The sequence below is a fragment of the Pecten maximus genome, chromosome 8 (assembly GCF_902652985.1).
Source record: "Pecten maximus chromosome 8, xPecMax1.1, whole genome shotgun sequence".
NCBI classification, from domain to species: domain Eukaryota; kingdom Metazoa; phylum Mollusca; class Bivalvia; order Pectinida; family Pectinidae; genus Pecten; species Pecten maximus.
The window spans coordinates 34,075,207-34,147,295 of record NC_047022.1 but is presented as its reverse complement, the minus strand read 5'-3'; the positions used below and the strand labels follow the sequence as shown (position 1 = coordinate 34,147,295).

Genomic DNA, 72,089 nt, shown 5'->3' with positions numbered 1-72,089 from the left:
AACCTTTAGTATAGATCAATATCGTATTGTACGTGTTTATATCTAGCTATAAGTATTTTTTGTTCATACCCTAACTATTCATCTAAATTATGTACACTTTGTATTTAATGTTGTATTAACGATGTTAGTTACTTATCTCTATTTATATCTATTTATATATATTGTTTGTTCATCATGTAATTATTCTCACGAAGTATATATTTGCATTTGAAAAATCCTAGTTACTTATATTAGTTATACCTATTGTTTAGTAACTACTATCTATCTACTCTAACAAACTGTATTATTTACTTTTTATTAATGACTTAAGGTACTCGTCTCCAGTTATGTTTATTGTTTTGTCCACCCTCTGAATACTCTGACAAATTGTGCTTTTGTTGTTAAAATCAATGTTTGCGGATGCTTTTCACCAGTTACGCCTACTGTTTTGTTCATCCTCTATAACAATTAGTTACGTATTGTATATATGTGCATGTTGATGCTTCTATGTTATACTTATGAGCCGTAAGGCTTCAAGTCGAATAAACTAAACTAAACTAAACTAAACAGCCAGTGTCATTTAAGGTCGTGCCAGGTTTTGGAGGTGAAGGAAAGCCGGTGTACCCGGAGAAAAACCATCGGCCTCCGGTCAGTACCTGGCAACTGTCCCACGTAGGTTTCGAACTCGCAACCCATAGGTGGAGGGCTAGTGTTAAAGTGTCGGGACACCTTAACCACTTGGCCACCGCGGCCCCTAGTTAAAACCAATAATGAACACTCGACAAACTAACATAAAAATACAGCATCAACACGAAATACCCCAGTGACGTAACGAGTATTATCCCAGTGACGTAACGAGTATCAATTACAGCATTAACACTAAATATCCCAGTGACGTAACGAGTATCAATTACAGCATTAACACTAAATACCCCAGTGACGTAACGAGTATCAATTACAGCATTAACACGAAATATCCCAGTGACGTAACGAGTATCAAGTACAGCATTAACACTAAATACCCCAGTGACGTAACGAGTATCAATTACAGCATTAACACTAAATACCCCAGTGACGTAACGAGTATCAAGTACAGCATTAACACTAAATACCCCAGTGACGTAACGAGTATCAAGTACAGCATTAACACTAAATATCCCAGTGACGTAACGAGTATCAATTACAGCATTAACACTAAATACCCCAGTGACGTAACGAGTATCAAGTACAGCATTAACACTAAATATCCCAGTGACGTAACGAGTATCAATTACAGCATTAACACTAAATATCCCAGTGACGTAACGAGTATCAATTACAGCATTAACACTAAATACCCCAGTGACGTAACGAGTATCAATTACAGCATTAACACGAAATATCCCAGTGACGTAACGAGTATCAAGTACAGCATTAACACTAAATACCCCAGTGACGTAACGAGTATCAATTACAGCATTAACACTAAATACCCCAGTGACGTAACGAGTATCAAGTACAGCATTAACACTAAATACCCCAGTGACGTAACGAGTATCAAGTACAGCATTAACACTAAATACCCCAGTGACTTAACGAGTATCAAGTACAGCATTAACACTAAATACCCCAGTGACGTAACGAGTATAAAATGCAACATTAACAGGTTATATCTTATTGACGTAACGAGTATCAAATACGACATTACAGTAACATGAAATATCCCGGTGACGTAACGAGTATCAAATACAGCCTTAACACTAAATATCCCGTAAATATAAAAGCGGTATTATCAAAGCAACAAAACAAAGATACAAAATAGATTTAGGTACTTTACCTTTGCTGATGTTGAAGACTGATAATCGTGAAGAAATGACCACATTCGGGATCTCATATCGTATGTCTGTGAACGCTTTGGCGTTGGTGTCCAGCTGCAGCATCGGTCACGCCTCTGGACACAGGGAATGTATTTAAGTAACTTTTGTAGAGTGTTCATATCCTCTGTCGACTGGAAAAACGTTTTCCAGCAACATTTCTCTATATGCCTGTCAGGAATTCCCCAGAACGCTAACTCCTCCCGAACACGTTCAGCGCAAACATTCGTCGGCACGTGAAGTTTATCGGTGACAAAATAATCAAGAACTGTCTCAAACACAGCAGCATTTCTGTCGAAAAAGTACTCCTGTCGCTTAGGATTATAGTACTGCGAGTGTTCGTTGAGGTTGAGAAGTGGGGAGGTAAGCAGAATGTTACGAATATTAGACGCATTTGTCATAAATATAGTGCCCCGGACATTGATAGTTATAAGGTCCATAGCTCAACCACTGGTATAATAGTCCGGCAGCAGAATAAAAATATAATGATGCACGGGACAAAACAAACACGGTCGAACTGATCACCAAACACAATAGGCTAGTAGACAACACAGCCGGTGACTATAGGACAGATAGTCATTGCGTGACACACGACACAATATCGTTACAGTTAGAGCCAGATGGAATGCTGCTAGTATCGATTAAATGACTTTTGGTTTCGTTTCGATACGAATAATAATAACGTCATGAGTTTATTGTTGTATATGACCAATACATTGATCATGAGAAAAGATCCGGATAAAATCAAATGAACATATTATATACAGTAATGTAGGTACTAATAGATAATTTCGAGGTTGTTCCATTTATCATTTTTGTACCCGCGAAATATCGTAGAACAGAATATACTGATATTGTTTTATGAATGCAAGCCTGGGTGAAAAATATCGATATCTTGTCAAATTCCTAAACTATAATTATTATGTTCTATTCAACTATTCAATATCCGCTCTGTAACTGCTATAGTAGATTTTGTAATTTCATTGAAAATACGATTTTTTTTTTAAATCGCCAATTTTACTTAGATTCGTATCCGGGGCCGCGGTGGACGAGTGGTTGTCCCGACACTTTAAATTTATCACTAGCCCTCCACCACTGGGTTGCGAGTTCGAAACCTACATGTACCTGGGGGCAGTTGCCAGTTACTGACCGTAGGCCGGTGGTTTTTCTCCGGGTACTTCAGCTTTCCTCCACCTCCAAAACCTGGCACGTCCTTAAATGACCCTGGCTGTTAATAGGACGTTAAACAAAAACAAACCGAAACCAAAGATTCGTATCCTTTCTTACCGTCACCAAATGGCGTCAATTTAGATACTACTATGTAATTAGTTTTCATCAGGAACTTGTGTACTTTTTAATGCTGTAAAATATAATGCAGAGACAACTACTTTTGGAGGTCTGTCTGAATTCTTTATTGGTCCGAATCAAAGTGACCAAGACAATTGTCCGGACAGGTGAGCATGCGCAACCGCATGGATAATTAAATGGTAAAACAAACATATCCACGAACCCGGGCAGACGGGCCCTTTTACATTACATACGCGCTTACGTTAAAAAACAATTAGTCACCTTGTGATAATTACGGACAAACACGCCAAAACCAGTGTCCGGTTTGGACAAAGGCTAGGTTTAGATAAAAGACCCGACATCGTTCGCTAAACAGATTTGAATTAGGTCTTGTAGTTCATAAATTGTAAATAATTTTATAAGTTCAGGACAGGGTTGCAAGACTGTGAAGCAAACATAGCATATTATCCAGTTCTTGTCATGGAAGAGTTTATTAGTTGCACAGCCTCTGATACGTGTCTAAGGAAATGGAACAAAGAATAGCTTTCCATGCCACAGACTTTATTGCTCGAACCTATCAAAAATGAAATAAAACACAGTTTTTCACTACGTTGTAACAATGTATAGGCCTAGTAACAGGCTGTTCCTGTCACACATTTCCAGATATGTAAACGTCTTTAATCTACATTTAGGTTTATATTTCTGGCCGTCAAGAACTATTTGCTTCATAACTGCATTAACCGTTACCGCTTATAGTGTTCGTTGAGTTGTCCAAGAATATTGTGAATATCCTCTTTTGATTCGGAGGCCTGGGTTTGGCAGTGTGGACGTCTTTGTTGTTTACACTATGACGTGGCCAGGAACTCATCATAACTAAATGACACAATAATATATGTATAAAAATGATGATGGTGATAATAATGATGATGAAAGTAATAACTATGAATTCACTTTTTTAAACATTTTGTTAGAAGCAATTTTCAATTCAGCATTGCGGCATATACATCAAAAGGCATTAGTTATAATACTTCAGCATATACATCAAATGGCATAAGTTATAATACTGCAGCATATACATCAAAAGGCATAAGTTATAATACTACAGCATATACATCAAAAGGCATAAGTTATAATACTGCAGCATATACATCAAAAGGCATGTTATAATACTACAGCATATACATCAAAAGGCATAAGTTATAATACTACAGCATATACATCAAAAGGCATGTTATAATACTGCAGCATATACATCAAAAGGCATAAGTTATAATACTACGGCATATACATCAAAAGGTATAAGTTGTAATACTGCAGCATATACATCAAAAGGCATAAGTTATAATACTGCAGCATATAAATCAAAAGGCATAAGTTGTTAAACTACAGCATATACATCAAACGGCATAAGTTATAATACTACGGCATATACATCAAAAGGCATAAGTTATAATACTGCAGCATATACATCAAAAGGTATAAGTTGTAATACTGCAGCATATACATCAAAAGGCATAAGTTGTAATACTACAGCATATACATCAAAAGGCATAAGTTATAATACTGCAGCATATACATCAAAAGGCATGTTATAATACTACAGCATATACATTGTACATCAAACGGCATAAGTTATAATACTACAGCATATACATCAAACGGCATAAGTTGTAATACTGTAGCATATATATCACCAGCGATTAGATTACATATGGGTATGTGTACGTTCGTACAAAATGGGATGTAGGACACAGAAACATCCCAAATTGTGCTGTCGTTCAATACTGTGATTTTGTGTTGTACATTAATTTATAAGATTTATGCATAGAAGTAGCTTACACTCTTATTTTTGATTAATTGTGACATCCAGTCCGCCAAAAACCACACCAGTTCAGTAAAAATCACATGGTATAGCGTAGCAAGTGATGTACATGTACATGTATGTGTACCGTTCTTGTTGTGATTATATAAACCCCATTTATATCCTGTGTTACACCAATTACTAACATTGTATGTTAAGGTAACATGCATGTTAATATTATAGCAAGTACATGAGTTAAGAATATCAAAAAATACCAAAAGGCGCAAACACAGGTGCCGTGTTTACAAACTGATGTGTACAAGAATGTAAATGAAGGAAATAGCTAAAGATACGACACATACACAGTCTACTTGTAAAATCATTTATTATGGTTCAATGAGGTAATATTTAGTTATAGTGTATGTGATTTGTCAGCACGGTAACAAGTGTAACTTCAAGCAGAACTTCATTACGAAAAAAATATCCCGCAAAACTTTCCAGAAGCAATACTAATTCCTCGTTCGACTCGACTGACACGGCTTCCTTCGCTCTCTTCCATCTTTCCAACTAGTTGCCGATATTTATAAGATTTTATTTATGGCGTTCACTATCGTGTGTCCTCATTTTCTCGCCGATTGTCCCATTAGCTAACCGCTAACTCAGGGAGCCGTGTACGCCAATTTCGGTTCTGTTTGTGAATTTGTCTGTGCCTGCTCGTAATAATAGCCGTGGCGGCGACTAATTTTCGGTAACTTATATTAGTTGAGACAATACACAATTTCCGTTTACTTTTGATTTTATAGCATTAACTCATTTAAATTGGGTACCTGTAAAGTGCAAAACGAAAGCAAAACGAAACGAAACGCAACGAAATCAAACGAAACGAAACGAAATAAAACGAAACGAAAATGAAAACATTGAAAAAGATTAAACGTTACAAAGGCTTAAGTGTCCCATTCTCATCGTTGTTAATATCGCAATATTCACTCAGTTTTTTTAAATTATAAAATAATTTTATTTAGATACAGTTATGTGCTAAGAAATAACGCTTATAGCAAGTTGAACAGTAAGAGTAACCTCCCTTCATTTTGAAAGTAAATCTAGTTGGCTATCAGTGATTTTTAATTAGCAGGTGGGTAAGTAATAGTGTATATAGTTTATGATTAGAAGATATTTTACCAGTATTTATGATTATTTTTGGTAGAATCACATCTTTAATATACATAATTTTTGTCCACACAATTCACTACGCGATTTGTATGCCATATATAATGGACTAATCATATATTCTGAATTAGACATCGAACGAAGTCTTAGAAGTGCGGATACAAAAATAAGGCACTAGTACTCCAATTAACCGTTTACGACTGACATCAAGTCCGTCTGATAGGACTTAAATTGGTGTCCCGTGTGAGAATGTCTAACTTGCACGACGAAGATACCTCGGCGGTTTTTCGGTGTGATAACGCCGGCCCAGAGGATAGGGTATTTTTAGGCCAATATTTAATATTTCGAACTATTATTTAGGTGTTTAGATAGTCGTCAAAAACCTTGATAAACCATATTCACAGGGTAGGGTCTTCTCTCTTCTCCCTTCATCTTCGCTAGGGTAAGCGTAACTGCTACTAAAAAGTGCTAGGTTAGTTCTCGAGTGGGATGTGATGAACAGGAAAATCTGCTTATTCCGGCAATCCTTTCATTGGTGAACAATAAACCACATGTCCCCGGCAGCATTGATACAATACTATGGAATATGGTGACTGTTCAAATAAAGTTCTGTCGTGATTTCTTGAGTAGTTAGAAAGTTCGGATCTTTGTCAAAATTCGTGTGCATGTGCACCTCGAGTAGGATGTGATAAACAGGAAAATCTGCTTATTCTGGCAATCCTTTAATTGGTGAACAATAAACCACATGTCCCCGGCAGCATTGATACAATACTACGGAATATGGTGACTGTTCAAATAAAGTTCTGTCGTCATTTCTTGAGTAGTTAGAAGGTTCGGATCTTAGTCAAATTCATTGTGCACATCGAGTGGGATGTGATAAACAGGAAGATCTGCTTATTCTGGCAATCCTTTCATTTGTGAACAATTAACTACGTGTCCGCGCGCGGCAGCATTGTTACAATACTATGGAATATTGTGCCGGTTCAAAATACAGTTGTGTCGTCATTTCTTGAGTAGTTACAAGGTTTGGATCTTAGTCAGAATTCGTGTGCAACTCGAGTTGGATGTGATAAACAGGAAAATCCGCTTATTCTGGCAATCCTTTCATTTTTGAACAATTAACCACGTGTCCGCGGCAGCATTGTTACAATACTACGGAATATGGTGACGGTTCAAAATACAGTTCTGTCATTTCTCGAGTAGTTAAACGTCGAACCTATTAGTGGAATGTCTTGGTATCATAACTACCTGTAGCGTTATTCGTGAAGCAATGTGACTATCTTGGATTAGGTGTGAAATCATCTATTCTCAATGTTTGTGCATACATGCGTGTGTAGTGCGTACATTTCTATGATAAGCGTTTGGTAACATAGGTCCCAATCTTTTGTCCGTTGATACAGTCCGAATTCCATCGCCCCTGTATGTATCTGTTTGCCCTTTATACCATTTATTGTCGGCCATTCCGTAGGGCCTTCCGCAAGATCGACGTCACCATATAGCCGATATCCAAACGTATTAGCACGCGGTCGTTTTATGTGGGGATCTATTTCGACGATAACAGCATTAATCATGATAAAAAATAATTTGATCAAACAATTCTCAAAGGAAATTAACTAATCATATTATGGACGGTAATGACCCGGTCTATTTAGTTAAAGTTTTATAGATCACCGAAAAAGAAAAACAATATTTTCTGATGATCTACTTTCCCTGCAGTCCGGGGAGGTTAATTCTGCGATTACTCGATATAGTGTACATATATAAAGCTATCAGTGTGGATACTGATATTTCCTGGTGTACACATTATTCCGATCTTATAGGAATCACGTCAGACAGGATTTCGATATGAAACTTCACACAAACAAATGTTTGGACGGAATGGGGACTAAATAACGTTAAAACCATATAAGCTGTTTCAATGTGACCTCAATGACAGAAAAATGTCATGTGATTTTCGATAGTATTTGTTATCTTAGTGATATATCATTACGTTTAAATATGTGTATCCTATAGATCTACCATGTATTTCGTATTAAGATCATAAATAAGATGAAGCACAAGGTAAATTGCACATTTCCCATGCTTCTTCAATAGGTTTATGATTTCAGAAATGGAACATAATCAAAGGTAAGTGATATAAATATCAACAATATGTTCTATTATCAATAAAATCATTCAAAATATGTTATCTATGTTCAAAATTTGTTGAGGTCATGTTCGTCCAAGCACAACTGCCAAACAACTTGAAAAATTCAAATATTTTATCCACATAAAACTATTAACTTTCTACATTATTTTCCTACTTTTCCCATATCTTGAAGGTTGTTTCGTATCATTGACTAAATGATAAGCGGTATCACACATTTCACATAAAGGTGTAAATCAATTACCCATTCTACACCTCATATTAAATATACTAAAAAACCAACCTAACATACGTCGATATTTACAACAAAACACATAAACAGCCCGCCTCGCTCATTTGTGAGACATGTATTGCTAAGGCTATCAGAGTTACTCCCCTTTGTCAAAATTAAGTCGTCTAGTTTTTGTTTCAGATGTGAAAAGCATCGTCAAACAACAACTACACATTGTTCCTTTAAATTATAACTTACTGTTATAGACCGTATAGGTAAAGTGAAGAAGAGGGCAATGGCGATACTATCTAACGATAAAAAAAAAATATTCACAGATCTTATATTCATGTTTTGTTTTATTTTGTTTTGTCTCTTTTGTTGTTTTTTTCGGTTTCTTTTTCTTTGCCTTTTGTTATTTTTGTTATTTTTTTGTTATTTTTTTTTGGTTTGTTTTTGCTTTTGTTTTGTTTTGTTTCGTTTTCTTCAATTAGGTTATTTAGATAACAAACCATCAAGGATAGAAGACGATAAAAGCGTGTGGTGTGTGGTTGTTTAGCTCTACTTAAGATATATCTTGTCGAATTCCTAAATACTCAAATAATTGCGTATAATGACACCGGTTTTAACACTGCTACAAGCTGTTTTCATGTTGATTTGAAATGTATCAGTTGGTCGTCCTAGAAGGAAAACAACAGCATCTGTATTATATAGCTATAATAAACGTTTAATACATTTAATTCTACATTGTAGTACTTAAGAACTAAATTCTGACTATTTATAGAGACACAATGATGATGCATGGGAGGATATTATGGGTTATACACAAAGCATGCTCTCTCTGACCGGTTGTAATGCACGGGAACCTAGTACCATTCGATTAAAAAGAGCTCATGCTTTCCATTTTTTTGCATTGTTTTTCACTTCACGAACTGTCAATTGAACACTGGTCAATTGCATATCAAAATGACCACAGCTACCACTTGTTACGGAGCGATTCGGTGCAGGTGTCAAATTATGTCCAACTCGTGAAAAGAAAAGCTGTCGATGCATATGACGCGTATAGTAAACATAATGTACTGGACATCCTAACATTAGTATCCCGGACGATACACAATCTACTGGACATCCTAATGTTAGTATCCCGGACGATACATAATGTACTGGACACGTTAATGTTAGTATCCCGGACGATACATAATGTACTGGACATCCTAATGTTAGTATCCCGGACGATACATAACGTACTGGACATCCTAATGTTAGTATCCCAGACGATACATAATGTACTGGACATCCTAATGTTAGTATCCCGGACGATACATAAAGTACTGGACATTCTAATGTTAGTATCCCGGACGATACATAATGTACTGGACATCCCAATGTTAGTATCCCAGACGAAACATAATGTACTGGACATCCTAATGTTAGTATCCCGGACGATACATAATGTACTGGACATCCTAATGTTAGTATCCCGGACCATACATAATGTACTGGACACGGTAATGTTAGTATCCCGGACGATACATAATGTACTGGACATCCTAATGTTAGTATCCCGGACGATACATAATGTACTGGACATCCTAATGTTAGTATCCCGGACGATACATAATGTACTGGACATCCTAATGTTAGTATCCCGGACGATACATAATGTACTGGACATATTAACGTTAGTATCCCGGACGATACATAATGTACTGGACATCCTAATGTTAATATCCCGGACGATACATAATGTACTGGACATCCTAATGTTAGTATCCCGGACGATACATAATGTACTGGACATCCCAAAGTTAGTATCCCGGACGATACATAATGTACTGGACATCCTAATGTTAGTATCCCGGACGATACATAATGTACTGGACATCCCAAAGTTAGTATCCCGGACGATACATAATGTACTGGACATCCTAATGTTAGTATCCCGGACGATACATAATGTACTGGACACGGTAATGTTAGTATCCCGGACGATACATAATGTACTGGACATCCTAATGTTAGTATCCCGGACGATACATAAAGTACTGGACATACTAATGTTAGTATCCCGGACGATACATAATGTACTGGACATCCTAATGTTAGTATCCCGGACGATACATAATGTACTGGACATCCTAATGTTAGTATCCCGGACGATACATAATGTACTGGGCATCTTAATGTTAGTATCCCGGACGATACATAATGTACTGGACATCCTAATGTTAGTATCCCGGACGATACATAATGTACTGGACATCCTAACGTTAGTATCCCGGACGATACATAATGTACTGGACATCCTAATGTTAGTATCCCGGACGATACATAATGTACTGGACATCCTAATGTGAGTATCCCGGACGATACATAATGTAATGGACATACTAATGTTAGTATCCCGGACGATACATGATGTACTGGACATCCTAATGTTAGTATCCCGGACGATACATAATGTACTGGACATCTTAATGTTAGTATCCCGGACGATACATAATGTACTGGACATCCTAATGTTAGTATCCCGGACGATACATAAAGTACTGGACATCCTAACGTTAGTATCCCGGACGATACATAATGTACTGGACATCCTAATGTGAGTATCCCGGACGATACATAATGTACTGGACATAGTATCTCGGACGATACATGATGTACTGGACATCTTAATGTTAGTATCCCGGACGATACATAATGTACTGGACATCTTAATGTTAGTATCCCGGACGATACATAATGTACTGGACATCCTAATGTTAGTATCCTGGACGATACATAATGTACTGGACATCCTAACGTTAGTATCCCAGACGATACATAATGTACTGGACATCCTAATGTGAGTATCCCGGACGATACATAATGTACTGGACATACTAATGTTAGTATCCCGGACGATACATGATGTACTGGACATCCTAATGTTAGTATCCCGGACGATACATAATGTACTGGACATCTTAATGTTAGTATCCCGGACGATACATAATGTACTGGACATCCTAATGTTAGTATCCCGGACGATACATAATGTACTGGACAAGCTAACGTTAGTATCCCGGACGATACATAATGTACTGGACATCCTAATGTGAGTATCCCGGACGATACATAATGTACTGGACATACTAATGTTAGTATCCCGGACGATACATAATGTACTGGACATCCTAATGTTAGTATCCCGGACGATACATAATGTACTGGACATCTTAATGTTAGTATCCCGGACGATACATAATGTACTGGACATCCTAATGTTAGTATCCTGGACGATACATAATGTACTGGACATCCTAACGTTAGTATCCCAGACGATACATAATGTACTGGACATTCTAACGTTAGTATCCCAGACGATACATAATGTACTGGACATTCTAATGTTAGTATCCCGGACGATACATAATGTACTGGACACGGTAATGTTAGTATCCCGGACGATACATAATGTACTGGACATCCTAATGTTAGTATCCCGGACGATACATAATGTACTGGACATCCTAATGTTAGTATCCCAGACGATACATAATGTACTGGACATCCTAATGTTAGTATCCCGGACGATACATAATGTACTGGACATCCTATTGTTAGTATCCCGGACGATATATAATGTACTGGACATCCTATTGTTAGTATCCCGGACGATACATAATGTACTGGACATCCTAATGTTAGTATCCCGGACGATATATAATGTACTGGACATCCTATTGTTAGTATCCCGGACGATACATAATGTACTGGATATACTAATGTTAGTATCCCAGACGATACATAATGTACTAGACATCCTAACGTTAGTATCCCGGACGATATATAATGTACTGGACATCCTATTGTTAGTATCCCGGACGATATATAATGTACTGGACATACTAATGTTAGTATCCCGGACGATACATAATGTAATGGACATCCTAACGTTAGTATCCCGGACGATACATAATGTACTGGACATCCCAATGTTAGTATCCCAGACGATACATAATGTACTGGACATCCTAATGTTAGTATCCCGGACGATACATAATGTACTGGACATATTAACGTTAGTATCCCGGACGATACATAATGTACTGGACATCCTAATGTTAGTATCCCGGACGATACATAATGTACTGGACATCCTAATGTTAGTATCCCAGACGATACATAATGTACTGGACATCCTAATGTTAGTATCCCGGACGATACATAATGTACTGGACATCCTATTGTTAGTATCCCGGACGATATATAATGTACTGGACATCCTATTGTTAGTATCCCGGACGATACATAATGTACTGGACATCCTAATGTTAGTATCCCGGACGATATATAATGTACTGGACATCCTATTGTTAGTATCCCGGACGATACATAATGTACTGGATATACTAATGTTAGTATCCCAGACGATACATAATGTACTAGACATCCTAACGTTAGTATCCCGGACGATATATAATGTACTGGACATCCTATTGTTAGTATCCCGGACGATATATAATGTACTGGACATACTAATGTTAGTATCCCGGACGATACATAATGTAATGGACATCCTAACGTTAGTATCCCGGACGATACATAATGTACTGGACATCCCAATGTTAGTATCCCAGACGATACATAATGTACTGGACATCCTAATGTTAGTATCCCGGACGATACATAATGTACTGGACATCCTAATGTTAGTATCCCAGACGATACATAATGTACTGGACATCCTAATGTTAGTATCTCGGACGATACATAATGTACTGGACATCCTAATGTTAGTATCCCGGACGATACATAATGTACTGGACATCCTAATGTTAGTATCTCGGAGGATACATAATGTACTGGACATCCTAATGTTAGTATCCCGGACGATACATAATGTACTAGACATCCTAATGTTAGTATCCCAGACGATACATAATGTACTGGACATCCTAATGTTATTATCCCAGACGATACATAATGTACTGGAGATCCTAATGTTAGTATCTCGGACGATACATGATGTACTGGACATCCTAATGTTAGTATCCCGGACGATACATAATGTACTGGACATCTTAATGTTAGTGTCCCGGACGATACATAATGTACTGGACATCCTAATGTTAGTATCCTGGACGATACATAATGTACTGGACATCCTAATGTTAGTATCCCAGACGATACATAATGTACTGGACATCCTAATGTGAGTATCCCGGACGATACATAATGTACTGGACATACTAATGTTAGTATCCCGGACGATACATGATGTACTGGACATCCTAATGTTAGTATCCCGGACGATACATAATGTACTGGACATCTTAATGTTAGTATCCCGGACGATACATAATGTACTGGACATCCTAATGTTAGTATCCCGGACGATACATAATGTACTGGACAAGCTAACGTTAGTATCCCGGACGATACATAATGTACTGGACATCCTAATGTGAGTATCCCGGACGATACATAATGTACTGGACATACTATGTTAGTATCCCGGACGATACATAATGTACTGGACATCCTAATGTTAGTATCCCGGACGATACATAATGTACTGGACATCTTAATGTTAGTATCCCGGACGATACATAATGTACTGGACATCCTAATGTTAGTATCCTGGACGATACATAATGTACTGGACATCCTAACGTTAGTATCCCAGACGATACATAATGTACTGGACATTCTAACGTTAGTATCCCAGACGATACATAATGTACTGGACATTCTAATGTTAGTATCCCGGACGATACATAATGTACTGGACATACTAATGTTAGTATCCCGGACGATACATAATGTACTGGACATACTAATGTTAGTATCCCGGACGATACATAATGTACTGGACATACTAATGTTAGTATCCCGGACGATACATAATGTACTGGACATCCTAATGTTAGTATCCCGGACGATACATAATGTACTGGACATCCTATTGTTAGTATCCCGGACGATATATAATGTACTGGACATCCTATTGTTAGTATCCCGGACGATACATAATGTACTGGACATCCTAATGTTAGTATCCCGGACGATATATAATGTACTGGACATCCTATTGTTAGTATCCCGGACGATACATAATGTACTGGACATACTAATGTTAGTATCCCGGACGATACATAATGTACTGGACATCCTAATGTTAGTATCCCAGACGATACATAATGTACTAGACATCCTAACGTTAGTATCCCGGACGATATATAATGTACTGGACATCCTATTGTTAGTATCCCGGACGATATATAATGTACTGGACATACTAATGTTAGTATCCCGGACGATACATAATGTAATGGACATCCTAACGTTAGTATCCCGGACGATACATAATGTACTGGACATCCCAATGTTAGTATCCCAGACGATACATAATGTACTGGACATCCTAATGTTAGTATCCCGGACGATACATAATGTACTGGACATCCTAATGTTAGTATCCCAGACGATACATAATGTACTGGACATCCTAATGTTAGTATCTCGGACGATACATAATGTACTGGACATCCTAATGTTAGTATCCCGGACGATACATAATGTACTGGACATCCTCATGTTAGTATCTCGGAGGATACATAATGTACTGGACATCCTAATGTTAGTATCCCAGACGATACATAATGTACTGGACATCCTAACGTTAGTATCCCGGACGATACATAATGTACTGGACATACTAATGTTAGTATCCCGGACGATACATAATGTACTGGACATCATAATGTTAGTATCCCGGACGATACATAATGTACTGGACATCCTAATGTTATTATCCCGGACGATACATAATGTACTGGACATCCTAACGTTAGTATCCCGGACGATACATAATGTACTGGACATACTAATGTTAGTATCCCGGACGATACATAATGTACTGGACATCCTAATGTTAGTATCTCGGAGGATACATAATGTACTGGACATCCTAATGTTAGTATCCCGGACGATACATAATGTACTAGACATCCTAATGTTAGTATCCTAGACGATACATAATGTACTGGACATCCTAATGTTATTATCCCAGACGATACATAATGTACTGGACATCCTAATGTTAGTATCCCGGACGATACATAATGTACTGGACACGGTAATGTTAGTATCCCGGACGATACATAATGTACTGGACATACTAATGTTAGTATCCCGGACGATACATAATGTACTGGACACGCTATAGTGAGTATCCCAGACGATACATAATGTACTGGACATCCTAATGTTAGTATCCCGGACGATACATAATGTACTGGATATCCTAATGTTAGTATCCCGGACGATACATAATGTACTGGACACGGTAATGTTAGTATCCCGGACGATACATAATGTACTGGACATCCTAATGTTAGTATCCCGGACGATACATAATGTACTGGACATCCAAATGTTAGTATCCCGGACGATACATAATGTACTGGACATCCTAACGTTAGTATCCCGGACGATACATAATGTGCTGGACATCCTAACGTTAGTATCCTGGACGATACATAATGTACTGGACATCCTAATGTTAGTATCCCAAACGATACATAATGTACTGGACACGGTAATGTTAGTATCTCGGACGATACATAATGTACTGGACATCCTAATGTTAGTATCCCGGACGATATATAATGTACTGGACATCCTAATGTTAGTATCCCGGACGATAGATAATGTACTGGACATCCTAATGTTAGTATCCCGGACGATACATAATGTACTGGACACGGTAATGTTAGTATCCCGGACGATACATAATGTACTGGACATCCTAATGTTAGTATCCCGGACGATACATAATGTACTGGACATCCTAATGTTAGTATCTCGGACGATACATAATGTACTGGACACGGTAATGTTAGTATCCCGGACGATACATAATGTACTGGACATCCTAATGTTAGTATCCCGGACGATACATAATGTACTGGACATCCTAATGTTAGTATCCTGGAGGATACATAATGTACTGGACATCCTAACGTTAGTATCCCGGACGATACATAATGTACTGGACATCCTAATGTTAGTATCCCGATGATACATAATGTACTGGACATACTAATGTTAGTATCCCAGACGATACATAATGTACTGGACATCCTAACGTTAGTATCCCAGACGATACATAATGTACTGGATATACTAATGTCAGTATCCTGGACGATACATAATGTACTGGACATCCTAATGTTAGTATCTCGGACGATACATAATGTACTGGACATCCTAACATTAGTATCCCGGACGTTACATAATGTACTGGACATCCTAATGTTAGTATCCCGGACGATACATAATGTACTGGACATACTAATGTTAGTATCCCAGACGATACATAATGTAATGGACAGCCTAACGTTAGTATCCCGGACGATACATAATGTACTGGGCATCTCAATGTTAGTATCCCGGACGCTACATAATGTACTGGACATCCTAATGTTAGTATCCCGGACGATACATAATGTACTGGGCATCTCAATGTTAGTATCCCGGACGCTACATAATGTACTGGACATCCTAATGTTAGTATCCCGGACGATACATAATGTACTGGACATCCTAATGTTAGTATCCCGGACGATACATAATGTACTGGACATATTAACGTTAGTATCCCGGACGATACATAATGTACTGGACATCCTAATGTTAATATCCCGGACGATACATAATGTACTGGACATCCTAATGTTAGTATCCAGGACGATACATAATGTACTGGACATACTAATGTTAGTATCACGGACGATACATAATGTTCTGGACATCCTAATGTTAGTATCCCTGACGATACATAATGTACTGGACATCCTAACGTTAGTATCCCGGACGATACATAATGTACTGGACATACTAATGTTAGTATCCCGGACGATACATAATGTACTGGACATCCTAATGTTAGTATCTCAAACGATACATAATGTACTGGACACGGTAATGTTAGTATCCCGGACGATACATGATGTACTGGACATTCTTATGTTAGTATCCCAGACGATACATAATGTACTGGACATCCTAATGTTAGTATCCCGGACGATACATAATGTACTGGACATCCTAATGTTAGTATCCCAGACGATACATAATGTACTGGACATCCTAATGTTAGTATCCCGGACGATACATAATGTACTGGACACGGTAATGTTAGTATCCCGGACGATACATAATGTACTGGACATCCTAATGTTAGTATCCCGGACGATACATAATGTTCTGGACATCCTAATGTTAGTATCCCAGACGATACATAATGTACTGGACATCCTAATGTTAGTATCCCGGACGATACATAATGTACTGGACACGGTAATGTTAGTATCCCAGACGATACATAATGTACTGGACATCCTAATGTTAGTATCCCGGACGATACATAATGTTCTGGACATCCTAATGTTAGTATCCCAGACGATACATAATGTACTGGACATTCTAACGTTAGTATCTCAAACGATACATAATGTACTGGACACGGTAATGTTAGTATCTCGGACGATACATAATGTACTGGACATCCTAATGTTAGTATCCCGGACGATACATAATGTACTGGACATCCTTATGTTAGTATCCCGGACGATACATAATGTACTGGACATCCTAATGTTAGTATCCCGGACGATACATAATGTACTGGACATCCTAATGTTAGTATCCCGGACGATACATGATGTACTGGACACGGTAATGTTAGTATCCCAGACGATACATAATGTACTGGACATCCTAATGTTAGTATCCCGGACGATACATAACGTACTGGACATCCTAATGTTAGTATCTCGGACGATACATAATGTACTGGACACGGTAATGTTAGTATCCCGGACGATACATAATGTACTGGACATACTAATGTTAGTATCCCGGACGATACATAATGTACTGGACATCCTAACGTTAGTATCCCGGACGATACATAATGTACTGGACATACTAATGTTAGTATCCCGGACGATACATAATGTACTGGACACCCTAATGTTAGTATCCCAAACGATACATAATGTACTGGACATCCTAATGTTAGTATCCCGGACGATACATAATGTACTGGACATCCTAATGTTAGTATCCCGGACGATACATAATGTACTGGACACGGTAATGTTAGTATCCCGGACGATACATAATGTACTGGACATCCTAATGTTAGTATCCCGGACGATACATAACGTACTGGACATCCTAATGTTAGTATCTCGGACGATATATAATGTACTGGACATCCTAATGTTAGTATCCCGGACGATACATAATGTACTGGACATCCTAATGTTAGTATCCCGGGCGATACATAATGTACTGGACATCCTAATGTTAGTATCCCGGAGGATACATAATGTACTGGACATCCTAACGTTAGTATCCCGGACGATACATAATGTACTGGACATCCTAATGTTAGTATCCCGGACGATACATAATGTACTGGACATCCTAACGTTAGTATCCCAGACGATACATAATGTACTGGACATCCTAACGTTAGTATCCCAGACGATACATAATGTACTGGATATACTAATGTCAGTATCCTGGACGATACATAATGTACTGGACATCCTAATGTTAGTATCTCGGACGATACATAATGTACTGGACATACTAATGTTAGTATCCCAGACGATACATAATGTACTGGACATCCTAACGTTAGTATCCCAGACGATACATAATGTACTGGATATACTAATGTCAGTATCCTGGACGATACATAATGTACTGGACATCCTAATGTTAGTATCTCGGACGATACATAATGTACTGGACATCCTAACATTAGTATCCCGGACGATACATAATGTACTGGACATCCTAATGTTAGTATCCCGGACGATACATAATGTACTGGACATACTAATGTTAGTATCCCAGACGATACATAATGTACTGGACATCCTAACGTTAGTATCCCGGACGATACATAATGTACTGGGCATCTCAATGTTAGTATCCCGGACGCTACATAATGTACTGGACATCCTAATGTTAGTATCCCGGACGATACATAATGTACTGGGCATCTCAATGTTAGTATCCCGGACGCTACATAATGTACTGGACATCCTAATGTTAGTATCCCGGACGATACATAATGTACTGGACATCCTAATGTTAGTATCCCGGACGATACATAATGTACTGGACATATTAACGTTAGTATCCCGGACGATACATAATGTACTGGACATCCTAATGTTAATATCCCGGACGATACATAATGTACTGGACATCCTAATGTTAGTATCCCGGACGATACATAATGTACTGGACATCTTAATGTTAGTATCTCAGACGATACATAATGTACTGGACATCCTAATGTTAGTATCCCGGACGATACATAATGTACTGGACATACTAATGTTAGTATCCCGGACGATACATAATGTACTGGACATCCTAATGTTAGTATCCCAGACGATACATAATGTACTGGACATCCTAATGTTATTATCTCAGACGATACATAATGTACTGGACATACTAATGTTAGTATCTCGGACGATACATAATGTACTGGACACGGTAATGTTAGTATCCCGGACGATACATAATGTACTGGACATATTAACGTTAGTATCCCAGACGATACATAATGTACTGGACATCCTAATGTTAGTATCCCGGACGATACATAATGTACTGGACACGGTAATGTTAGTATCCCGGACGATACATAATGTACTGGACATCTTAACGTTAGTATCCCGGACGATACATAATGTACTGGACACGGTAATGTTAGTATCCCAGACGATACATAATGTACTGGACATCCTAACGTTAGTATCCCGGACGATACATAATGTGCTGGACATCCTAACGTTAGTATCCTGGACGATACATAATGTACTGGACATACTAATGTCAGTATCCCGGACGATACATAATGTACTGGACATCCTAATGTTAGTATTCCGGACGATACATAATGTACTGGATATACTAATGTCAGTATCCTGGACGATACATAATATACTGGACACCCTAATGTTAGTATCCCGGACGAAACATAATGTACTGGACATCCTAATGTTAGTATCCCGGACGATACATAATGTACTGGACATACTAATGTTAGTATCACGGACGATACATAATGTTCTGGACATCCTAATGTTAGTATCTCGGACGATACATAATGTACTGGACATCCTAACGTTAGTATCCCGGACGATACATAATGTACTGGACATACTAATGTTAGTATCCCGGACGATACATAATGTACTGGACATCCTAATGTTAGTATCCCAGACGATACATAATGTACTGGACATCCTAATGTTAGTATCCCAAACGATACATAATGTACTGGACACGGTAATGTTAGTATCTCGGACGATACATAATGTACTGGACATCCTAATGTTAGTATCCCGGACGATACATAATGTACTGGACATCCTAATGTTAGTATCCCGGACGATACATAATGTACTGGACACGGTAATGTTAGTATCCCGGACGATACATAATGTACTGGACATCCTAATGTTAGTATCCCGGACGATGCATAACGTACTGAACATCCTAATGTTAGTATCTCGGACGATACATAATGTACTGGACACGGTAATGTTAGTATCCCAAACGATACATAATGTACTTGACATCCTAATGTTAGTATCCCGGACGATACATAATGTACTGGACATCCTAATGTTAGTATCCTGCACGATACATAATGTACTGGACACGGTAATGTTAGTATCCCGGACGATACATAATGTACTGGACATCCTAATGTTAGTATCCCGGACGATACATAACGTACTGGACATCCTAATGTTAGTATCTCGGACGATACATGATGTACTGGACACGGTAATGTTAGTATCCCGGACGATACATAATGTACTGGACATCCTAACGTTAGTATCCCGGACGATACATAATGTACTGGACATCCTAATGTTAGTATCCCGGAGGATACATAATGTACTGGACATCCTAACGTTAGTATCCCGGACGATACATAATGTACTGGACATCCTAATGTTAGTATCCCGGACGATACATAATGTACTGGACATACTAATGTTAGTATCCCAGACGATACATAATGTACTGGACATCCTAACGTTAGTATCCCAGACGATACATAATGTACTGGATATACTAATGTCAGTATCCTGGACGATACATAATGTACTGGACATCCTAATGTTAGTATATCGGACGATACATAATGTACTGGACATCCTAACATTAGTATCCCGGACGATACATAATGTACTGGACATCCTAATGTTAGTATCCCGGACGATACATAATGTACTAGACATCCTAATGTTAGTATCCCAGACGATACATAATGTACTGGACATCCTAATGTTATTATCCCAGACGATACATAATGTACTGGAGATCCTAATGTTAGTATCCCGGACGATACATAATGTACTGGACACGGTAATGTTAGTATCCCGGACGATACATAATGTACTGGACATCCTAATGTTAGTATCTCGGACGATACATAATGTACTGGACATCCTAATGTTAGTATCCCGGACGATACATAATGTACTGGACATCCTAACGTTAGTATCCCAGACGATACATAATGTACTGGACATCCTAATGTTAGTATCCCGGACGATACATAATGTACTGGACATACTAATGTTTGTATCCCGGACGATACATAATGTACTGGACATCATAATGTTAGTATCCCGGACGATACATAATGTACTGGACATCCTAATGTTATTATCCCGGACGATACATAATGTACTGGACATCCTAACGTTAGTATCCCGGACGATACATAATGTACTGGACATACTAATGTTAGTATCCCGGACGATACATAATGTACTGGACATCCTAATGTTAGTATCTCGGAGGATACATAATGTACTGGACATCCTAATGTTAGTATCCCGGACGATACATAATGTACTGGGCATCTCAATGTTAGTATCCCGGACGCTACATAATGTACTGGACATCCTAATGTTAGTATCCCGGACGATACATAATGTACTGGACATCCTAATGTTAGTATCCCGGACGATACATAATGTACTGGACATATTAACGTTAGTATCCCGGACGATACATAATGTACTGGACATCCTAATGTTAATATCCCGGACGATACATAATGTACTGGACATCCTAATGTTAGTATCCCGGACGATACATAATGTACTGGACATCTTAATGTTAGTATCTCAGACGATACATAATGTACTGGACATCCTAATGTTAGTATCCCGGACGATACATAATGTACTGGACATCCTAATGTTAGTATCCCGGACGATACATAATGTACTGGACATCCTAATGTTAGTATCCCGGACGATACATAATGTACTGGACATATTAACGTTAGTATCCCGGACGATACATAATGTACTGGACATCCTAATGTTAATATCCCGGACGATACATAATGTACTGGACATCCTAATGTTAGTATCCCGGACGATACATAATGTACTGGACATCTTAATGTTAGTATCTCAGACGATACATAATGTACTGGACATCCTAATGTTAGTATCCCGGACGATACATGATGTACTGGACATCCTAATGTTAGTATCCCAGACGATACATAATGTACTGGACATCCTAATGTTATTATCTCAGACGATACATAATGTACTGGACATACTAATGTTAGTATCTCGGACGATACATAATGTACTGGACACGGTAATGTTAGTATCCCGGACGATACATAATGTACTGGACATATTAACGTTAGTATCCCAGACGATACATAATGTACTGGACATCCTAATGTTAGTATCCCGGACGATACATAATGTACTGGACATCTTAACGTTAGTATCCCGGACGATACATAATGTACTGGACACGGTAATGTTAGTATCCCAGACGATACATAATGTACTGGACATCCTAATGTTAGTATTCCGGACGATACATAATGTACTGGATATACTAATGTCAGTATCCTGGACGATACATAATATACTGGACACCCTAATGTTAATTTCCCGGACGAAACATAATGTACTGGACATCCTAATGTTAGTATCCCGGACGATACATAATGTACTGGACATACTAATGTTAGTATCACGGACGATACATAATGTTCTGGACATCCTAATGTTAGTATCTCGGACGATACATAATGTACTGGACATCCTAACGTTAGTATCCCGGACGATACATAATGTACTGGACATACTAATGTTAGTATCCCGGACGATACATAATGTACTGGACATCCTAATGTTAGTATCCCAGACGATACATAATGTACTGGACATCCTAATGTTAGTATCCCGGACGATACATAATGTACTGGACATCTTAATGTTAGTATCCCGGACGATACATAAAGTACTGGACATCCTAATGTTAGTATCCCGGACGATACATAATGTACTGGACATCCTAATGTTAGTATCCCGGACGATACATAATGTACTGGACACGGTAATGTTAGTATCCCGGACGATACATAATGTACTGGACATCCTAATGTTAGTATCCCGGACGATACATAATGTACTGGACACGGTAATGTTAGTATCCCGGACGATACATAATGTACTGGACATCCTAATGTTAGTATCCCGGACGATGCATAACGTACTGGACATCCTAATGTTAGTATCTCGGACGATACATAATGTACTGGACACGGTAATGTTAGTATCTCGGACGATACATAATGTACTGGACACGGTAATGTTAGTATCCCGGACGATACATAATGTACTGGACATCCTAATGTTAGTATCCCGGACGATACATGATGTACTGGACATCCTAATGTTAGTATCCCGGACGATACATAATGTACTGGACATCCTAATGTTAGTATCCCGGACGATACATAATGTACTGGACATCCTAATGTTAGTATCCCAAACGATACATAATGTACTTGACATCCTAATGTTAGTATCCCGGACGATACATAATGTACTGGACATCCTAATGTTAGTATCCTGCACGATACATAATGTACTGGACACGGTAATGTTAGTATCCCGGACGATACATAATGTACTGGACATCCTAATGTTAGTATCCCGGACGATACATAACGTACTGGACATCCTAATGTTAGTATCTCGGACGATACATAATGTACTGGACACGGTAATGTTAGTATCCCGGACGATACATAATGTACTGGACATCCTAACGTTAGTATCCCGGACGATACATAATGTACTGGACATCCTAATGTTAGTATCCCGGAGGATACATAATGTACTGGACATCCTAACGTTAGTATCCCGGACGATACATAATGTACTGGACATCCTAATGTTAGTATCCCGGACGATACATAATGTACTGGACATACTAATGTTAGTATCCCAGACGATACATAATGTACTGGACATCCTAATGTTAGTATCCCGGACGATACATAATGTACTGGACATACTAATGTTAGTATCCCAGACGATACATAATGTACTGGACATCCTAACGTTAGTATCCCAGACGATACATAATGTACTGGACATACTAATGTTAGTATCCCGGACGATACATAATGTACTGGACATCCTAATGTTAGTATCCCGGACGATACATAATGTACTAGACATCCTAATGTTAGTATCCCAGACGATACATAATGTACTGGACATCCTAATGTTATTATCCCAGACGATACATAATGTACTGGAGATCCTAATGTTAGTATCCCGGACGATACATAATGTACTGGACACGGTAATGTTAGTATCCCGGACGATACATAATGTACTGGACATCCTAATGTTAGTATCTCGGACGATACATAATGTACTGGACATCCTAATGTTAGTATCCCGGACGATACATAATGTACTGGACATCCTAACGTTAGTATCCCAGACGATACATAATGTACTGGACATCCTAATGTTAGTATCCCGGACGATACATAATGTACTGGACATACTAATGTTAGTATCCCGGACGATACATAATGTACTGGACATCATAATGTTAGTATCCCGGACGATACATAATGTACTGGACATCCTAATGTTATTATCCCGGACGATACATAATGTACTGGACATCCTAACGTTAGTATCCCGGACGATACATAATGTACTGGACATACTAATGTTAGTATCCCGGACGATACATAATGTACTGGACATCCTAATGTTAGTATCTCGGAGGATACATAATGTACTGGACATCCTAATGTTAGTATCCCGGACGATACATAATGTACTAGACATCCTAATGTTAGTATCCTAGACGATACATAATGTACTGGACATCCTAATGTTATTATCCCAGACGATACATAATGTACTGGACATCCTAATGTTAGTATCCCGGACGATACATAATGTACTGGACACGGTAATGTTAGTATCCCGGACGATACATAATGTACTGGACACGCTATAGTGAGTATCCCAGACGATACATAATGTACTGGACATCCTAATGTTAGTATCCCGGACGATACATAATGTACTGGATATCCTAATGTTAGTATCCCGGACGATACATAATGTACTGGACACGGTAATGTTAGTATCCCGGACGATTCATAATGTACTGGACATCCTAATGTTAGTATCCCGGACGATACATAATGTACTGGACATCCAAATGTTAGTATCCCGGACGATACATAATGTACTGGACATCCTAACGTTAGTATCCCGGACGATACATAATGTGCTGGACATCCTAACGTTAGTATCCTGGACGATACATAATGTACTGGACATACTAATGTCAGTATCCCGGACGATACATAATGTACTGGACATCCTAATGTTAGTATTCCGGACGATACATAATGTACTGGATATACTAATGTCAGTATCCTGGACGATACATAATGTACTGGACACCCTAATGTTAGTATCCCGGACGATACATAATGTACTGGACATCCTAATGTTAGTATCCCAGACGATACATAATGTACTGGACATACTAATGTTAGTATCACGGACGATACATAATGTACTGGACATCCTAACGTTAGTATCCCGGACGATACATAATGTACTGGACATACTAATGTTAGTATCCCGGACGATACATAATGTACTGGACATCCTAATGTTAGTATCCCAGACGATACATAATGTACTGGACATTCTAATGTTAGTATCCCGGACGATACATAATGTACTGGACACGGTAATGTTAGTATCTCGGACGATACATAATGTAATTGACATCCTAATGTTAGTATCCCGGACGATACATAATGTACTGGACATCCTAATGTTAGTATCCCGGACGATAGATAATGTACTGGACATCCTAATGTTAGTATCCCGGACGATACATAATGTACTGGACACGGTAATGTTAGTATCCCGGACGATACATAATGTACTGGACATCCTAATGTTAGTATCCCGGACGATACATAATGTACTGGACATCCTAATGTTAGTATCCCGGACGATACATAATGTACTGGACACGGTAATGTTAGTATCCCGGACGATACATAATGTACTGGACATCCTAATGTTAGTATCCCGGACGATACATAATGTACTGGACATCCTAATGTTAGTATCCCGGACGATACATAATGTACTGGACATCCTAATGTTAGTATCCCGGACGATACATAATGTACTGGACACGGTAATGTTAGTATCCCGGACGATACATAATGTACTGGACATCCTAATGTTAGTATCCCGGACGATACATAATGTACTGGACATCCTAATGTTAGTATCCTGGAGGATACATAATGTACTGGACATCCTAACGTTAGTATCCCGGACGATACATAATGTACTGGACATCCTAATGTTAGTATCCCGATGATACATAATGTACTGGACATACTAATGTTAGTATCCCAGACGATACATAATGTACTGGACATCCTAACGTTAGTATCCCAGACGATACATAATGTACTGGATATACTAATGTCAGTATCCTGGACGATACATAATGTACTGGACATCCTAATGTTAGTATCTCGGACGATACATAATGTACTGGACATCCTAACATTAGTATCCCGGACGTTACATAATGTACTGGACATCCTAATGTTAGTATCCCGGACGATACATAATGTACTGGACATACTAATGTTAGTATCCCAGACGATACATAATGTAATGGACAGCCTAACGTTAGTATCCCGGACGATACATAATGTACTGGGCATCTCAATGTTAGTATCCCGGACGCTACATAATGTACTGGACATCCTAATGTTAGTATCCCGGACGATACATAATGTACTGGGCATCTCAATGTTAGTATCCCGCACGCTACATAATGTACTGGACATCCTAATGTTAGTATCCCGGACGATACATAATGTACTGGACATCCTAATGTTAGTATCCCGGACGATACATAATGTACTGGACATATTAACGTTAGTATCCCGGACGATACATAATGTACTGGACATCCTAATGTTAATATCCCGGACGATACATAATGTACTGGACATCCTAATGTTAGTATCCAGGACGATACATAATGTATATCACCTTTTGAACAACGACGATCGGTTTAACGATATTTTCCACCCATACAGATATAAGTAGGTTAGTTATATTGATTTTTGGCTTAGATGAAAATAGAGATTAGAGACTATGTATCTGGCAGCGGATTTGTTATTCGTTTTTGGGGATTTGAATAACGAATCCGCTTCAGTTCTTTATGCTTAAATGCTATGTCTTTTTATTTACATTTTGACGTTTGGATTCAAATAACGAATCCGCTGCAGCAGTGGATTGGGGATTCAGTTACATATTAGTATTTTTTTTCTAATAATACATAGTTCGGGATTCAAATAACGAATCCGCTGCAGCAGTGGATTGGGGATTCAGTTACATATTAGTATTTTTTTTCTAATAATACATAATTCGGGATTGGAATAACGAATCCGCTGCTCGTTATTCGAAACCCCAAAAACGAATAATGAATCCGCTGCTAACTTCAGCCCGCTATTCATTCCGAGTTTCTAGTTTGATATTTTGATTAATTACATAATGCATAAACATAAGCTATATTATCCAGTTATTGCATGGTTGTGACATAAACTTCCCGCCTACTCTTCGCCTCGGGAAATAGTGAAGAAAAAGTGCTATTTCCATAGAAACCCATACATATATAGCTGTTATATTATACCAGGATTTTACTCATTCCATTTACTCTCAAACCAGTGTTTATACCCTCCACAGTTACTAATGGTTTTTTTCCGAACAGGCTTTCAGCATGCTAACTGCCGTTTTTATTACTTGTTTCGTGTTAGTGCTGTCTTTTTCAGCAAAAAAAAAACCCTCTCCAGCACTTCCTCATCCAGATTCTCGAAATTTGTAGATGAAGCCATTTTCCGAAATGTTTCTGTGGCATTCACTTGAACGATTTTAGTAAACAAGCTGTGTCTGCTTCGTCTTGGTCTCGAAAACGCTTACGTTCTCGAAAGCGCTTTCAGACTTTATTTTAACAGAAGTGATGGCGGTAGAGACGAATACAGGAAAATAACAAAATAATTACTCAGATCCTGTTAAGGTACAACGAGAATGTCAAGTAGTTTTTCGTGAGGGTAAAATCATATGAGGGTAAGGTCCCATGAGGGTAAGGTCCTATGAGATTAGTTAGTATGATGGTAAGGTCCTGTGCGAATAGTTGATATGAGGGTAAGGTCCTTTGAGGGTAAGGTCATATGAGAGTAAGGTCCTATGAGAGTAAGGCCCTATGAGAGTAAGGCCCTATGAGAGTAAGGCCCTATGAGAGTAAGGTCCTATGAGAGTAAGGCCCTATGAGAGTAAGGCCCTATGAGAGTAAGGCCCTATGAGAGTAAGGTCCTATGAGAGTAAGGTCATATGAGAGTAAGGCCCTATGAGAGTAAGGCCCTATGAGAGTAAGGCCCTATGAGAGTAAGGCCCTATGAGAGTAAGGCCCTATGAGAGTAAGGCCCTATGAGAGTAAGGCCCTATGAGAGTAAGGTCCTATGAGGGTAATGTCCTATGAGGGTATGTCCTATGAGGGTAAGGTCCTATGAGGGTATATTCTATTAGGTATAGTCCCATGAGGTTAAGGTCCTATGTAGGTAAGGTCCTATGAGGAAAGGATCCCACAAGGGAAGGACCATATGAGGATAAGGTCTTGTGAGGGTAATGTCCTATGAGGGTAGGTTCCTATGAGGGTTACGTCCTATGACACCCTGATTACTGTGTTGTGAGCTCCTACATATCCATCGACAGTATAGACCACCACATAATTCATAACATACATGTATGTCATAAGAAACCCTTAATACCAATATCCAACATCTGGATGCTGGAATGGGGATGGATGTGTGCTGGGATCTAGAGAATTTAGGGTATGTGTGTGCGATTTCTCCATTAAACTGCGATGTGTTTGCCAGTTTGCAAGATATAGTTCAACTGTGACGAGAATACACGTTTAAGCATTGAATTGTAAAATGGTAGTATATAAGTCGATATGAATACAATTTGGGTGACAGATAAATAGAACGTCGTCCGGTTAGTGCGACATGACATACTTATCTGTGTCTGTATCATCAGTGTCGCTAACTTAGATTTACATTCATAAAGATTATTTTATTCACTTCAGCTTATGACGCGTTTAGATTTGCCGCCTTCCATATTACTGACGTCATCAAGTTCAAATACCGGAACGCCAAAAGTTCCAGAAGGGTTAATGTAGTCAATCATGTCATCATTGATAACAGACACATCAATTTGTTTTTGTACAAATTTTGCTTTATCATTTATTTCATATACGTGTGTAGATATCATAGATATTGTTCACAATTGCACACTTTCTGATTGTTTGAACTCGAGGCCGTTTTCTAATATACATGTACCGTTATCATTTAGAAGTGATGCGGCGTTGAACAGGTATTGCACTTGACAGACTCGATTGTTTCCTCGGAAACGCTTATGCTTAAGCTTCTTTCGACTAGATTTACGCTATTTTCAGAAGAATGTAAACTCTTCAATTTTAAATGAAAATCGTCTTGACAGTAGGTGAAAACAACTCAAAAGACATTTCATTGGAAACAGTTACCAGTCTAACCTGTCAGATAGGTGTCGCTAACTTAGCAGACGATGTTCAACTTCACAAGGGCCCGATTTTGGAGTAAAGTGGGCCATAGACATCAGTGAATAACCACTATACAAAGTAGGTATTCCCGATTTTTCACAAAGTTTTATAAATGCTGGTCTTTTAATGTTGTCGTGTCGTTCATTCCTCAAAATTCGGAAACGAGCACGAGGGAGTGTGGAGCCGTTGATTTTGTTAATTTCTTATCTGGAATAGCGTTTATAATATTTTTTTGATAACTACATATTGTTATAATAAAATTTTAGTGTCATTACGTGTGAAGTTGCTTAACTTTTTGTGGTGGCTTTTGTGAAGAAATGCTAACATTCGAAAGTTCTCCAGGCCGAAAGTAACCGGCGGCCATTATTTTTTAACCTACAACACCTAGAGCTGTGTACAGTCTCATAACTACAATCTAGTTTAATAAACGACATATAGGTCAATGCAAGACATAATGCAAACATTGATGCATGTACTCCGAACTCCGATTCCTTAAATAAATGATAAATGTTTTCATATATTTCTAATAAGGAAAATCTCACTAACTTCCTGAAATACTTCGGTAATGTTTTCACTCATTTCTATTTCACATTGCGAGCACCACAAAAACTTCTTTGAAAACTACATGTAGTTTATTCTATCACGACGAAAACAGAACCGAAGCGGACATTGGTTCTTATTCAGATAATAAAAAAATGATATTAGGACGTATTAAATTTCAAATATGATACCTCAAACACAGGTGCACAATCACGAGCCATTTATTTCACTCCAATATTGAAAATGTTGATAAAGCACAATGTAGCATAAGCACATCTAGGTGAACAGTGGAAGTTTCAATCAATATGAATAATGGCGGTCGACAAGCACCGGGTCATTTTACCCTGTACCACTTAGATGTCATTACGCGAGTAGACTATAGAACTGTACCGGAACTTGACTAACCAAGACCAGCACACATCTACACGGCGGTGGCGGGGACTACCTCCACTACCTTATTGTGGTCAGGTAGTTCTCGTCCTTCCCTTGTTAACGCCTCCTGGTATTTCGCTCTAAATTTATTAAAGTTGTAAAAGTCACTAAAGTTTGATGACGTCACCGCGACAGGAAGTGCAATTAGCAAAATACCGGTAATCGAGCACAGAGCACCAATAAAGTATCCTTGTGGTGTTGTAGGGTAGAAGTCACCATACCCTACTGTTGTCATGGTAACTATTGCCCACCACATTGCCGTTAGGGCATTAGGGAATTTAATATTTGAGGTGCTATTGAATTCTGACATATACAACAGAAATGCGAATATCACAGAAACGCATGCAAATGTTATAGCTAGTATGCATAACTCACGCGCACTCGATTTCAGAGAAAGTATTAGAATTTTCACACCGCAGTTATGCTGCATGAGTCTAAACACTCGGAAAATTCTAGTGGCATACAACGTACCTATCAGAAACAACACAAAAAACGCTCCTTTGAAATGGAAGATGTCTCTATAGAACTCAATCCACAATATATTCCAGATGGCAACCCATGCCACAAGGTCCAATATGTTGAGGAAACCCGTCATGAATTTCCCCTTATGCGGACAAGCGTACAGCCTAAGAAGCCAGTCAACCATAAAAATGAAGTTGAATATTCCGTCGCTGGTCATAAGTACTGGGTGTGGCATTGTGTACCAGTACATGAGGAGAGGTTTCGATGTAATATTGTACGGGAAAGGCAGAGTGTTCGGAGCGTCCACACGGAACATCGGGATAGATTGGACAATAAAAATGGCGGTCGATACAACCGTGGAGAAACATAACACAATATACCATACCTGTAACAGAAAATAAAAAACAAAGTTATGAAACGTATATAACTAATGGTATATTTTAATATATATATATACGTCAGCATAAAATATCTTCAAAACTGTAGGTCGTATACATACAACGGTATCAAACATTTACATAACACACACAACTGTAGGTGGTATACATACAAAGGTATCAAACATTTACATAACACACAACTGTAGGTCGTATACAAAGGTATCAAACATTTATATAACACACAACTGTAGGTCGTATACATACAAAGGTATCAAACATTTACATAACACACAACTGTAGGTCGTATACATACAAAGGTATCAAACATTTACATAACACACACAACTGTAGGTCGTATACACACAAAGGTATCAAACATTTATATAACACACAACCGTAGGTCGTATACATACAAAGGTATCAAACATTTACATAACACACAACTGTAGGTGGTATACACACAAAGGTATCAAACATTTACATAACACACACAACTGTAGGTCGTATACATACAAAGGTATCAAACATTTATATAACACACAACTGTAGGTCGTATACATACAAAGGTATCAAACATTTATATAACACACAACTGTAGGTCGTATACATTATATAAATAGTGCCCTTGTCTGAGGGGAATATGGAGGATTGTTTCCCCGAGGGAACATTATCTTCCCGAGCCGATAGGCGAGGGAAGATAATGTTCTCGAGGGGAAACAATCCTCCATATTCCCCTCAGACAAGGGCACTATTTATTTTATTATACCGAATAGATATCAATTTATCGATATCCTCCTCAAATATTGAGGCAAACCTCTTGGACGTCTGCTCCATGTTTACAAGTTGTCTGTGTCACTGTTGCGTTTGTAAGAATTGTTTCCCTTCTCAATGTTCGGGATTTTCCGTAAGAAACAATCGTGCGTTTTCGGGCGGAGCGGGGAACATTGCAATATCCCACGGCAATGTTGACCGCTGTTTCTGACACTGCATATTGTTTCAGGTCATGTGATTAGGAATTGACCAATAATAAGGCGAGAATCTTACATAAGGTATAATAAACAAAGGTATCAAACATTTACATAACACACAACTGTATGTCGTATACATACAAAGGTATCAAACATTTATATAACACACAACTGTAGGTCGTATACATACAAAGGTATCAAACATTTACATAACACACAACTGTAGGTCGTATACACACAAAGGTATCAAACATTTACATAACACACACAACTGTAGGTCGTATACATACAAAGGTATCAAACATTTACAAAACACACACAACTGTAGGTCGTATACATACAAAAGTATCAAACATTTACATAACACACAACTGTAGGTCGTACACATACAAAGGTATCAAACATTTACATAACACACAACTGTAGGTCGTACACATACAAAGGTATCAAACATTTACATAACACACAACTGTAGGTCGTATACATACAAAGGTATCAAACATTTACATAACACACAACAGTAGGTCGTACACATACAAAGGTATCAAACATTTACATAACACAAAACTGTAGGTCGTATACATACAAAGATATCAAACATTTACATAACACACGACTGTAGGTCGTATACATACAAAGGTATCAAGCATTTACATAACACACAACTGTAGGTAGTACATATACAAAGGTATCAAACATTTATATAACACACAGCTGTAGGTCGTACACATACAAAGGTATCAAACATTTACATAACACACAACTGTAGGTCGTACACATACAAAGGTATCAAACATTTATATAACACACAACTGTAGGTCGTACACATACAAAGGTATCAAACATTTATATAACACACAACTGTAGGTCGTATACACAAAGGTATCAAACATTTGCATAACACAACAACTGTAGGTAGTACATATACAAAGGTATCAAACATTTATATAACACACAACTGTAGGTCGTACACATACAAAGGTATCAAACATTTACATAACACACAACTGTAGGTAGTACATATACAAAGGTATCAAACATTGACATAACACACACACACACCTGTGAAGATATACTGTATTCAAACCGATTTATTGTGTCAAAATGGCTTTGTCTCTAATAATAGACGACTTTTAAAGCAATTTTCATAATTATTCATAATATTATTGTCCGGTGCACGCTACGTATACAAGTCGGGGAATAAAGACCTTGACCGTACGTATGTCAATGTTGATTCAGTACTCTGCAGTATATCGGAATGCAAATAGTAACTCTTAGAATACGGAAGCCCATTGGTGCCAAATGTTATATGTAAAAAAAATATTTTTTATTGCGTTTAAACGCAATACTTTTTGCGAAAAAAGTATTGCGTTTATTCGCAAACGTATTGCGTTTATTCGCAAACGTATTGCGTTTATTCGCACAAGTATTGCGTTTATTCGCAAAAGTATTGCGTTTATTCGCAAAAGTATTGCGTTTAAACGCAATAAATTTTTTTTTTTTACATATAACATTTGGCACCAATGGGCTTCCGTACTTAGACACAATTTTTATCGTCAAAATATAATGCATTGTAATTACATTAACAATCCACAAATAACACCGGGATAAGATAATACATTGCAATTATCTTAACAATAAAAAATAAAACCGTAAAGTGATAATACATGGTATTTAAATTAACAAACAGCATATCACACCGTAAACCAATAAAACATCGTAAGATACTAAGATGTTTCGAAATAAACTGAGAGTAAGCTTCAGTACGAGCATCCTGCATGCTTACATTCGTGTTATCTATACCGAGATAACAGTGGAAGTTAGTGCCAGTGTAACGAGTATATTATGTTTTGTTGTTCTGTCGCTTTGAAGTGACATTCCATATATAATTTATCTTATAATCTATGGATGCACAGTTTGTGTACTGAAAATTCACGTCTACCATGATAATGACAAACTGCTCTAGCACAGAAACATTAATAAGAACGGACAGCGATTTAATTAAGATTAAGCCAGGAAGGAACCATATTACACTGTAAGTTAATTACTATAGACAGCAGTATCAACCTCAGAAGTTCTGTCAAGGAAATTAACTATAGTGACTCTACCTAACGGAAACATGCAAACCTTGTAATCTTCTAATGGATGTAATGTTGGCCAACCTTCACGTTATTGTTGACGCATTATTCTTAGGTAAACAGCTATGACTGAGGATCTGTTAGATGTAGATATCATCACAAATAATAGGTCAATCTTGTCATGTTGTTTTACGGGTGTTGTTATATCCGCGTCCTCATGCTCATATAGCCACCGGAACTCGGGAGTCGTTTGGTGAACCCTTAAACACCGTACGGAGGGAGTATTACTAAATGATGTTAAGTTAATATCAAATAAAAATTAACAGATCTAGATATCTCCGTAATCTTGGTAGCTTCATGATTATGGATTTATATATAACTGCTATCTCAGCTTTATGATTTTGGATTCGATTATGCATACAAATTACAGACACAATGTTTTACTAAGCCCGTGAATTACAGACACATAACTATGTTTACTAATTCAAGCTGGAATTACAGACACATAACTATGTATTACTAATTCCAGTTGAAATACAGACACGTGTTTAACTAAGCCAGTAGAACTACGAACATATAACTATGTTCTATTGAGCCAATGGAATGCATAAACTTGTTACTTTTTACAATCGCATAAATGCACGTGCATTTTGTAGACCACCGTAAAGGATGCTAATATATCTTTCTTAACTCCAAAATGATATATCTACTATACCGCGAAAACATACAGACTTATAGTGTAGCCAAATAATAGTATATAGCACAGCATGCTGGCTGGCACGATATCTATCTGTATAACAATACGTCATTAGAGATGTGATTAGGTGTACAATCATACCGTATATCTGATACAGAGTAGATACCAGTAGAAATTATGTCTAAGTATATGTATACAGCTATAATTGAGACACTTGTACTCGTAATCTTAATTAAAAAGTGATCTCATTAGAAGTTGTTGTAATGATATTACTAGTACAGATAATGACTTACACATTGTGGAATTAATTGTATATCACTAACCAATCGATATGTGTTGTCTGATGGGGGTGTAAATGATAGACATCAATACTGTAATGTAAAGTCTGTTGTAATATTGACCAGAGAGGTTATGTCCATAAAGAGACGGTCAAATAGACACCATTACAAAACACACACCAACAATAGATTTCATAGTGTTGTTCTACGGAAATGACAATTAAATATTATTGTTTCTATTATAAAGACGAATTATACAAATATAATTGTACACAGTGAAATGACGGGGAGGTGACTTCTAGAGGATAGATAGGTTATATCGTGTAAGTAAGGTATAATGTAGAGATTACAGACTGAGAAACAAACTGGTAAGAATTACAGTTTTTCCAAAGTGTGTATTGGGATTAAGAAAACTGCAATTAATGCTAATATAGGATTGTACCAAAACTATCATGCGGAGAAAACTTTTAGATGCGGCATTAGTAAGTGATACAGTATATATATCATCGTACAGCTGTTACGACTTAGGTATTGCAATTGTTTTGTTTTTTTAACAGCTAACGTTCATTCTCAGTCCGAGTTTCTAATTTCAGTCAGCAGATATACAGTCTGTACATACATTTTCCAAATTACAAAATGCTACAGATCGGCATGCAGTAGGATTTCACGCATGTGTCTGTTTTAGATTTAGTATAATACATAAGGATTCTAACGTGAGGTTCTATGGTATTATAGAGTCGAGTTACTGAAGCAGCTCTGCAGTTTGGAGCTAAAAATCACAACTTTGATACCAGATATATTTCCAGACATCACAATACAATTTTAGAGCCACAAGTGATTTATAGAATTGGTTTTTAAATGAAGAGAATATGTTTTTTAGATATCCTGTATATTCAGTCCCCGCTTTTCGTAATCATATTCCTTATACACATGCACTAGTGCAGAACGTATAAGAGTTCCATTCGGGGTTCAGCTGATCGAGTTAGGTGAGGAAAATTGTAGATTAATGTTGAACTGACGTTTAAACATGAGAAGGTGAAACAAATCGACCATATAATCTACCACCCGCCTCTTCCACAAGGTCCTCCCACCAGGCCTATTACATACAATACTCTTGGTAAATTAATAGTTATTTGGCGTAATAGGTAACGTTTATAATGGATCGATTTAGTCAGATCGCTATACAAACAAATACAATAAGCCGTATTTATATACATGCGCCTTTACATGATACGTATATATACAATATAACCAGTTTAGATTGATTACCAAATATGTTATACATGTGTTTGCATTGTATATGTTAAACTGTTCCTGGTCTACGAAATCCGATTACAAACTAATTATACAAACTACATATGAAGACTATTGATTTTACTCCGTTCACAAAGCTGACAAATAACAAACATGAAACTAAATAAAATTATTATATTCACCCACGCAACTTTGTTTAGTAACCATTAAACATGCAAGTAAAACAACCAAGTTACTCTTCGGATTTATATGAGTATAGATTTCTCCATGTGGTATCAGGTTACTTTTTTCATTAACCCCCCCCCCCCCCCCCAAAAAAAAAAACAACAACAACAACCGAACAAGAAAAAGGTCATAAGTAGACTATCAATCACGTGATCACTGATCAATAATTAACAGTAAACAATATTACTGGTGGATGATACCTGAATAACTAATACATTATACTTAAAACTGTCCAGATTGTAGACTAGGTACTTTTCATAATTTATATACAGTAAGCGGCTAGTAACTCTGATGTATTCCTAAACTTGCTCTAATATCAGCATATTCATATTAAAATTCCGTGTATGAAAGGCACACAAAAAGTGTGTTTAATCATAGTATATTCGAGTTAAAGAGATTCGAGTTTAAATTACTAGTAAAATTCCTTATCTGACATTAAACAACACTTATTCTTCGTTAATCTAAAAGTCAGAAAATAAACGAATCCCTCTCTTTCAATTAACTGATAACCATAACGAGAAGTATGGTATTCCAGCGATGGTGTTAAATTACTATTCCTTTTTACATTAAGCTCTGAACAAACTTGCATAGTCAACAGAAACCGTATTTTAACATTCGGTAGCTTGTTACATTTTGTGTCATTAGATGTGTTGTCGTAGGAGTAACGCGCCTACGTGTACTAATCTGATCGTGTAGCAGATTGTCCCACAGATCGATAACACTGGGTGTTTATAAAAGTCCTGTCTGGAAATACTATACACACTCATAATAACGTAATATGAAAGCCAATAAATACCACACGAAAAAAAGGAGGAGTAAAAAATAACAGCTGTTTATTACGAGTTATCTCTTTATAACGACTTACACATGTATGCTATCTCGTTATAACGACCTGCGTGATGTCCTTATAACAACTTACAATGTACGCTATCTGAACGTTTAATTGTCAACAAGTTAGTAATTATCGACATCTTCTGTGACGAAGATACAGCTCATGCTGAACGAAAATATAACGCATGTCTACTGTAAATCTTAGAAGGCTTTCATTTAATAATGTACATTTAAAATGTGCACCGACTGGTTTTTTTTCTGAGTTGATGTGTCCACCCTTACTCGTCTTAATTGAACTACAAGTAAAATGTTGATTTATTTTGATAGAAGATACTTGTTCCAGAATGGGTTACCTCTTGAGAATTTTACGATGACACTCCCTGTCATAATACTAGTTTTCTGGTTGTTATAACGTATTTGTTTGAAGTGGAAAAAAAAGATATATGTCTTGTCTTAACGCTACAACCCTTAAATGTTCTCTTATTACAAGTAACGCCAAACGAGTATTGCTACATCAGAAGTATGGGGGGATTTGTACGTACATCACGCCTGACAACAATTCAGAGCGCCATTCCAGATGGGGTTCTTCAGGCATTTTAGTGTTACTGCTGTTAGCTGATAGTTTTGCGAATGCCATATAATGTATGTTGCAAGAGCCGAAGAAAGCAGCTACTTATTTCGCCGTGTCTTCATCTGAACAAAATCTCTGCAGAGAATAGATAGAACGTAATTTTTTGATTGAACAATACTAACAGTGTCACCCTGACTAGTGAATAAACCTGTATACAAATGTAATATTGAAACAACGGAAGTCGAAATAACAAGATAACATAACTCGTAATAACGAGATAGTTTAAGTCAAAAGAACGAGATATCGTAACTTGTATTAACGAGATAATTAGCTTAAACTTTTAATAACGAGATCGCGTAAGTCGTAATAACGAGATAAAGCAAATCGCAATAACAATATAACTTAACTCGTAATAACTAGTTTTTTTCTCGTGTGACACTAATCGGCTTTCGTTGGTTTCGTAACATGATACAAAAATGTCGTTATAAATGAAATACGGAACCAAAACAGTGCTATATTGTGTCACCTGCATCATATGATAAAGGGTAGTTGGTACAAGAGAACATCTGATGAGGGAGACAATAGCGTTACCAAATTGCTAGGTATACTATAACAGGTTATTCAAAGGCTGGTGTTTAAATGAAAAAAAGATTACTCGATATATTGAGACCAAAGTAATGCCATGTATCATGTGACATTCGAATGATATTCGACTATAAACAATATACGACCTATATCCGGCGTGACACACAGACAGACATGTTAAAGATTCACATTAGTATTACAGACTGTAGCACACAAACAGAAGGAATATTTAATGAGACGTCGAGTCTGCCTTATCTTGTCAATATCTTTAATGAAAAAAAAAAAAAAAAAAAAATAAGACAATAGTTTGTAAGAAGGAAAATACTAGCTACCGACCGATATTCGGTATGGTAAAAACAGTGCTTCAGACCAACACAAAAGAATAATAATATTCTGGTGAATATTCTGGTAAAACCCCATTATCACCAGGAAGTGACCCCATTATCGGAACACTTTATATCCACGGCTGTTAATGCTTACCTTAGCCAGCACGCCTTTCCTGTGGTTGTTGAGACAAGTCCAGGTTCGACTCCTAATATCCTGTCCGTTTTCCGGAGATTTTATAATGTTTGGGGAATCACAACAATCAGTGGCAAGTATGTCGGTCTTGTTCTCAACACAAGGTACGTTACTTAATAGTTTGTTGAGCACTTCCATATCCTCATCTTTCTGGTAATACGCCTTCCAACAACACATGGCGAGGTGGCTCTCAGGAATTTTCCAATAGGACAGCTCTTCTTTGACCCGCTCGGCACACACGGAGTTGGGTATGTGTAGCCTACCCGTACTGAAGTAATCCAGGATGGCGTCAAACACTTCTGCATTGCGGTCAAAGAAGAACTCTCCACTCTCAGAATCGAAGAACTCTGATGTCTTGTCAAGATTGGCCAGGGGGGAATCCGACGGAACCTTTTCAAGGGTTGTTGCCTTAGTTTTAAACACCGTTCCCCTTACGTTGATTACAAGTAGCTTCATGATGCTTGTTTTAGTCCTTTAATCAGAGCATTGCCAATCCATTAGTGCCAAATGAGTAAAATCCTGTATCAATAACATAATGTAAAGGGTGTGGATTTTCCGAGCACTAGTACTGGTGTTACAGGTAAATTCTCTTTTACAGAATACATAGCATACGATGCTTTTAATTTTTTTACACTAGCTAATATAATATTCTATCTGAACATAAATTAAGTCCTAAGGGATGACAACTGTCTTGGTCGACTTGATTCAGAGGCGGTATATTAAACATCACAACCACTACATCAGTCTTCACGGGAAGTTGACACTTTTCTGACTCCAGAACGTCATCGTCGAGGCCACTTAATCAATGTCCATAGTAGTGCAAAATATACGACATAGGTATACAGAGTTCAATAACTTTTTCGTTGATGTGGTAATAATTCCTGATGGCTTTTTATCACAGATAGAAAAACCCGCAGCCTCCGTAGCCATTACATCTGTAGTCAGTAGTGAGCCTGGTGTAGTGTATACATTAACAGGAGCTGCCAACAAAGCACCGCCCAAGGTACTCCCCATCTGTACCACACAGCACACTGCAATATAGCCCACTGTCTATCAGAGCTAATTCACTTTTCAGAAATGCACAGGGGCTTGTAATTGGACAAAAGACACAACCTCTTTACAGGCAAGCATTAAGAATTGATACATTAAACATTTTTCCTGCGGCTGACGTGAAGCTTTGTAAAGTACATGCATGTGTATGGCCCTCTGACTCATTTGTTTTATACTCAATATTTTGAATAATTGACGACTTTTTCTTATAAATAAGAGATGCCTTGCCCCCCGATTACAGTGTGACGTAACTCTGACAGTGTGTTGCTGAATTGTACTTGCAACATTTTTCAATATAAATGTGTTTGCCGGGAAAATATTCATCCGTGTCCTGTTTTATAATAGCAGTTTTAAGCTTCACTTTGAAAATGGAATATAGGTGTTATGATAATACTGTTGCGTTGTAAAAGATTCATCGTAATTAACATTAAACCATATTTAGTGTATCTACACATTATACTAGAGTCTAGCATTGATCACGCCATGGTAGGTATCTTCTTCGTTGACAAGACACGCCATGGAAAGTGTCTTCTTTTTCGTCAACGAGACACGCGATGGTAGATTGACTTTTATAACGTCGACAGGACACAAAATTTAAGGTGTCTTTTTGTCCTTCGTCGACAAGGCACGCCATTGAAGGTGTCTTCTACTCCGTCGACAACACACGCCATAGTAGGTGTCTTCGACTTTGTCGACAAGACACGCCATGGTAGGTGTCTTCGACTTCGTCGACAAGACAGGTCATGGAAGGTGTCTTTTGTTTCGCCGACATGACACGCCATGGTAGGTGTTTTCTACTTCGTACACGAGACACGTCATGGTAGGTATTCTGTTTCGCCCACAAGACACGTCATAGTAGGTGTCTTCTACTTCGTCGACAAGACACGTCATGGTTGGTGTCTTCTGCTTCATCAACAAGATACGGCATGGAAGGTGTCTTTTGCTTCACCGACATTACACGCCATGGTAGGTGTCTTCTACTTCGTCGACAAGACACGTAATGGTAGGTGTCTTTCTAGTTCGTGGACAAGACACGTCATGGTAGGTGTTTTCTACTTCGTCGACAAGATAAACCATCGTAGGTGTATTTTCTACTTCGTCCACAAGACACGCAATGGTAGGTGTCTTCTACCTCGTCGACAAGACATGTCATGGTAGGTGTTATCTTCCCAGTCGACAAGACACGTCATGGTAGATGTCTTCTTGTTCGTCGACAGGACACGCCATAGAAGGTGTCTTTTGCTTGATCGACATGACACGCCATTGAAGGTGTATTTTGCTTCATCGACATGACACGCCATAAAAATGTGTCTTTTGCTTCATCGACATAACACTCTATGCAAATCTAGTTCTATTCCAGGTCACATCCTCAAAATTGTTAGTTGAGTTGTGACGCCTGGGTTTGATGTAAATACATTATTTAAAAAAAGGTTGAGTTCATTAGTCAGACGTGATAAACAGACTAACATGTTTATACTTTAGGTAGGGGAAACTGCTACTATCTAGATATTGAAAATCAACAACAATAGACGTTGAAAACATCATGCCTATTATTAGTATAATAGTTTCGGGCTTTGGGACGTCTCCCTTAGCGCTGACCAACCATCTTCGGGGTGTTTGAGGTAGGTCATAGTCCTTTGTTTGAAGTAGGTTCTAGTCCTATGTTTGAGAGAGGCCATATTCCTATGTTTGAGGTAGGTCCTAGGTCCTATTTTTGAGGTAGGACCTAGTCCTATGTTTGAGGTAGGTTCTAGTCCTATGTTTGAGGTAGGTCCTAGTCCTATTTTTGAGGCAGGACGTAGTCCTATGTGTGAGGTAGGTTCTAGTCCTATGTTTGAGGTAGGTACTAGTCCTATGTTTGAGGTAGGTGCAAGTCCTGTGCTTGGAGTGAGTCGCCTTCGCCTTGTTAAGAGAAAGAAAGATCTTCTCAACGAAGGGGTTCCTTGAGGTTGGAATGAGGAATGGTAGAGTAAAGAGTATAGAGTATAGTTCGAGATTATTAAAAAGCTCTTCGGAGTTCTTCAAACTCCCCATTCCATTAGATTTTACTTCAGCGGTAGACAATATATCCCCTTACAACTGCAGTCATGAATGTACATTTACTACAAACGGTATAGTAAGAATGCTGGATAAAGGCGTAGTAAAACCGCGTAGATTTAGACCTAAATTCGGATATCTACTATCGCAGAGAGTCCATCATGTTATCGCCTTTCCCCTTCTCACATGTATGTCAACACTGTATACCTCATCCTGTTCATATTGTTATAGGTCAAATTTGACATTATTTGTTATCTTAATGTCATTAGGGAACTCCAGATTTGTTATAGGTTGAAATGATCCACAAACAGACTGGTGTATCATTATTACCTGTTTACTTAGCTTAAACAATCGCCAGTGTAAACATAATTTACTCCACAGATGTATTTACTCGTGAATATAACTAAACCCTAGCCTGTTTTTTTCTGACACAAAATCTATATTGTCCAAAATGTACTACAAGAAATGTACTGGAAAACTGACACAAACTTGTTTATAAATGTGAGGTTAAATTTATGGTCATGTGATATCTCAAGGAAGCTATTGCTCATAGACATTTAAGGGTCATCTGAATAGCAAATCTAGTGATATTTTGAAAGCAAGTAAATCATCACTGTGGTGCAATTTAATAGAAACAATTTGATAGATTATCAGTATGTACAATGTATAACGATTTTTACCATTGGCTTTAATGTTGACTTGTAATTTGTTCAGTTGTGTGTTATTTTCGACAAAACATGCAAGAGTACACAATAAGCTCATGTATGTCACATATAATGCACAAAGTACCTATGCGTATAATCGTTTATTCAATTTTGACCTTGAAATGCAATTAGCATTTGTCATTAATATCACACAAATATTACATACAGGAAGGCATTTCGAACATTTAAAATGCTTTATTAGGCACTATTAACAGCTTTAAACACTGCAAAAAATAAAAACGTTTCTAGGACAAATTGTTCAACCGCTGAGTTTGGGGTAAAATATGCAAAGGTCTGAAAAAAGCCACAAACTCCACAGCAGTTTAACAATTCGTTTTCACAAAGCAACCCTCTTATGATCAGATGTCTTGATAGTATCCAATCAGAATCAGTGTTTATGCGTATCTAAAGTCGAGTCCGGTAAAACACATGTTTCCATTGTGTGTTATAGACACATGTGAACATAACGGCACGGTTTTAAGGTTCGATAATTTGTGTGATAGTTCGCTGCTACACCGCACCGTAGTGGAATTCTACAAAGAAAAGCGTCAGCATCTGCAGCAAATGATTGGTAATGTTTCCAACAAAACAAACATTTTGGCATATTTCATCCCTGGGTAACACTACGATACAGTAACATGGTTCAAGGATGTGTTCGTGCTGTTACGTCGATGTCTGTTCAATGTCAAAGACTACGGAGATATATATGTTGTACTACAAACATTTACTGGGGTGATGTTTAGTGTGTCGCCGTATTGTTTTGGTTAAGATTTGTTGATTCCTCCTATAAGAGGTTTAACTTTGATAAGCGTTGATTTACTATCATTTATCACAAGCTGAACTGAAAAGTCGCTAGTGATGAAAACCGACACCGGTTCTGATGCTTATACGAGGACTGATTAGTAAGTTGTGAGCCTCGTATTGAAAGATTTGAAGTTTGCCGAACATATTGTATTACTTTTCAACATTATTCCCTTTCAGTATCTATACACTTTTGCCAGCGGTGTTTAAGGGCCTCAATACCACTTTTATAGAACTCCTTTTCTTGGCTGTTCAGAAAGTCATCCACTGTATGTTACGGTTAGGGGTAAGGTTAGGGTTAGGGTTAGGGTGCCTGAAATTGCTGTTTTCAGTTTTTGAAATAGATGAAAATCTGAGGGAGCGAGATCAGGTGAATAAGCCATGCTCAATCAATCTAAAGCCACAATCGTGATGGCAACCATGTTAATGACAGACTCTGTCATCCTAATCCTAACCCTAACCGATTTTGTCCATTTTACAAAAGCCGCTTGTCTTGTTTACTTTAGAGTGCTACCTCGTCGATACAAACTAGCCAAATGAGGACTTAAAAACATCATTGACTACCACCTTCAACACGAGGTTCACAACTTATCAACCAGCCCTCGTATAACAACCTTGTTTGTTTAAAGCCACCTATGTGAAATAATAATAAAATCTTCACGAGTATGGGAAATTGTGCATTGGGCATGTTTGGCATGTTAAAAAGTTTTTTTTTTTTAAGGTTTGAAATTTAATTTTATTATCCCAGCAAAAATGAGGGAGCTACATTGACACGCATTCATGCTTAAGAACTACATAGCTTTTGATTTATATATTATTTCACAATTCAACGATAAATATATAATTTCCAAAAATTCTCAAAAATAATATGTAACCATGTATGTGTGCAAATGCTCACCAAAAGGAAACCTTAATAAAAATAGACGGCACATTTCTTTACTTGAAAGAAAGAACGTAAAAAGAACAAACACTGAAAAGGGAAATTCGAGTATCTATAATTATATAATACACAAATATCACAATATATATACAATATCCGCCATATTTAGAACACAAACTGTGTCACAAAGCTCCAAATAATTATTTTTGTTCAGAATAAAGGTAAGGCGAATACAGCATATACACTGTCATACCTACATGTACATAAAAAACAACATTACACTAAACACACATCACAAAGAAAAAACGGAAAAGACAAAAAGAAAAAACAACATGAATATAAACAAACAGACATGTTGCATATGTGTAATTACAACAACGTAAATTAATGCATAAACTCTGTCTATACACCTATTCACAAATGCATTCAGTCAACACTACACATTCATTCACACGTGCACTCTGATCATACATACTTGCATGCGTTAATATTTGTAAATATTATATAAAATATACAGCACAGAAACAAACATGACCAAAGAAAGTCCACTGTGTTGCCACAAGGGTCAGTTTAGACTGTCATCATTATATATATATATATTTGACTTAATTTTGAATTGCACACTCTTACACTCAAACATACATCCACTCACTGATACATACAGATATATACATATACAAATGTACAATGATGTATCCACATAAACAAAACCTTAAATATATATTACCTTTTGATAGTTTAGATAATGTAAGGTGTTTATTAATCATTAAATTCCAAATCTCACCTATGCCACATGCACTGGGGTTACAAATATAACATTAAAACACCTGTTTGCAAAGAGGAAAAAGAACAATGGAATACTTCAATTGTATAGGGGGAACTATTTCTGGTTAAACATAAACTATCATCAATTGCATTTATTTGATATAGAAAAGTATTTGTAGTTAAAAGCCTATGAAGAATTTCAAAATGTAAATTTAGAAACTTTGTTTCCATAGTAACTGTAAAGTTTAAGGTATAAATTTTATTCCAATCAAATTCTTCATTTCGATTTATATTAAATTTTCTGGTCCATTTTTCTTGCTTTTTAATTGGGTTTTTTTCACAAGCGATTTATAGACAAATTTAATATCTTTCATTTCAATAACTTTTTTAAAATAAATATGTACTTCTTACCGTAATATTTTCTCTTCTCACACGATTTAATTTTTCTTTTTGTATCTTTTTAACTATTGAAAAATATTGGAAAAAATTGAGATTATCGCATTTTATTTTTACCATATTGAAATGCAGAAATTCAAAGTTATTATCTAAAAAATCCTTTACTGTTTTAATTCAATTTGATTCATACAAAAGGAACTGTCTGAAGAGAGGAAGTGGTACATAATTTAAAATATCCTCCTCGAGGACAGATGATAAGTCGTCGTCCTGATACTCTGCCCATGCTAAAATGATATCTTTCCAAACAGGATTAGTTAAGGTTTTTGCTATTTCTTCTAGTTTTAATATACCCAGATTCCACAGAAAGTAATTTATCGGTTTTGAATTTTCTCAAATTAAAAAAGTATAAAATATAGACTGTGATTGCAACTTTATTAGTTCAAGTTGACAAGATTGCGTACATGTATATTATACATTTTTTATGAAACTTCTGCATGTTATTCTAATTTAATGTATCACTACACTTACCTCATGTACACTGTAAACTGTTATAATTGATGTTCAAATTTACATCAGCCTGTGAAAATTATTCATCATTTTGTTAGGTTACCCCATTCACTCAACTTGGTATTATGCAAGGTTGTCCACTATACTATGGGTATCAGGAGTAATACTAACTAATCATTTAAGTGATTATGGTTCATTTTCATGCCTCTACAAATTATGGCAGCAATTAGAAAAGTTATTTGAAACAAAGGCGACTAGTCTAGGGAAGTTTGCTGTAATGCAAAGTTCTTGGCTCTGTCCTCTGGCCATGACTAACGTCAAAATGCTACACCAATGGCCATACCACATTACAGTTAAATAGCACGGCCAGGTAGCCCTGATTTCCCCCCATTCAAGCAGGCACTGTCCATAAATGATTCGTTGGTAGAATATTAGACAGTCTAAATAAACATCTACTCTATAACACAGTGACTCGTTCTACTTTGGAAATGACCAACAGTCTTTCACATTTATAACAAAATGTTACGATAAACTATAACTTAACCTTTAACCTCAATTTCACTCCTGCTCACGTTACCTCGGTCGAATTTCCGATCTATCCGATGAAGAGCCAATTATGTATGACTTGTTAAGAACGTTTATAATCTGAAACGATTGGTACATTATAAAAAGAACATTAAACAGGTATGACAAGTATTCCATTCAGGCAAAACATTGCTTTGCAGCTCTGAACTTTGACGCACTTTAGTAAAGCTAGTTGAAATGTTTCTTGTTGGACTTAAGATCTTCTCCGTTTGTTGCTGTTTGCGACTGAATTAGAAGGCCATGATAAACACGGACGCCGTGAATATCTACTAACAAATACAGGCAGATGGAAACTATTAAAACCACTCTAACTTCAGCATGAATTCGTTTTTCAACTAGGATCATCAGGTGAGGTTAGTGTCGATGTCAATAACGCCTTTTTATTTGTGTATAATAACTGACTAGCAAGTTAGCATTTTATATTGGGTTTGCTTATTTGGAAACCTTTCTAAATGAAACTATTTCCACTACTGGATATTCTATATATCCCTAACATCACACAAGGGGAAAACAAAAACAAAAATCCCACACGCTCTGACAGGCTGGAAATTGACTGGCCGAGGAAAAAGTAGACGTTTTATATCCTTACCATTTTGTGTGTGGTGTTTTGGAGCATATCTTATAGTCAAATGCAAACGTTGCCATTTAGATATGTGCTTTTAGGCAAAAAGCGCTGTCACATAACAGTATTGTCAGCATCAACTTACAGCGAAAGCCATTTTGCCGACTGACTTTCTCTCATAAATATTCATATTGATTCTCTACTAGAATCCTCCTATCTATCTTTATGTCACATACGAAGTTAATAGAAAACAGACATTAGTTTTAGTGGTGCTGTGCTAGCGTTTTAGAATCTGAATAATTCACACATGTGTGCAACAATCCTGTTTGCATTGTCCCAGTAGATATCATGGATTTGTACAGCTGTTAAACAATATCTCACGGGAATAAGTAAAGTCCTCGAAACTATGACGATAAAACATGTCTTCTCAGAATTATTATACCTTCTAATGCCATGCTCCTGGAGTAGAAATGCAGACTAAAAGTGTTTGTCCTTCCTCCAGGGATACAGGCAACAAAGTGCCATAGTTTGCTACTTTTAGGGATGTATACTATACTACATCGGGATATAAAAACTGGCAATATTTCATCCGGGGCGAAATAGGTACATTTACAATGCTGAATACATAATGTTATAGATCGGAGAATAGTTCATCTGTTTCAGTCTACAAATACAGTCGGTGTAGTTTACATCCGGGGTACGTGGTATAAAAAAGGAAATCGTAGTTCCACCTGAATTACAGGTATACAAAGTATGATACAAAAAGTACAAAAATACATAACCCATCCTTTGAGTTTGGTTATAGATGTGCATTATAGCGAGAGCCAAATGAATGATGAATATAGATGAATATAGGACGACGTCATAGACCTGTTTCGTCCTTGAACGACAGTATTGCCATTGGCCAAAATTGTGAAAAAAACGGGAGAGAATTTCAGCAAACGAAAAAATGACTTCAATTAAGCATTGATGTCATTTTTTTTTAGTTTCATCGGGGATATGAAACAAATTTTATTTGCAAACTGTATGAATCCGCGTAGCAGAGTCTTACAGAAGTTTGCAAACAAAATTTGTTTCATACCCCGATGAAACTAAAAAATAATTGACATCAACGCTTATAATTAATTTTTGAAAATGATTTTCTAATTTAAAACATGTTTTATGTACAATTTTACTGGCTTTAAATAGGATTCTTTTTCTCAAATCAATACGCAACGTCAATTGTCGTATTGTGACGTCACATTTTTCGCGCCATTCTCGGAATTTCTTTCATAGAAGAATGAAAAGAATTTTTCGACAAATCACATTTGAGTATTTACCATGAAAACAAAGAAAAATTAATTATATGATGTTAAGATATGAAAGATATGCATTTACATTGAATACAACGTAAGTTTATATTTTGAACTATTGCCATTACCAACATAACAGTGGGTAACTGCCAACCTCAGAGACAATAAAAGTCCACATCACAGCTTACCATCAAGCAATGTCTTTATTCTTTCGCTATATAGTTTACTTCTGTGGTAGATCATTTATACATAAATTCTATTCTGACAAAAGTAGGAAATTGTATTCCTTTGACAATCAGCTCTGAAACAAATAACATATTATAAATGGAGCATTCACAATTCGATTCACTCTTTAAAACGCTATTTCTTTTATTCAAATGCCTTGACAGTGTTTGTATTTACTACATTCGACGGGAGAGTGTTCCAAACACCGACAGTTCTGAATATTTTCTAACATTTTATCTTGAAATTTTTGTTATAGATCTTGAGGTCATGCTGCCATGTTGATGAACCATTCCTGATTTAAAAAAAAATATCTGACACTTCACAATCATATTTTCCGGATAGTATTTTGTAGACCTCTATCATATCGCCATGTGATCTCCTATATGATAGTGTTGGAACATTTTGTTTTTGTAATCTTGTGGAATATGGTAGGTCCTTCAGCCCAAGTACTTTTTTGTTACTAGTGCTCCTTCATCTTTTCTGAGGTTGTAATCAATTTGATCTATATTTGAATTCCCCACACACATCTTTTTTTTTTTTTTTTTGAGTGAAAACGAAGTTGCCAGACTTTGGATTACTGGTAGATCAAAGATATCCTGCTGTACAATCTAACAGTCTGCCACTTCATTGATTGCCCTAAATGCCTTTGTATCGTCCGCGAAAAGGAATATATTCGTTCTGGGACTTGTGACTTTTGGCATTTTATCTATATTGATAACAAATAAAAGTGGTCCCAAAACCTATCCCTGTGGTACACCGCTTATCACATGGTTTGATTAAGACTTTGCTAAATATGCGACGACCCTCTGTTATCTTTCGAGCAAAAAGTTCGATATCCAAGAAGAAAACGTCATATATTCATCTGTTAATAGGCCTGTTATCCAGTGTAATCACTTGGGTAATACTTTGGCATACATGTATGTATTTCCGTAATATATCCTGGAGCGTTTGTCTGTGGCTGTGCCAGTCAGAAGTGACAACATGACAAAGACCATGAGGTGGTGTTAGGAATAAGTGGCACAACAAAACAGCTATTCCCGCTTGATTATGGCCTTCACATTTGGACTTGAAAACCTGTCAAAATGTACGTTTTCTGTGTAATGTGATAAACACACACACACACACATATATATACATCTATATATTCTGTCATACGAGTGAAACATATATCATATTCAACGGGAAACTATTCAATTTTCTTTCTATTTAATTTTCTAAAGGGCAAACAAATCTACGTAGTAAAAATAGAAGCACCGTTCCGATTCGTCAAAACAGTACAAATATTTTATCATCACCGTTATTTTTCATATCATCACCACAGTTATTACTGTCTTTTGTCAAATTGACGAATTCTCATATTTCGCTGGTAAAAATGTAATAAAAAGAATTTTAGGTTGATTAGTCCCGAAGTATTGATTTTTACTTAAAAAGGCTCGAAACAATATAAACATCTAAGAATCGTTTTACAAAATTTCATGTGAAATGAAAATGATCCTATATGTTTAGTATACAGCGTGAAAACTATGAGGTTTTAAAATAGGTTTTTGTTAGTAGAGCGGGTATAATATTTGACATCGAATTCGAATTGCTCTCGTCTTTACAACAAGGTTTCGCATACGGTTTTCATCACAGTTATCATATAAAACGCGTCAAACACAACTGACGTTTACTCTCAATCAACTAGTAAATCTAACTGACGAAAACGTCTAGGACTGATATTTATGATGAAGCATAAAAGCACAGTGTATAATCGATTTGTACTACTAGCTGTGAAATTTGAGTTTTGTACGTGTAGCTGTGAGTTGCGAAGCGGTACATTTTGAACACGGCGGCAGCAGGGCTGGTAGTTTAGAAGGTAAATTCTACAATTTCAATACGCATTTCCAGCAATGCATGCTGACATGTGGTCCACTAGAGAACTTACCATCTTCGTTTATGTTCAATCTTAATGTATGTTTAGAACAAACGACATATCAACACTTTTTTTGAAAGCGAAAGTAATCTATGCTCACTGGTAAAATCAATGTCATCAATCGAAAATCTTCATTCTATGTTAAAACTAACGAATCAATTGGAAGTTTGGATATATATATAACATTTGCAGTTATTAGTAGACATATTCTAGGTTCTATATAAAGCTGACCTATTATATATTGGAAATTGTATAACTTTCTTTCCCCGTGGTTTCATTTGCAAACTGTACGGTCAGCTGTCCGGTTTATGTGTACATGGGAATATGTTTTGTAATCCTAGCTGTGAGTTGTGTGTACAACCAGTTGTGAGCAGCAGTAAGCTTAAACATTTTCATTTCTTGTAGAATGGATGACTCTTTTGAGGTAGAAGGTGTGGATGAAAGTTTTCATGAGGAGACGATAGAAACAGAGCTAAGTTGCAAGTATTGTAACTATACAAGTAAGCGAAGGTACAACATAAAGCGCCATGAACGAACTCACACCAGTACATCTGCTCAGCCTGAGCCTCCTAAATCATCTACTGCGTCAAAGGACCATCTTTGCTCTGAATGTGGAAAGCAATTTAAAACGAGTGAAGGTCTCCGACAACATGTCAATCGAGACCACAAACAGCAGTTTCGCTTTACTTGCGGGGTTTGCGAAAAAGGCTACAATAGTCTTTGGAACTATAGAGGGCACCTTGCGTCGCACGATAAGGCACTAGAAGAAAGTTGTCCCAAATGCAAGGCAACTTTCAGGTTCAAAAGCAGCTTAATTAATCATGTAAAGGTGTGTGGTAGTACTGAAGAAAGAGAGAAATATCACTGCCCAGTCTGTTCCACTGAATTTTCTAGTTCAAAAAACTTAAAAGAACACCAACAGGTTGTGCACGAGCAGAGAACGTGCATCTGCAAAAAGTTGTGGGAAAATTTACAGATGGCGCTCGAGTTTGGCTTATCACTCAAAAAAATGTTCAGGTGTCCTTCATTAATCATTTTACTGATGTGTTGATAATTTTTTTTTTTGTGTTTTTTTTTTTTATTTGCTGATGAAGAACTCTCCGATGGTGACAAACCAAGTACATAATTATTTGATTTATATTTTCATTTGATTTTTCTTAATGTTGCTTTTCACTGCGATATCCCAGTAAAGGCGTTTTACTTTCAATTGCAGAACCATGAACTTGTAAATGTACTCATTGTGAAATCACTAGATTTGTTCGCGGTTCGAGTTTATAATGCTTAGTCATTGTTTTGGTGATAAATGTTTAGATGCATGTCGATTTTGTTCTCTTCGGAAAGGGTCCTTTCAGAACAGATTTTTTAAAGCCTTTCATAGCATATGCTATAGGAACTGCGTGTTGCCGTTCTGGTACATGTATTCTGTCAAGGTCAGCTATCAGGTAGACCACCACCTCACTTGCCAAATTTCTAGATATGTTGAAAGCGTCATTCAACACTTCTTTGACGTCGAATAAGATCCTTTGAAGTTCAGAAGGCGCCACACTATCTCTGAAATTGTTTTTGTTGGAGTGAATATTGAGTGTAGCTGTATCGCTCGTGACATGATCATGGTTGCATTCTTTTGCCACCACAGAAGGAACTTCCGCTATAAAGCGAACTTTATTTTTGGCGTACGCCTTCAACTGATTCTCCAACTCCTTGATATCTGGTTGTTGTTTGTTTGGGCTTTGGCAATCACTTCCAATGTATAATTCAGCAATCTTGGACGTAATTACCCTCCAAAGATCATCATCAAATTCAGCTTCCATTACCACGGTTGTGTCAGAACTATAACATATGAAAATGATAGGTGCGTTGTCCTGTACTGCCATCTCGCAAAGTATTTGGGGAACATAATAGTATGGTATTTCATAATATACACGGGGTTTGTACAAGTTTCCAGGACAAGGACATTTGATTTCTACGGCAAACTGACTTTCCAATGCAGGTTCCAATGTTTCATCGTTTGTATTTCTGATGCTACCATCAGGACTGACAAGTAGAAGCAACTCCTCATCTTCAAATACACAACGGCACCCTTCCTCTACATATGAACATTTTGGCAAATACACAGGCATGACTTTTGACACTAGTGTTGCGATGGCATTTATTTCGTTGTCAGATCCATGTTTCATGAAGCTGGCGTCTTCTGGAGAAGGAGACGGCTTTGGCACAGATTTGAACACATATTCAAAATGCTGCTTCTGTTTCTTTAGACCACCTAATCCAAGAGCATCAAAACATGTACTCCCAGTCACACGTGCGAATGAACGAGCCTTGAACCAGGTATCTGTTCGTTGGTGAATTTTGGATGTGTCGGCCGATTTCAACTCCATTTTTGTGATATTTGGTTTGTTTATTCCCGATAAACACTGATAGTTGCTTTGACTTCCTAGGTCACACACCCTGCCGGAGCAATATAGTGAAGAAACATTATGTAGAATGGCAACTATGCGTCCCAAATTGTCAATAAGGTTCAGTGTTCGTGCAAAACAGGATTCCAGCCGGTATATGTATGTTTTGACAGCACTTATTGCAAATGAATACTTATTCTTTGTTGTGTCATTGATACACATTTTTTCAGCTTTTCCAAGGATATAACTGTTTTAGTTTTGATAGGTCTTAGTTCTTTCAACCGATGGCTAAGAGTTGTAATCACCTTTTGAGCATTTGTGACGATATTTTCTTTTATATCCTCCGGTGAATCTGTTAAACTAAACAATTCCCTACATTCACATGATAAAACGATGGTCTCAAATTCTTGAACAAGTTTCGGGTCATCATTTAGAGCCGTTTGTCTTTGTGATAATGTCGGAGGACCTTCGTATCCCCACAAATTGATATCTCCCATATCACCACTGTCAATGCCGGTGTTCACCTTCTTACCATCAAAACACACTTTGTATGTTTGCATCAGCGATCCATCATCATGCACTACTTTTATCATTTCATAAATAATTCGAGGCTTGACATTTGACAGTTCCTTTGATACATCCGTACCTTCAAGACAATTTCGGTTTGGAACGGCGAAATTAATCTCTGAAAGACCTGGGTCAATGGTAGTTGATGTATCTATTTCTTGTCCCTTATTTTTCAAACCCGACATAAAACTCAAAAATTTCCCTTTAAAAAGTTTTAGGCCAATTCTCCAAAACTGCTTAACGGCTGGCGAGTATCTCATCAAACGGGTGTCTTCCAAAGAGTACCACTGAACAACGTCCTGGAATAACAAGTATGCAATATTTCTCATTGGTAGTTTTTGTTCTACTATTAGTTTATTGAACTTAATGTATGTTTCTAAATGTCCAGAGATTTTCAGAGTATCAATAACATCCGGTAGCATTTCAGTAAGAACTGTTAAAGGTTCATCTTCAAACACTTGAGATTTTTCGAAGAAAACCGATTCGAAAGATGTCGCGGTTTCTTCCACAAAGTGTACGTCATTAGGCGTTTCTTCCTTCGACGCCTCATTGATAGATATGTTGGCAAAGGAATTGTGTAACGTTTGGTCTAAATCATTACTTGCTTGAACATCGGTTTGATCCTCTACCAATTCTTTTGCAGTTTCGAAGTCTAATTTCTTAGGGGTCGACTGCCATCTAAATTTTTTCAGCGTTTGCCAAGGAGATAAAGTTGAAAGGCGCCTAGAAATTTTCACTGTTGTTTGGGACAATAATTTTGTCTTCCAAATCTGCAGGGATGATGTTGTAGTTTTTTGTGTTCTCAATAAGCTTGTGTCCGTGGTTAAGATTTTCACTTTTAGTATAGAGTTACTGTGGTTAGTAATGGCGTGGTCAATTGTTTCTGCAAAATTGAATTTGTCCGCACAATAATAACATGCAAATGTGGCTGCCATCAGTTCTTGGATGTCAAGTGTGATGTCTGCAAAGAGGGCAAATACACTAAATTAATTCTAAATAATATCAACTGATCGTACAAAAATAACTCGTCATTTCAGCAGCTGATCGTACACAAACCTTACAGCTGATCGTACAATTTTTTGTCGCATGAGCATGTATTTGATCTCGTATTATTCATATTTCAGTCACAATCATGCATGCACATTTTTGCTATATATATCTGAACATAATTACGGAACGGATTCCGATGTTTATGGATGTCTAAAACCATTCGTTCTTTTATCAATATGATCTCTTCCCTGGTGTTGGTGGTTTTTGGCTGTGAGTTTTTTCGGATCAGAGGAGATATTTTACGTGAAATATATAACTTACGTTGCTAAGAAATTAGCAAGTGATGCATACATTATCTATCTTTACACTATGGTAAGCTTTTTTAAAAATTGGTACACAAAAAGACATATGAATAAGTGTTGAACTTGACTGTGTCCAACGCAGAATGAGCGCCATGTGATCGTTTCACCGCTTCATAACTCACAGCTACGCGTACAAACTCAAATTTCGCAGCTAGTAGTACAAATCGATTATACACTGTGTAAAAGTGTTACACATATATTGAGAGAGGAAAAAAATCCCTGGCAAGCCTTCATACACATTTTTGGAGAAAAGGGGAAAATGATGTAAGCTGCGAGACAGCACAAAACTAATATTGATATAAAATGTAAAGTACAATAATTATGTCCATTAAAACAACCACATCAACTGAGTTTAACCTGTTGAATGATGGTCAATACAAAGGGTTTACATTTCGATATATCGGTAAGTCGTCGTTGAGGGATAATGACCTACCTGGTACATATGTAGTTACAGTGTGACAACACTACAATCTGACCATTATTCAGTCGTATAAAACATGTGTATTCATGTATCCATGGATAGTTTATTAAGTTTTACCTTAAATTAATCTTCTGTGTTTATAAAGAAATTAAAACATAACTTAAGATCGAAAGTCATCCCAATAACATACTGGTGCTGACGCCATGTGTTCAGAACCAGTCATGTCAGAAGTGAACAGACGTATTATTTAACCTTGACCTTTCAGCTTTTGTGTTATCGATCAGGACGTCACAGCTGATATAGATATATGAGGATATATTAACCTCGAACGTGTTTTTCTACTTGGTATATAATTGTAGACATTCTCTGGAATACAAACAAAACACTATATAACGTATTTTCCTGAGAGTACTTTTCTGATTAACGACACACAAGGTTCATTGCATTGTGAAAATGATACTTTTGATTAGCTAACCAGAAGGGATTACTGTCAGAGGAATACAACAATTTCACCATCGTATAAACAGACATTTAATGATGACTTTGACAGTGTACCTACATGATAGACATACATGTCTCAGGTACATCTGTACATGACAACGCGATCGTTCTGTTCTTAACCAACCATTTCCTTTAGGCGGGGGTTGTGATGTCTCTCTTTAAATAACTGCTCTGGCCGTTTTATCCCCATATGACTGATTGGTGTTTTACCTCGGACCGTAATATATCGAGGTCATATAATTAAATGTGGTATCCGATTCTCCCTCTGTGATGCTTAGCATTGAATGATATGCACAAGGGACCTAACCATCCCTCCAGTAAGTATAATTGGCGATGATGATTATCTATGTGTCTCTGTGACATGATGTTAGGGTGAAGTGACAGTCAACAGTAATACAATGATAATGACCATCGAGTTAGGCCCATTGAACAACGAGTTAGAATGATTGTAGTTTTGTATTGATACAGAAGATAATATCAACTAACTTATTGTTTCTGTATTTGGTATTACTCACCAACCTGTTGTTGTTTTGTATTTGGTATTACTCACCAACCTGTTGTTGTTTTGTATTTGGTATTACTAACCAATCTGTTGTTGTTTCTGTATTTGGTATTACTTACCAACCTGTCGTTGTTTCTGTATTTGGTATTACTCACCAACCTGTTGTTGTTTTGTATTTGGTATTACTCACCAATCTGTTGTTGTTTCTGTATTTGGTATTACTAACCAATCTGTTGTTGTTTCTGTATTTGGTATTACTTACCAACCTGTCGTTGTTTCTGTATTTGGTATTACTAACCAATCTATTGTTGTTTCTGTATTTGGTATTACTCACCAACCTGTTGTTGTTTTGTATTTGGTATTACTCACCAACCTGTTGTTGTTTTGTATTTGGTATTACTCACCAACCTGTTGTTGTTTTGTATTTGGTATTACTCACCAACCTGTTGTTGTTTTGTATTTGGTATTACTCACCAACCTGTTGTTGTTTCTGTATTTGGTATTACTCACCAACCTGTTGTTGTTTTGTATTTGGTATTACTCAACAACCTGATGTTGTTTCTGTATTTGGTATTTCAAACAAATCTGTTGTTGTTTCGGTATTTGGTATTACTTAACAATCTGTTGTTGTTTCTGTGTTTGGTATTACTACCAACCTGTCGTTGTTTTTGTCTTTTGTTATATCTTACCGACCTGTTGTTTCTGTATTTGGTATTACTAATAAACCTGTTGTTGTTTCTGTATTTGGTATTACTAACCAACCTGTTGTTGTTTCTGTATTTGGTTTTACTTACCAGTCTGTTGTTGTTTCTGTATTTGGTATTACTAACCATCATGTTGTTGTTTCTGTATTTTGTATTACTAACCATCATGTTGTTGTTTATGTATTTGGTATTACTAACCAACCTGTTGTTGTTTCTGTATTTGGTATCACTTACCAACCTGTCGTTGTTTCTGTATTTGTTATAACTAACCAACCTGTTGTTGTTTCTGTATTTGGTATTACTTACAAACCTGTTGTTGTTTCTGTATTTGGTATTACTTACCAACCTGTTGTTGTTTCTGTATTTGGTATTAATTAACCAACCTGTTGTTGTTTCTGTATTTGGTATTACTAATCATCATGTTGTTGTTTCTGTATTTGGTATTACTAACCAACCTGTTGTTGTTTTCTGTATTTGGTATTACTAACCAACCTGTTGTTGTTTCTGCATTTGGTATTACTAACCATCATGTTGTTGTTTATGTATTTGGTATTACTTACCAACTGGTTGTTATTTATGTATTTGGTATTACTTACCATCATGGTTGTTATTTCTGTATTTGGTATTACTTACCATCATGTTGTTATTTCTGTATTTGGTATTACTTACCATCATGTTGTTATTTCTGTATTTGGTATTACTTACCATCATGTTGTTGTTTCTGTATTTGGTATTACTAACCATCATGTTGTTGTTTCTGTATTTGGTATTACTTACCAACCTGTATTTGATATATCATTAATTCCCGCTTTTGTCCTCCTTTTTTTGCATCCACTTAGCTCTTATATTCGTTTTGCTCTATTTCTTAATTTGTCAACCTTTTGTTTCATTTTTGGTCCACTGATGAATGGACTCTGATATAGATCTTGGTAATATAAATACTGGGTCCGAAAATGAAGGGACAAGGTAGCAGAGATGGGTAATATAACGACCTGGTCCGCTGATGAGGGGACGCTAGCAGAGATTGATAGCATAACGACTGGGTCCGAAAATGAAGGGACACTGTAGCAGAGCGGGGTAATATAACGACTGGGTCTGATAATGAAGGGACACTGTGGCAGAGCGGGGTAATATAACGACTGGGTCCGAAAATGAAGGGACACTGTGGCAGAGCGGGGTAATATAACGACTGGGTCTGATAATGAAGGGACACTGTGGCAGAGCGGGGTAATATAACGACTGGGTCCGAAAATGAAGGGACACTGTGGCAGAGCGGGGTAATATAACGACTGGGTCCGAAAATGAAGGGACACTGTAGCAGAGTGGGTAATGTAACGACTGGGTCTGATAATGAAGGGACACTGTAGCAGAGATGGGTAATGTAACGACTTTGTCTGATAATGAAGGGACACTTTAGCAGAGCGGGGTAATATAACGACTGGGTCTGATAATGAAGGGACACTTTAGCAGAGATGGGTAATGTAACGACTTGGTCTGATAATGAAGGGACACTTTAGCAGAGATGGGTAATATAACGACTTGGTCTGATAATGAAGGGACACTGTAGCAGAGATGGGTAATGTAACGACTTGGTCCACTGATTATACAATTGTATAACATAATACTGTGCCTGTGGTCGATGTTCATTGTGACGATAACAATCTGACAAGGTTTTTACCGATATGGTGTCTCGGGATTTTAATGATTTTTTTCTTTTGCTTTTTTAACATTCGACGCCAAACCATACAATGATAAAATACAATCAATTAGTTAAATTGAAATATACTAATCCCGCATACATGGTTGGTATTGCAGTATACATACGCTTCCTGACTTCGGTTTGGGGATCAATGTTTTATTGTATCTTGACATGGTTTCTGTAATTCAAACTAACTGCGTGAAACAAACATGTACACAGGATAAAACTGCTCGACTGTTATTCTAACTGGTCTGTTATATTAGATAAGATTTGAACTTCTGTCTGCCGAGAATGCTCGGCAATCACTGTAATCTGAGCATATACAAGTTGTAGGTATGTCGGTGGTATTGACAACATGTTGAAAGAAAAAATATATTTGGATCATCTTACTTTAACATCTATTCCTGTTCAGAAGATAATGTAAAGAGGGGATAAGAGCCCTTCCTATTACACGGGAAACTGATCAGTAAAGCCATTATTTTCAATGGAACCCTTTTCAGTAATAACTTGGCCTTACGTAGCTCTATCCCAGCTCCTTGATCGACCAGCCAGGTAATACGTTTTTATTGTGGCAGTAAGAATATTTCTCCATACGTAACGTCTGCTTCTATAAGCTGGTTCTCCTCTAAAATAATCCGCCAATGAATTTTGAACACACGCACAACATTATTCCAAACGCAATAAATCTTTAATAAGCAAAAAAGTATAACTTGTTACACGTCAGAAGTAATGACAATACACATGCATGGCATGTATAAGATGTTACAAAATGAACCATCGGGAAATGGGAAAGGCAATGATCATTAGTAAATCATGTACGGCCATCTAAAATGAACTATTTCACAATTCTGTCCTTTGTTATGTGACATGTGTTTATCTGTTTCTCGGAGAATACATTATTGTTTTATCGTGGCGATGATTCAGACACAAAACGGATACGTTTCGTGACGCGGCCGTATAAAAACAACGATAAATTCCAGGCTCTCAGGAGCTGGAACCTTTTTTAACACAATGACGGGGGACCTTATTATACAGGAGCTGAAACTTTGTTTTCTATCAGAGATTGAGGACTATTACTACATAGGAGCTGGAACTTTGTTTTCTATCAGAGATTGAGGACTATTACTACATAGGAGCTGGAACTTTCTGGACTACGTCGGGTTCCTACAACATGTAACCCAGAATCAATTTACCTTTCTCTTACTAAGTACAGCATGTTTGTATAACGCAGGTCACATAAAAACAGTAGACATACATAGAGGCTAGAGATGCGGTGTTCGTACTAATGTCAGCGTTTTGCTATTGCTAAAGAGGGATATACAAGCACTTTCACATCAGAATGTCTGACAGTGTTTGCTGTATTTACCTCCATCTTTCCGTTAATTACCTGTCCGTAACACAGACATCTTGGCTACCTCACATTTTTGTAGTCATGCGATTTAGACAAGTTGCCAAAGACATGTTTGTTTGTGGCGTAATATAAAATACGAATATGTTCGTCACCGTTAATGAGAACACCACATCACAACATTTCGTTTTAACCCAGATTAAAACAAACATACAATGTAGAGGTTGTCTCAACACATTATATAGATATATACAGGGACCTCACCGTATTGATCAAATTATGGGCGGCAGTACGTAAGAACACAAAGAGCTTTACATACGGTGTTTCCATCTCAAAAGTAACGAAAGGCGTTAGCACAATCTCTACCTAAAAACACGCTCAGTTCGAATTTCACAGTTTTATTCATGATGTTTTTTAAAATCAGTTATAATGATAAATTTTGACATTAGAATGTTGAAAAGTTATTTTTTATTAAATTACATTTAATCAACATTCCTTTTTTTATTTTTTATAAGTTATGCTAACAGAGTAATGCTGATATCCGCTGCAAACGTATGATAAAAACCGTGTCTATTCCAAGACCCGCCGATATTTGAAATACCTTGAACCCACATACTAGAGTATAACACATACTTCTAAGATGCGTTTGTGTCTACCTAGTTGATCACCATATTGTAGTTGAAAGCTCATCCGCTTTTGAAAGTTGAACATAACATAACCATGAGAGCTGATACTGTTTACAATGAGATGTATGCCAAACCAGTCGACAAGATCCATGTCTCCAGCAGAAAAAAGAGTACACATACTGTAACTACACGTATTGTTCCAGGTTTTATTTTTCTATTGTTATGTGTACTGCTATGCCGTTAATGAGACCACCTGGCGATGTTTGCCGCCGTTATGATTATACCTTTACGAGATAGTATTTCTGACGAGTCTGGCCGAGGATACTAATGTATGGTATCGTAACTATACAATGAAACTCAAAGAAGCACAATATAACTGTATATAAATTGCTAAAGGAAGGATGCTAGTTTGAGCAATTCGGGACCCCTCTGTGAAAAGCTTAATTTTCTACAGGAAATATCTTTTAACGCCAGCTGCATCCAAAACATCGACAAAAGCTCTATGCCATATGCTTCTGCAGCACTGGCCGGGAAATTGTAACTATATTTATGTGCTTTGCTTTCCTCTGTCTGCTTGACACCCGTCCTAATATAATACTGGTTGTTGTGATGACGTATAAAATACAAACCAACAGAGAAGTATAATTGGTTGCATTTGGTAATAGAGAACAGTGCTGTATGCACACCCTTCAGAGTGAGGCCATGTTCACTGTCGTGACTCTGATGAAGAGCAATGTCATATTGAAAAATACTGTATATTCAATATGTAATAAAGCACTTGTATTAACCATTTGAAGAATATTAATTCCAAGTATCGTAATATTGTAATTATCAACACAAGGATTGTGGCAGGTTGAAGGCGACTAGTAAAAATGCATATCAATTGTGCCAGGGATTTGTCCAAGCGTTTCATACTTACTCCCGAAATATGTTTACATTAAGGCGACCTCTTCTGGTGGGTTTTTTTTCTTCTTCTTTTCTTTTCTTTTTTTATTAAGCCAAGTAATCTTACCGAGTTTTACAATGAACGTGTATAATTATTATCTTTTTTTAAGCCAAGTACAGTATAATCATAGCGACATTAACAATGAATATGTATTATTATCATCTTGTTTATTTGTTTATTTGTTGTTTTTTTTTGTTTTTTTTTTTTAAGCCAAGCAATGTTAGCGACATTCACAATGCATATGTATAATCATTATCCCATTTTTATTTCTTTTCTTCATTTCTTCAAGGCGACACACATGTTCGACAGCACTCAATCAATGCATCTTACAAGTTCCCGACAGAAATCATATGAGTTAAGGTAAAAGGTGTACAGACGTAGACGTTATACTGGGATGACATTTATTGTCAGCTTTATGTTTGCCTCACTTATCACTACGAAATAATAGAAGAAGAATAGATGTATTGTAAAAATCAGAGCTGTTTAAAAGCTTCATTTAGAGAACAACAAATTGTATTGATTTGCCCGAGCTTACAAGATATCACCGTCAGGTCAGACAATACATCTAATAAAGGGAACACTAAGATATCCCATGTTTGCAAAGAAAACCAGACGTGACAGGTAACAATGACAACTATTTGTACAATTGTACATTGATCCATTTTAGACAAGTCAAATGTAGCTTAGAGCAATCTTACGGACTAACCATATCTCTGATGACTTATGAGAATTCTCAAAAATCCGGATTTTGTTGCTGGTAGTCTAGCCAAGACTTTATACAGGCCTGGATCTTTGTGACATTGTGACATCTGGTGCACCAGAGGATGGATTAGTAGAATATGGATTAAAAAATTCCGACCTTGATTTGCAGTGTGTACGGATTAACAGTAAATTGTATGATTTGTGGAAATATTTTGATTTTTCAATGTTAAACTTTCCATTTCTTAAATGCAACACATCTGCTTTCTCCGTCTTCAGTGATTAATGTGGCATATATTTTAGAATTCAAAGTTTGAAAAACATCTCACTAATTGATGTCAATATTCCAGTTTGTTCATATCTTCCTTGATTGGAAAACTAAGTACATTTGTAGGCGTTTGCTTACAATTGGGATTATTTCATGACCACTACTTCATCAATAAACTAGAGTACTAGCTATCCTGCATATGTGTACTCTAGATAATTATCATGGTTAGCAACACAAGTCATTATTCATGGAAATACTGCATACAAAATGTGTGTAACGTTGAGTGAAGGTAGAACTTATGGCTAATTGGCGTCCATGGCCATTTTTACGACGAGCACCTAATCGAAATCATTCATACTTTATAACGTATCAGTCCCGTTTAAAAAAATTAAATACAGTTTTTTTATTATTATTATTACCATGTAAAACTATTGTTATGTTGTCAAATACAAACTGCCAATTAACGTTATGGTAGTATGCCGACATTGCACTCCATCCACTGTAGTTGACGTAGGTTGTTACCGCATACAGTCTCTCCTTATTTATCATAATATCAAGTTGATACAAGATACGTCATGTTGCCAATACGTAATGCTATAACAGTATCATAATTGGTGTATGTGAAATGTATTGTAGTAGTATCAAAATGGCGTGTTAAACCATGTCGTCATTAGTTATATGTTGTAACAATGTACAGTCAGTATTCCGGGCGTAATTATTCCAAGTAGTGCCGCAAACAGTTGGTTATCGTGAAAAACATAACTTATTGGGATTGTAGTGACACACCACAGCAGATAGTGACTATTTTTAGAGTTTGTTGGTATGATATACATGTTTAATGTATACCTGCTAAAACAGTAAAAAAAGACGGATCGTACCGATAAGGACAGTGGAATTGTTCAAATCCTTTCATGCATCCGCTTTATCTTTTTATCCGAAAAAACCCAAGCAAAAACAAACGTCAAAAAACGAAAACTAAATTGCTAAAATAGCTATAAGAATGTTTAAAATGTTCATTCTTGAATCAACAGTGACTTCGTGATTAAGCCCTAGAAGTAAATATATATATATATATATTTACATATCAAACATATTTCATTTCCCCAGCAAAGATAATGGTGAGCCCTGTGATGTACCCCTAGCACAATAATTGTCCTCACACAGGAGAGCTCTCTTTGCACACTCTCATTCAAGAACAGATGTTTTTGCTTCTCATATCTATGCATGTCTACATAATCCAAGTCGGTAAAACCAAGCATAGCCTTGGCTTGACGTGTGTATATTGTATAATAAAATGTTTTTTTAAAACGATTAGCTTTCGATTGTTGTGATGAATTGATGATTTGAAGGATGACGCCGTATACTCTTCTTCTTCATATTTATTTATAAACAAACTTCACACGTGCATGTTTACATGTACAATGTATGTCCAGTGAGAGTGTTTCATGGCTATCCCGCCTAGCCTACTGGTCAGGACTGACCAGAGGACCAGTCGCCTATGGTCCTAAGGCTCTCTCTGTCCTCCTGCTTCTATATATACTAGGGACGATGTGAATTACATTATCCAAATCACTAAATACTAAGGTAAATACATAGCTCGTGTCCAAATAGACAGAGTTCTCATGTAAATGGCATCGTATACCCAGGGGCAGTGTCCGTGTCATACTGCCTTTTGGACACAAACATGTTAGGTTAATTTGACATCATACTACTGTATTTTAAAATAAATCATTATTGGTATAATGATCTATTTTAAAATCTACCATTATACTTCAATTGTAATGATGTTGGTACATTGGTTTGATGTTGGTATATTGGTCTGATGTTGGTATATTGGTATGATGTTGGTATATTGGTATGATGTTGGTATATTGGTATGATGTTGGTATATTGGTCTGATGTTGGTATATTGGTCTGATGTTGGTATATTGTTATGATGTTGGAATATTAGTATGATGTTGGTATATTGGTATGATGTTGGTATATTGGTCTGATGTTGGTATATTGGTCTGATGTTGGTATATTGGTCTGATGTTGGTATATTGGTATATTGGTATGATGTTGGTATATTGGTATGATGTTGGTATATTGGTCTGATGTTGGTATATTGGTATGATGTTAGTATATTGGTCTGATGTTGGTATATTGATATGATATTGGTATATTGGTATGATGTTGGTATATTGGTCTGATGTTGGTATATTGGTATGATGTTGGTATATTGCTATGATGTTGGTATATTGGTCTGATGTTGGTATATTGGTCTGATGTTGGTATATTGGTCTGATGTTGGTATATTGGTCTGATGTTGGTATATTGGTCTGATGTTGGTATATTGGTATGATGTTGGTATATTGGTCTGATGTTGGTATATTGGTCTGATGTTGGTATATTGGTCTGATGTTGGTATATTGGTCTGATGTTGGTATATTGGTATGATGTCGGTATATTTGTATGATGTTGGTATATTGGTATGATGTTGGTATATTGGTCTGATGTTGGTATATTGGTCTGATGTTGGTATATTGGTCTGATGTTGGTATATTAGTATGATGTTGGTATATTGGTATGATGTTGGTATATTGGTATGATGTTGGTATATTGATATGATGTTGGTATATTAGTATGATGTTGGTATATTGGTATGATGTTGGTATATTTGTATGATGTTGGTATATTGGTATGATATTTGAATATTAGTATGATGTTGGTATATTGGTATGATGTTGGTATATTGGTATGATGTTAGTATATTGGTCTGATGTTGGTATATTGATATGATATTGGTATATTGGTATGATGTTGGTATATTGGTCTGATGTTGGTATATTGGTATGATGTTGGTATATTGCTATGATGTTGGTATATTGGTCTGATGTTGGTATATTGGTCTGATGTTGGTATATTGGTCTGATGTTGGTATATTGGTATGATGTTGGTATATTGGTCTGATGTTGGTATATTGGTCTGATGTTGGTATATTGGTCTGATGTTGGTATATTGGTCTGATGTTGGTATATTGGTATGATGTCGGTATATTTGTATGATGTTGGTATATTGGTATGATGTTGGTATATTGGTCTGATGTTGGTATATTGGTCTGATGTTGGTATATTGGTCTGATGTTGGTATATTAGTATGATGTTGGTATATTGGTATGATGTTGGTATATTGGTATGATGTTGGTATATTGATATGATGTTGGTATATTAGTATGATGTTGGTATATTGGTATGATGTTGGTATATTTGTATGATGTTGGTATATTGGTATGATATTTGAATATTAGTATGATGTTGGTATATTGGTATGATGTTGGTATATTGGTATGATGTTGGTATATTGGTATGATGTTAGTATATTGGTCTGATGTTGGTATATTGATATGATATTGGTATATTGGTATGATGTTGGTATATTGGTCTGATGTTGGTATATTGGTATGATGTTGGTATATTGCTATGATGTTGGTATATTGGTCTGATGTTGGTATATTGGTCTGATGTTGGTATATTGGTCTGATGTTGGTATATTGGTCTGATGTTGGTATATTGGTCTGATGTTGGTATATTGGTATGATGTTGGTATATTGGTCTGATGTTGGTATATTGGTCTGATGTTGGTATATTGGTGTGATGTTGGTATATTGGTCTGATGTTGGTATATTGGTCTGATGTTGGTATATTGGTATGATGTCGGTATATTTGTATGATGTTGGTATATTGGTATGATGTTGGTATATTGGTCTGATGTTGGTATATTGGTCTGATGTTGGTATATTAGTATGATGTTGGTATATTGGTATGATGTTGGTATATTGGTATGATGTTGGTATATTGATATGATGTTGGTATATTAGTATGATGTTGGTATATTGGTCTGATGTTGGTATATTGGTCTGATGTTGGTATATTGGTCTGATGTTGGTATATTGGTCTGATGTTGGTATATTGGTCTGATGTTGGTATATTGGTATGATGTTGGTATATTGGTATGATGTTGGTACATATGTATATTGGTATGATGTTGGTATATTGGTCTGATGTTGGTATATTGGTCTGATGTTGTTATATTGGTATGATGTTGGTATATTGGTATGATGTTGGTATATTGGTATGATGTTGGTATATTGGTCTGATGTTGGTATATTGGTCTGATGTTGGTATATTGATATGATGTTGGTACATTGGTATGATGTTGGTATATTGGTCTGATGTTGGTACATTGGTATGATGTTGGTATATTGGTCTGATGTTGGTATATTGGTATGATGTTGGTATATTATTATGATGTTGGTATATTGGTCTGATGTTGGTATATTGGTCTTATGTTGGTATATTGGTATGATGTTGGTATATTGGTCTGATGTTGGTATATTGGTCTGATGTTGGTATATTGGTATGATGTTGGTATATTGTTATGATGTTGTTATATTGGTATGATGTTGGTATATTGGTCTGATGTTGGTATATTGGTATGATGTTGGTATATTGTTATGCTGTTGGTATATTGGTTTGATGTTGGTATATTGGTATAATGTTGGTATATTGGTCTGATGTTGGTATATTGGTCTGATGTTGGTATATTGGTATGATGTTGGTATATTATTATAATGTTGGTATATTGGTATGATGTTGGTATATTGGTATGATGTTGGTATATTGGTCTGATGTTGGTATATTGGTCTGATGTTGGTATATTGGTCTGATGTTGGTACATGTATATTGGTATGATGTTGGTATATTGGTATGATGTTGGTATATTGGTATGATGTTGGTATATTGATATGATGTTGGTATATTGGTATGATGTTGGTATATTGGTATATTGGTATGATGTTGGTATATTGGTATGATGTTGGTATATTGGTCTGATGTTGGTATATTGGTCTGGTGTTGGTATATTGGTCTCATGTTGGTATATTGGTATGATGTTGGTATATTGGTTTGATGTTGGTATATTGGTCTGATGTTGGTATATTGGTCTGATGTTTGTATATTGTTATGATGTTGGTATATTGGTATGATGTTGGTATATTGGTATGATGTTGGTATATTGGTATGATGTTGGTATATTGGTATGATGTTGGTATATTGGTCTGATGTTGGTATATTGATATAATGTTGGTATATTGGTCTGATGTAGGTATATTGGTTTGATGTTGGTATATTGGTATGATGTTGGTATATTGGTATGATGTTGGTATATTGGTCTGATGTTGGTATATTGGTCTGATGTTGGTATATTGTTATGATGTTGGTATATTGGTTTGATGTTGGTATATTGGTCTGATGTTGGTATATTGGTCTGATGTTGGTATATTGGTTTGATGTTGGTATATTGGTATGATGTTGGTATATTGGTCTGATGTTGGTATATTGGTATGATGTTGGTATATTGGTATGATGTTGGTATATTAGTATGATGTTGGTATATTAGTATGATGTTGGTATATTGGTATGATGTTGGTATATTTGTATAATGTTGGTATATTGGTATGATGTTGGTATATTGGTCTGATTTTTGGTATATTGGTCTGATGTTGGTATATTGGTCTGATGTTGGTATATTGGTATGATGTTGGTATATTAGTATGATGTTGGTATATTGGTTTGATGTTGGTATATTGGTATGATATTGGTATATTTGTCTGATGTTGGTATATTGATATAATGTTGGTATATTGGTCTGATGTAGGTATATTGGTTTGATGTTGGTATATTGGTCTGATGTTGGTATATTGGTATGATGTTGGTATATTGGTCTGATGTTGGTATATTGGTCTGATGTTGGTATATTGGTCTGATGTTGGTATATTGGTATGATGTTGGTATATTGGTATGATGTTGGTATATTGGTATATTGGTATGATGTTGGTATATTGGTCTGATGTTGGTATATTGGTTTGATGTTGGTATATTGGTATGATGTTGGTATATTGGTATGATGTTCGTATATTGGTCTGATGTTGGTATATTGGTATGATATTGGTATATTGGTCTGATGTTGGTATATTGGTCTGATGTTGGTATATTGGTTTGATGTTGTTATATTGGTCTGATGTTGGTATATTGGTTTGATGTTGGTATATTGGTATGATGTTGGTATATTGGTATGATGTTGGTATATTGGTATGATGTTGGTATATTGGTCTGATGTTGGTATATTGGTCTGATGTTGGTATATTGGTATGATGTTGGTATATTGTTCTGATGTTGGTATATTGGTATGGTGTTGGTATATTGGTCTGATGTTGGTATATTGGTCTGATGTTGGTATATTGGTTTGATGTTGGTATATTGGTATGATGTTGGTATATTGGTCTGATGTTGGTATATTGGTATGATATTGGTATATTGGTATGATGTTGGTATATTGTTATGATGTTGGTATATTGGTCTGATGTTGGTATATTGGTATGATGTTGGTATATTGATATGATGTTGGTATATTGGTCTGATGTTGGTATATTGGTATGATATTGGTATATTGGTATGATGTTAGTATATTGGTTTGATGTTGGTATATTGGTCTGATGTTGGTATATTGGTCTGATGTTGGTATATTGTTATGATGTTGGTATATTGGTTTGATGTTGTTATATTGGTATGATGTTGGTATATTGGTCTGATGTTGGTATATTAGTATGATGTTGGTATATTGGTCTGATGTTGGTATATTGGTATGATGTTGGTATATTGGTCTGATGTTGGTATATTAGTATAATGTTGGTATATTGGTCTGATGTTGGTATATTGGTATGATGTTGGTATATTGGTCTGATGTTGGTATATTATTATGATGTTGGTATATTGGTCTGATGTTGGTATATTAGTATGATGTTGGTATATTGTTATGATATTGATATATTGGTTTGATGTTGGTATATTGGTATGATGTTGGTATGTTGGTCTGATGTTGGTATATTGATATGATATTGGTATATTGGTCTGATGTTGGTATATTTGTATGATGTTGGTATATTGGTATGATATTGGTATATTGGTATGATTTTTCAGTGGAGTTTTTATTTTGTCCCCGATAACATAAATCCAACAGGTTGACTAGATCTACATGCGTGGCCTGTTTTCCAAATCCCCTGTACCTATTATTAGAGTACTTTCTACAGAAATCACACTAAAGACTCCTACATGACATTCCAGTCAGGTATGGTGTATAAAACATCTGTCACACGACAGCGACTCCAATCTGAACGCCAACATAAATATTGAAATGGATCTAACGTGATTAGATAGGAGAACACTGCCTCTGACCCTGACCTACCTAGACAGACATTCTAAAAGTGTGCTGTTTTGTTTTGGTTTGTGAAAACCAACAAATTAGATGGAGGATTAGTGCAGTTTCCGTAAAGAATGTCTTATGTTCGCAATTATGTAAATAAAAACCCTGTTTTTCTTTTCCAGGATTAACCTCCATCATTATGATGCTTGTTGCAAAGCAAACATTTTCATCGAACATACAAAATGTAACTTGCTGTAGAGTTTGCTACATATCGCCTACTCTCAACTGATAGGCACAACCTTATCTGTATACAGCTATACATATTGATTCATAAAAAGAAAATTAACTAAAACAAAAAGAAGCAAACCAAACATAGTTCCTTATTGTCATTTGTTTCGGTATGGAATGATTGGCCTGGTGATCGACTTTGTCGGCGAACTAAACGTACAAAAGTGTAAATTAACCTCGTGAAGTGATTACTATCAGTTAATTAACACAACGACCTATAGTGATTCGTTGTTAATGTAATTACTTCACAAAAACATGTGGTTGTGTTTATTCTGTAACATTAATGTTCTTTTTCTCGTGAAATGTGATAATGCCCTGTTATGTCGGCGCCACATACTAACAGTAATCAATACTGACATGTCCTCGACATCTAAGCCAGAGCCGTAAGTAGTTTCTAAAAACGTTTTTCACACAGCATTCATCCTGACAATTTACTACAAGAGGTAGTTAATTAG

General features: G+C 36.7%; 2 protein-coding genes across 2 annotated transcripts in view; both read right to left on the bottom strand.

The window, feature by feature from the left end:
* The window catches only part of LOC117332406 (potassium voltage-gated channel protein Shaw-like), a 4,542-nt gene extending 2,209 nt beyond the window's left edge, over positions 1-2,333 (bottom strand). The window contains exon 1 of the mRNA XM_033891290.1: positions 1,796-2,333. Coding sequence (XP_033747181.1) covers positions 1,796-2,272 — 477 coding nt within the window. The 5' untranslated portion in view covers positions 2,273-2,333. The remainder of the gene's footprint in view (positions 1-1,795) is intronic.
* A 28,951-nt stretch (positions 2,334-31,284) lies between these two features.
* On the bottom strand, positions 31,285-41,366 carry LOC117333511 (potassium voltage-gated channel subfamily C member 3-like). The gene is made up of 2 exons (XM_033892833.1): positions 40,321-41,366; positions 31,285-32,358 (listed from the first exon to the last, which is right to left on the bottom strand). Exons 1-2 carry the CDS (start codon positions 40,813-40,815, stop codon positions 31,501-31,503), a joined length of 1,353 nt encoding a protein of 450 aa, XP_033748724.1. The 5' UTR covers positions 40,816-41,366; the 3' UTR covers positions 31,285-31,500.
* Positions 41,367-72,089: the final 30,723 nt, after the last annotated feature.

Bases quoted from the DNA above. Each gene is read 5' to 3' on its own strand.
- LOC117333511 (XM_033892833.1), bottom strand. From the start codon at position 40,815: ATGAAGCTACTTGTAATCAACGTAAGGGGAACGGTGTTTAAAACTAAG. The intron at 32,359-40,320 runs GTAAGCATTAAC...TTTCTGTTACAG, and splicing joins GGAAAGGCGTGCTGGCTAAG to GTATGGTATATTGTGTTATG.